Source organism: Lactuca serriola, chromosome 7 (assembly GCF_051521515.1).
Source record: "Lactuca serriola cultivar US96UC23 chromosome 7, Lser_US96UC23_V15, whole genome shotgun sequence".
In the NCBI taxonomy this organism is placed as follows: Eukaryota; Viridiplantae; Streptophyta; class Magnoliopsida; order Asterales; family Asteraceae; genus Lactuca; species Lactuca serriola.
Window position 1 is genome coordinate 62020850 of NC_136414.1, and position 72089 is coordinate 62092938.

The following is a 72089-nucleotide window of genomic DNA, read 5'->3' on the forward strand; positions in this document are numbered from 1 at the left end:
ACTTAGTGAAAGTGTTTCCTCACCATCATTTTCATGAGTCGGAGAGAAACCTTATTACACTTAGATTTAATGGTGTATGTGTTCTTATCCATGTGAATTTGTCAAAACCATAATCACAAGACTAGGTTAGTGACAAATCCTAACTCATATGGATTGAACTTGTGCAATCTTTACTTCTTGCCACCTGGCAGCTCAAGGGCCTGCCATTGCTTCCAAGTAGCTATGCAAACAATTGAGAACATGTAGAACTCAAATGTATAGCCAACTTAATTGGAATGGGCACATAAATGTCAACATGATAGGTTATAAACCTCACGTCGTATGTTAGTGTTAAACTACATGTTTTTTTATTCTTGATTAGATCTTGAACTTCTTTTCAGGATCTTTAAGACTCCCACTGTCCTCTTGACATATAAGACTATCTTGCCAAATATTCAAGAGATAGTGTGGATTCTAATCAAGACAGACACTTAACACAATTAGCCTTAGTTGGTCTTTGTTTTATCCAAAACATCACAACTTACCAATGTCAAATGTACAAGAGTAGAAAACTTTTACTCTTAAATTTGACAAGTGTTTTTTTAAACCTTCTTTAAGACATGTCACTCAAGTTACAATCTTGGAGTATGACTCTAAGAATTTTTTTGGAATGAAATATGACTCATCTTCTTGATTTAGCCACTTCAACAATTCATAGCTCCTCTTCTTAGCTACTAGAATGCACTTAGAGGATGAATTGCGATAAGGTCTCTTAATCATTAATATGATCATATGACATGATACTAAAGTACTCTCCCATCTTTTCAGATTTGAGAAACTTTTATCCTTCTGCCTAATTTGATTCTTCTTATTCGCTCTACCATACATTGGAACCTTTTCCAATGTCTCAGAATTACACTTAGGCTTGTAAGTATAACCATATTTACTGAGATTTAGTAAATTATGACGAATAATCTTATCGATCTTTTATGGTGGACTTTGGCCAGTGCATAAGAATGTGTACTTGATCCCTTTGTCCTTCAATTTGACTCACATATACATGTGAACAAGGAACTAGTCTTACATTTCCAAAGATGAAAAATTCTCATTCATCATGCTATACAACTTGCATGATTCCAAGTTTCTATCTAACTGAAACTTGGGTGATGAGTATCTTTCGTTATTTGGTAATTTAGACACTACCACAAATGAAAGAATCAAATTCATATTTCCAATATTGCTATCAATGGAATCATATAAGCAACACTTCTTTTCCACAAATGCCATTGTAAGGATATTTTAAAATAAATAAAATTAAAATATTTTCTTTTATTTTAAAACTTTGCGGAAAAATACCCTTACAATGCAAAAGAGCAAGAAAACTATGTTGTTATTTGTTCCTAAGCAATATATCATAACTCCTAAGAAGTAGCTCAAGAATCCGATCTTCAAACTATGCGATAGAAATCCATCTACGCGATCAGATTCAACATATTCTTTCTTTAAGTTTCTTCACTTTTCTTTGATTCTTAAATCATCAACATTTGACCCAATCACATCGTGTATCAAGAATCTCAGAATAGAAACTTAGCAGAGGTAGATAGTGGACTTTACCTGAAGTAGAGTCAAACTTATTGACTTTTCCAGCCTTATGATCTTTCAGGTAAATTTGGCAGCTTCGCAACCAATGCCCTTTCCTTTTGGCAATAGAACCATATGGATCCTTTGGGAATGGTACATGGGATAATCTCAGACCTAGCCTTTCGCTTTACCATTTGGTCAGCCGAGTTGACTATGGCCGATCCCTTTCCATTGGGAAGAGAATGCTTTTTCTGGATTTCCAGTGTCACCATTTTCAATGTCCATAAAGTTTTATGAAGTTGATCTTAGCAAATAGATAAGATAATTAAGGGTCTTTTCATAGTCTATTTCATAGGTATCCCAAAGGAACTCACTATGTAACTTAGAAAGTGATTGAGCCACCAACTTTCTCGAGACTTTGACACCCGACTCTCTCGGCTTGTCAATATGTGACTACATCTCCAAGATGTGACCACACATAGACCTTTACTTGCCAATAGGGTTTAAGTAACCTTAAACTTTTCAAGAACTTGTAGGTTAGGGAGAATAATTAGAGGAGGTGAAAGAAGTATGATTTCCATGGGACATCATCTTCATTTAGGAAAGTTTGTTTCAAGAGATTTGGGAAGATCATAAATGTCTAAACCAGACATCTTTTGGGAGATATTCAAGATAGTTGATCTAAAGTCCTTAATATGACACCCAATATGAAATATTAAGGCTAGGACCCAACAAACTATTTTATAACTTAGAAGAGGGATGTTGTAATCGAAGCTATAAAATATTTGAAGGTAGGTGAATGACGATTCACCAATTTCCACCAAGATAAACGAAATGTATTATTACGTTTTAATTGGATTTGAAACTCCTAGATCTCTTGAGATTCATTGAACTTTTCAATGGCATGTTTCAATCTCGAGTGTGCCCTTCAGGTTTTGTGACTGGGATGCCGAGGATCACAAAAAAAGGTGTGAATAACCATGCAAATATAATTGGTACCCTTAAGTGTTTACCCCTCAATCGATGTGTCGGTTAACCACACACGCTCCATCGATACTATGATAAACATTAAGTTACCCTTTTCCTACCTTGTTAAATATGAGTTAGTGTGCCGGTTAACCACACACGCTCCACTAACCGACTTAAACAAAGTGCAAAGTGTAATTTCATGGATTAGCACCTTATTCACATTTTCCTAAGTAACTAAGATTGGGTATTTTTAAAAGGTTTAGTTACTTAGTATTTATCATTAATACTTTTAATGAAGGGAGAATTATAGTCCTTGTCCTATCCGTTCGGCTAACGACCCTCCACCAGTCAAGGAAGCGGTGGGTGAGAGTGGACACCCATTAAACTGCCATTTTATAGGCAGTAACCTTATACCCCCTTATAGACCGACTTCGTGAATGAGGCCTACTAACGGTAAGACTGACTTGCTCTTATACATATATAAATATTATTAACTTATAATATTATTAAGTATAAGGGTTGAATTTTAACTCTTTAAATTTCTAAGGGCTTAACTTGGAATTAAAGTATTCATAAGAGAAAACTTTTTCAAATTCCAAAACTTGAGGGCAAGTTTTGAAACTATTCAAAACTAATTAATTCCATAACTTATGAGTTTAAAGTAGTTTTAATTAAAACTCTTCAAGTTCCATAACTTGAGGACAAGTTATGGAAGACTTTAAACTACTTAATAAAAAAACTTTTTTTTATTGTAACTTATGCAACTAATTAAGGTTACACTTATTTATTTATTTATTATTTAATGAAGAGACTCTTGAACCTCCATAACTTGAGGACAAGTTATGGAGTCATAAAACCATTTAATTAGAACTAGACTCTTCATTTTGTAACCTTTGCCAACTTTTATGAGTTTTATGATTCTTAAATGTGACTTTTCATATAACTTGAGGACAAGTTACAAAAACACACTTTGGAATCAACTCTTAGATTAAAATGGATTGAAATCAACTATTTCACACAACTTTTCTATTAATCTAAGAACAAGATAATTCAAATCATCAATCTTCAAGAAATTAGCATGAACATACAAACTAATACAAATCTTGAAATTATGACAATTATCTTAGAAATTGGATTAGTATGAACATTACCACATCAAAAACAAGTTTATAAGTCCAAAAACATCTTAGGGTAATGTTCCTAGTCCAATTCCAGCCTAGGCTCTGATACCACTGTTGGGTTTTGAACATCCGAGGTATTATCCTAATCTAGCATACAAAATAATGAATATAACAAGATAGAATATATACCTCTTTGATGTAGAATGTCTTCATGAAGCTTGAGTGCCTAGTGCCTCAAGTGTGACACCTCAAATGGTTCACACAACACCAAATACACTTGGAATAACTTGAGAGAAACTTGAACACCCCTAAAATCGGCTATCCCTTTCTTATTATTCATAGTGGCCTATTTTTCCCAAAGAATATGATCTTATATAGTTGTTACAATTAGGGTAAACCCTAATTGTCATGGCCTTCCATTTCCTTGGATCCATGGGTTCAAATACACCATGGAGAATCCATGGACCATCCTATGGGTTTTAGCCCAACTTGATTATCCATGAAGCATTAGCCCACTATACAAGTATGGATGAATTACACAATCAACCCATATATTTAATTAGTCTTCTTTTTGATTACTTAATTAATTCTAGATTAATTCTTGATCAATACTATTTAAATAATCCTATTAATATATTAGAACTTATAATATATTAATCAACCTTAAGTGTTATTTCTCTCATTATAGTCTATCCAAGTGCATGATGCCATGCAACCCAAATGGACCATGTCGGTTCGGGTCAAGTCTTACCAGTTATAGTTATGGACTTAGACATTAATCCAACAGTGAGTTCCCCCAAAAATACCCGCACAACAATAACACACATATAATAACAGCATACTATGGGCCCAATCAACCATCGGGTTGGAATGCGCTAGGCCCTCAACCATCAGGTTGGAATGCCAATATACTATGGGTCCAATCATCATCGGGATGGTATACCCTCGGCCCTCAACCATCGGGTTGGAATCCCAATTTATACTATGAGTCCAATCATCACCGGGATGGAATACTCTCGGCCCTCAACCATCGGGTTGGAATGCCCCGGTCTGTTGGCTTAAGCACAAAGCAGTAAAGCCTCAACCACCAATCACACATATGCACATATACCAGATATTCATATAATAGTCTATAGACAGTCAAACCGATCTACATATCACCAAGCATAGCAACATCCTATCTACTAGGATACCAATCTAACAGATCATAACAATATATAAACATCCTATCTACCAGGATTCTGATCTAACAAATCATAACAGTAACAAATCAGGATAACAATCCAAAGGGCTAGCCTTGGTGCCGTAGACCCTTGAGTATAGTGAGGAAAACTCACCTCACAAGTAATGTTGAACCAAGAAGATCAAATTCCAACTCCCAGCTCCGATTTCGATTACCCACAACCACCATGTGATTTACTTCATTAAAATCCCGAATTACCAAAATACCCCCAGAAGTCAAACATGGTCTACCATGGTCAACGCCAAATTCAACAGTCAAGATCATCAATCCATGTTGACCCAACTCGTCGAGTGCATCTACAAACTTGTTGAGTTCCTTCAGAACTTAGAAAAACCACGAAAACCCGAGTCAACTCGCCGAGTCGTCAAGACAACTCGTCGAGTTCGTATAATGTCCAAAAGATCGAGGAAACCCGAGCCAACTTACCGAGTTGGCAGAGCAACTCGTCGAGTTTTCCTTGTCTTAACTCATTCAGCCATCTCCCAAGCAAGTCTAATGCTCTAAACTATATATCTACTCCCCTAGGACTGACATACCATGTAAACTTGCTAACTTTATGTCCATGCATGGCATCAAAGGCGCTAAAACACTCAAACATAGCTTAATAAGGGGTTTAGGGCATGGATGAGGGCCAAGACTTTATAAAGATGGCAACTTTATGTTAAAAGAGGCCATGAAACGTCCAGATATGAAGTCATAGCTACATGACATTCTCAAATCCAAGAATGACGCCAATATAGGCTAATAATGACCATAAACTCTCAAATGAAGAGATCTAACAAATAAACGACCAAGGTATCAACTTTATACCTCAAAATTCTTGCCACAACAGAGTAAACACCAGATCCACAGTCTCTCCCTTGAACTTTGCACCACCAACTTCAAGCTTCTTCAAGAAAAGCACCAAAGAATACTCTTTAAGCTCACACACACTCAAAATGGGGAAAGAGAAACGATTAAGGTTTTACTCTAGACTGAGGGGACGCTGAGGGAGGCCAAAAATGAGAGCTAAGGCCTTTAAATAGGGTGCAAACCTTAAAAACTAGGGTTTTCATATTCAGCCTTCAACTCGTCGAGTTGGGGCCTTCCAACTCGTCGAGTAGACCCTGAAAGATGCGCGACTATTAAAACTCTACACGACGAGTTGGAGCCCGCCAACTCGTCGAGTTGCCCTTAAATATAAGTATAAAAGCTTAAAATTCGTACTTGAAGATTGGGATGTTACATTATAAGAGTTTATTGAATATTTATTAAAATCGATTTCTAATAAATAATCAATTGTATGAAGTTGTTGTTAGTGCGACCCATTAATATCATATGTAAATTAGCAATATCACTTTAATATGATTTTTGAGCATACAAGATCTTATAGGTTACCTAAGTGAAATAGTAAGTTTTCAACAATTAAAAAGATCTCCAACAACCTGAGGAGAAGTATAACTTAATCATAGAAACTCTAGATGATTGTGGCTAGTGCTAGTCCATTTTCATCATTACCTCTAGTTACAAAGATGATAAAGATGCTATCTCTGTTGTAGATATACACATTGTCAAAAGGATAAGGACAAAATGATCATTTGAAGTGTTAAATTACCTTAATTGCAGTTGTCATTGATGCAAATTTGAAGCCAAACCTTCAGTCCTAGCACTGGAGAGTTGTGGAGATGATTTAGTTTGAGATTTTTATATCTGCCAAATCCTACAAAATAACACCATCTTTAGCATAAGTGGATCTAGGAAAATAAGCTCATCATCCCCTATTCTTGATCTAAACGTACTTTATATTTCTCTGAGGACTTAAGAGTTAAGATAAACATATGGTGTGCAAGATGAATCCATCTTTCAAATAAGCAAAAAAACATTTCGAACTTTGGAATCCATTAAGAACTTTGGAATCCATCTTTGAAACAGTAGACACAATGATCTTTAACACCATCGAAGACACCATTCTTAATTTAAGATTAAATTCATTATCCACCCAAACTTTAACCTGAGCTCATCTTAATTTTTAGATGAAATCCATCTAACTAGAGTTCAAAATTCCAAAAAATAGGTGATTGATCTAATCAATTTGATAGTGAGATTATGTGCTTTTGTGTTTGTGAATTTATGACTGGAAAGAACGAAGAACATGAATAAGCCTTTTAAAAAAACGAAGAAGGATAGATCATTTAAGATACAAAGGTGATATCTGATTCGTGCTAGTCCTTGACGGTGCTACTTCCTGATCTTGATACATGATCGCCACAATAAAGCAGAAAGGAGGCACATGGCACTTCTTCAAAAAAATTAAGGTGTAGCAGGTGCTACTAATTGATACATGCTGGTTCAGCCACTTCCTCCTGCATATAATTTGAAATTTTGCAATGATATATACATAATTACAAAAGTTTATAAGGATATAGATGAAATGATCCCTTTTTGGGTACAAAGTTCTCCATTAGACGACTAGTTAAGAGTTGGCTTGAGAAGACCCACTTGCATATGGGATTGATACCTTGTGACATGAGAGAGAGAGAGAGAGAGAGAGAGAGAGAGAGAGAGAAAGAAAGAAAGAGAGAGATGTTAGCACCTCTATATATAGTGGGTTGCATACCGATTGTATAGTGTGCTTGAGAGATGTATTTTATAGAGAGTTTTGAGTGATTTAATTATGTAGACTAGATCTAGTTCTTTTGTTTTGTAATCTCCTTATAATGATCGAATGCATCTTTTAGCACCCAAATGATCGTGTTCTTTTTGTTCTTACAATTCCGCATGCCAAATCAAATGCTCATAATTCACTAAATTTGGTATTAGAGTAGGTCTTCGAAGATCAAAGTGATTTTTGAAGAAACGGTTCAAGATTTGGCTACATTCAACATATTTGGAACTTTTATGTTGAGTCTCTCAATGATATCTCAAAATCTCTTTGATTCGTGCTTGCATTATTGAATTTTTGATCATTTTGACTCATTGGATCATTTTTTTTTTGAAAAACTCAGTTGTTATGATCTAATAATTTTTCATTGATAAAGCCCAATCTGATCCAATCTTCTTTTGTTTGATTCAATTTTAAATTTGCAAATATTCTTTTTAATCAAAATCCAGTCAAAAAGTGAATTGAATTCGTTATTGTTAATCTTGAGCCCAAAATTCATTTTGTCTAAGATCCGATATCGAATCTGTTACTATTCATAGTGCATATTTTGAGCCCATAATTCTTTCGATCCAATATCTTCATAGTTTGAGCCCAAAATTCATTAAATCCATTGTTCGGTTCTAAATCTCATTGTTTTGTCATCTGCGTACAAGATTACGAATTCAGATGTTCTTAACTTAATTATATATTTCAATCGTGCTTCTTGTTTTCGCTTCAACATTCATGTTAATCGATTAGTGTTTTTTGTGAATCTAGACTTGTGAATCGATTGGATATGATTTGTTCTATTATAAGTCGATTATGATCAAGTTGAAGTTAAGATTTGTGAATCGATAGTTTGGTTTTGAAGAATATGATTAAGAACAATTGAATATGATGAAGAACAATCGAATATTCTCTTTTGGTACTGAAAATTGATGCTAGATTCATGAATTTTGTGTTTGTTAACCATTGAAATCGAAAAGTCAAACACAAAAAAGTCAAAATCTAATTCTCAAAACATCGATTCAATGGATTGAAGGTTGAAATTGGTTGTTACAACTCGAACAAGGGTTGTTTGATGTCGAAATTGCATTTGATTGGAGTCTAATTTCGAAATTGATTGGGTTAGTGGTCTTGATGTCAAACACTGTGAATGGAGTTCATGTTCGCATTTTGAAAGTGATGGAAACCGAACCGCTTGTGGTCAATATTGTATTCGAATGATGGAGTAGTGGAGTGAAAAGAAGTCAATTTCGATGTGTAGGGTTTTGGAGTAGTTTAGAATTCGATTTGGAGTTAAAGTCTCGAAGTTCGATGGGTGATGTCACACCCCCGAACCAGATGACGGAAACGTCCGGGGGCTTAGGTGACTTCATCTTGTAATATCATCACAATGAATTAAAATAAAACATGACAAACACCATCACCATACATACCAAATACAACCATCATTGTTTACATCAAGTATTGTATTAAATATTATATGCACAAATAGTTAATGTATGACGATACAAAATATGTCAATTTCCATATGTTCCTGTCGACTTTTCTGCTTAACGATTTCCTGAGAATACAAGTTAATTTGAAAACATCAACACTTATAATGTTGGTGAGTTCATAAGCATGTTTGAGTAAAATGTTTTGTATTACTTTGTAAACACCAGAAAATTTGATATTTTCTGAAAAACAATTTGAAATGTTTGTGTCTGATCTTATATTAATGCAAGTGTGTTTATGTTTGAAATGTATAAAGTGAATGGTCCCAGACAATCCGATATTGACTGTCTATAAAACGTTGTAGTCTTTTTAGTGTAAGATTCCTTGTTACCAAACTGTAAAGGTATTCCGTAAATTTTTATAATGGTGTTAATTCCTCTAAGTGAGTCGTTATAACCATACTTGATAATGACTAATTCGCCTGTCATGACGTTTTTCAGACGCCGACTTGTTTATGGTAAGATTTGTCACCCTAGCCTGGCCTAGTTTAACTGTAGCGAACAACTCAGGTGTGGGGCGTCAACCCTGTATAGATCTATACACAAAATCCCGCTCTCCCTCCAGGAGACTTTGGTTATAACTACAGGCTATGGTTGTACACTTGATAGTTGTCAAACGAAGTGTCTCACAAGATCCTTAACTGAATTTATGTGAATATGAAGTTTGCACATAGTATATTGTTTCCATGTGTATTTTAAGTTTATGATGTCTGACAAGTATGTAGGTGGATATTCCAGGCCCAACAAGCATGTAAATGGACTACTAAGGCCCAATAAACATGTAAGGTATATTCCAGACCCAATAAACATGTAAAATGACAACTAAGGCCCATTAAACACGTAGATTATATTCCAGGCCTAATAAACATGCAAAAGGACAACTAAGGCCCACTAAACATGTAAATTATATTCCAGACCCAATAAACGTGTAAAAGGACAACTAAGGCCCACTAAGCAGGTAAATTATATTTCAGGCCCAATAAACATGTAAAAGGATAACTAAAGCCCACTAAACATGTAAATTATATTCCAGGACCAGTAAGCATGACGTAATTGATCCGTTTGTTATTACGTTGGTTGTTTAAACTTACCTGTTTACCAAAATGACATAAAGGGCCTAATTTTTGCAAAAAGACATTTTAGGTCCTTAAAACCAAAAATTTACAATTTAGGCACATATTTGGTAAAATGACACTTTAGGTCCTTTAAAACCAAAAGTTTACATTTAAGGGCTTGATTTGAGTAAAAATAACATTTTTAACTCCACTTTTGTCAAAAATATCATTTCGGCCCAAAAGTATAGTAAATATTCCTTTTTGACCCAAGTTTGATAAATTATCATTTTCAGCCCTTATAATCGAAAAATGACATTTTTGGCTCAGCTTTGTTTAAAATGACACTTAAGCCCACAAAAGTCCAAAAATTTACAAATTTAGCCCAAAACCGTGGAAGCCCAATATGAGGCCCAATTGTGAAAGTTTACACTTTTAGCCCTTCTAAATTCATAAATACCATAAAGATCCACATTTATTCAAAAAAATCTTTTCCAAAACCGTAAGTTATGCATAATACTTCATTTTTTGATTATTTTGACATTTTTTGCCCTTTTATGCAATTTTCTTAGTTTTAAACCACCTTGAAGTGTTTTAAACTTTTTATTTGCATAATAAGTTGTATCAAGTGTTATGTTCCACAAATATCTTCATGTTTTAGCATATTTTTGAGTTCATGAAGTCTATAACAAATAATCACACTTAGATCATAAAAAACACACAAAATCATGCATATACACATAGATCTACACAAAACAACATGTATTCTCCCCCAAAACATAGTAAAAACTGAAAATAGGGGGTATGAACTCACATTGGTTTGATGATTTTGGTTTTGGAAGGAGATTTGGAAGAGTTTTCGGCCTAGCTCACTTCCTTGAAGAGATATTCGAATTCTATGAGATTTCATAACCATGGATCATGAAATGAAGTGTTAAGAAGGGTAAGTTTAACATATATATAAAGTTAAACCTTTTAGATGGGAGTAGCTTACCAAGATGAGTGGATTTTTGGATGAAATTTTCTTGGACACACACTCTAGCACACGCGAAATGTTGGAAGGATATGAGAGCTTCATTGAGAGTTATTAGTTAAGTTTAGAAGTGAAAGTGAGGTTTGAATGGAGACGAGGGTGGCCGAGAATAAGAAGAGAGAAGAGAGAAAAGAGAGATGAAAGGTGACATGCATGGATATATGGGTTTTGTCTAGATGAATGGGGTGTAATTGCATGGAAATCCATTAAACAATAATTAGGTGGCACTTAGTTTGTAATTTGTTTTTTTACATAAGTGTATACATGGTTGAGAATGAGAAGGAAGGAAAAGAAAACAGAATGTTTGGGCTATTTTTGAATACATTCGAAATTATGTGGCCCAATGTGAAGGTTTTCAACCCATTGGGCCCATATGAGGGTTTACGGTTCAAAAGGGTGAACAAAATGGGTTTTCAGCCCATTTAGGTTCAAGAAGATTGTTCACGGCCCATTAGGGCCCTTGAAAGTGAAGTGAGATATTTTAGGCCCAATATAGCCCAAAATGCTATAGCTTAAAGAGTGTGGGTCCACCTAGAGCCCAAATAGGTTTCTTTGACCCAAAATAACCAAATTGAGAGTTCACTGGCCCATTAGGCCCAATAAGAGGATCCTGGTCCATTCTGAGTTTGAACCCGGATATTAGGGTTTCAAACCCACAGTTGAGTATATGAGATGTATGTGAATTAGGTTTTGAATTTCACGAGTGAGTTTTGGTTCAAATAGTTGATTTTTGAATGAGCATAGAGCATAGTATCAACTTAAAGTTACAAATTATAAAAGAGTTGAGTATACAAAAACAAAATTTCCTTGCCAAAAATGCTAGTTGTGACATGTGATTGAGAATTTTAACTGATGAGTGTTCGTCTTGGGGTTGATAGTCGAACAGCTTGATGTTCTTGGTCATATAATGGAAATCAAACAAGGGAAAAAATTAGATGGAATGTTGAGGTCGAACAAAGCAATGCTCAGGGTTGAATGTGTTTGTGGGTATTGGTGTCGAATTTCTAGATTGGAGTTTGATTCGTTGATGTGTTGATGTCACATAAACAAATTAAATGTATTTGATGTCGATATATGTTTCTTGGGTTTACTGATGTCAAAATCAATTTCAACTTGTGATGTATCAAGTCGTTCCATGTGCACCCGATAATTTCGACATATGAAAATCGCAATTGGATTGAGTTCGTATATGTGGTTATGTTTTGGTTTTGGAAGTCGAACAAACAAAGATTTGGGAAATTAGTTTGGATGTCGAACACGATTTCAATATGTGATGCTTGTCATTCACTTCTATAGATTGCTATTTCGAAATAAGGTCAATAAAGGTGTTCGATTTGTGGATCGTGTGTTCAATGTGCAAAGGTCATCATTCACACATCTGGAAAGCGAAGTGGAGAAGAAAGAGAATATGTCGATTCGAATCTCTGAACTTTCCGTGAATTAAGAATTTTTTACCCACTTTCGACATGGGGGTCACAAAATGAATGTTGAATTTTCATTTTAAATACCTACAGTTTATGCAAGTTGGCAGAATTTACCCAGTTTCGACATTGGGCTAAAAATTATATGAAATGAGAAGAATTTTCTAATCAGGTCCCTACAGTTGATGCAAATTGACACTTTGCCTAGTTTCGAATTTGGGGCTGTTGTGGCGTAACGAGTCACTGTGTAATTTCAAAATTAACAGTTTCTACCTTGTTTTTCGAATTTTAAGTCAAAGGTGGTCCGAGAAGTATCAAATTCGAAAATTGTGATATTTTTGGATTTTTTAGATTTATGCAAAACGTTTATGTCATGTGTTAGGGGGGGGGGGGTTGTATGGAAAATCCTGAATTGAGTGCTTTCTCATTCCTTTTCGGTTTTATAATCATTTTTTTATTATAAAAACGAGGAGAGATTTAAATATGAAAATTCGAAAGTTTTGAATTTTTTATATTACGCGGATTTGAAGACCGATGTAACCTTGAGAAATCGAAGTTTATGAAGTCATTCGGTTTGAGATTCTAATTTGATTTGGGTTTTCCGGGTTCATGATGGGTTTAGATTTAATGAAGATTTTTGGGGTGTGCTTTTATGCTCAAATTTGGGTAATCTATTGTGGAGGTTTGGATACTCCAAATTACCTTTTGATGCTCGATTTGTAACGTTTCACACTCTAGAACCCGGATTGGAAAATCATTGAAGAATTGAAGATTTGATGTTCATTTCTACATTTGTCATGCTTGAGGCTTAGTTCGTGAAGTTGCTCATTTTGGAAGATTGAAGTCGAGTCATCCATTCCTAACTTTGAGGGGAAAATGTTGGGTACAAAGTTCTCCATTAGATGAATAATGAAGGTTTGGCTTTAGAAGACCCATTTGCATATGAGATTGATTTCTTGTGACATGGGAGAGAGAGAGAGAGAGAGAAATGTTAGCACCTCTATATGTAGTGGGTTGCATACCACTTGTAGAGTGTGCTTGAGAGATGTAGTTCATAGAGAATTTTGAGTGAGTTAATTATGTAGACTAGATCTAGCTCATTTTTTGTAATCTTCTCATAATGATCGAATGCATCTTTTGGCACTCAAATTACCGTGTTCTTTGTGTTCTTACAATTCTGCATGCCAAATCAATTATTCATAATTCACTATACCCTTAAACAAATTAGCAAACATATTGATATTCATATTCCAAAATTATTTTTTGTTTTTTTTTTCCCAAAAAATCTCTCTATTTATAATGTTTGAAATATTTATTTCGAAGTGTTTTATATCACCGTATTTCAGTCAGATGTCTGATTTTTATGCTCTAATTTCGATTATAGTTCATATTTACTATATATGTTTAAGTTTTTGTTAGATTCAAGTAAAAAATGTTTTTTTACGAAATTCCAGAGTAATTCATCGGATTTTGGAGTTTTGCAATTCCGGAGTTTTTTTTCGAACTCCGAAATTTTAGTCTGGAATTTCGGAATGTTAGTCCAAAATGTATTTGTCTTTTTGTCAGAAAGTGTTTTTTTTAATCCGGAATATCCATCCTAGACCAAATGGTTATTTTTGTCGAAAACAATTTTATTTTTATTTTATTAAAATACACAATAAATTGTTAATTTCCCTAATTTAAAAATGCTTATTAGAATGATAATAAGCAAATATACATTGATATTATGTATATTCAACGCTGTTGAATATGCCACGGCTATTAAATGATATATAATATCTATAATAAACATTTTTTTAGTCATGCATGCATAATATAAGTAAACTTCATATTAAATTAAATTTATTATTTTGGATAGTTTTAGTTATAAAGTACCATTATTATATATTCGATAAAACAAATCTATATACCTTGTTTTAAAAAACGAGACTTGAATAATTCATATGTATTTGCACTCATAAAATATAAGTTTCGGAATCTAAATCATGTAATAGAAAATAACATTATATTATATTGGTTACGATAAAAAAAATTAAATTTAATGGTTATGAGTTTGTAGCAAGTGACAACATTAGCATGTTCAAATATATATTTTCTCGCATAATTTTGTGTAATTACAAATAATAGAGAAAACTACTATTCTGATTTTGGTATGTATGGTTGATTTTTGCAATTAGGCCCAAGAAGTTTCTGTAATTTTGGTTTTTATTTATGATTTATATAATATTTTTTTGTTTATGTTCCATTTGAGATTAGACCATTTTTAATCATTGACTGCAGCTAAAATTTGTAATTTAATTCTAAAAACTAGTTATTTCATTTGGAATATAAACAAAAAAAGATGTTATAAAAATTATAAATAAAACAAAAATTACAAAATAAATCGTTCTGGATAAAAGTTGAAAAAAAAATCAGCAATACATAGATAACCAAAAATATACTTTTACTCTATATAATATAAACCATTAGGACAAACAAAAACTATTTACAATATATTTATAGAAATTACTACTAATAAATAGATTTGCATGTTAAGTCAGTTAATATTGTATTATAACAATTGTTTCATTATACAAAAAAAATCAAGTTATAAAAGGTATCATGAATTTGATGTAGGTTCGTCAACTACACTAGAAACCGAAAATTTAAATGTTAAATTACTTTCTAAAATAGATTTGGATATTTAAATATAAATAATATTATAATAATGTGAAGGGCAAAATGCGAAGGAAAAAAAAGGAAGAAGCGAATATTGAGAGTTAAAACAGGAAGCAGACAAAAGGGATATTCAGAGAGTACATATATGGGATTGGATAGGAAGAGAATATTTTATGTGATACGTGTCAGCACACAGATAGAATCTCTACACGTTCCCTTTCAACCGTGAATTCTAGTTTGTACTTTATGCAAACTAATTTACTAATTTTGGAGTAAATTACAATTTTGTCCTGTAGATTAGAATTTTTAGTTTGTTTTTAGAGAAATGAAATATCTTTCTATCTTTTACTTCTATCTATTCTTTTATTATATATATATATATATATATATATATATATATATATATATATATATATATATATATATATATATATATATATTAAATCCCGTGGAATTTTGGAAAATGAATCTTTAAAGTTTCTTAATTTGGCCACATAATTTTTGCCATTTACATTTTAACCAATAAAAAAAAAACTCCTGACCAATGTAAAACATGGGCCCTTTCCTAGTTTATATTAAACTTGTGTGTTTCCCTGGTTTTCACCATAGGTTAATTTTTTTATCTTATTTAATGTTGTTATTTGTTCAGCATTCAATATTAACGCCTTGTTTCTGAGTTCTATTTAAGAAGAATATGGATGAAAATGGAGAGAAAATGAGGGATATCGAAAGAAAATCGTGTTCCTAAGTTTCATTAATGGAAAGAAAGTGAAGGGAAGGAAAAGATTTTGAAGTTATATTTTCCTTCCAAAATTTCTTCTCAAATTGGACGGATTTGGGAAGAAAATGAAGGAAAAGAAAATCTTTAAGGTTTTTTTTTTCTTTACTCAAGAACACAAAAACTTAAAATTTTTCTCTTATTTTCTCTTATTTCCTTCGAACTCGGAAAAATGGAATAAATAAAATTTTCCTTCCACTTCATTTCTTTCTGCAATATTTTCCTTCCCCTTCCTTTATTGAATTTACAAAAAAAATTCAGGAACAAGGTGTAAGTGAATTTAATGATAACTATTAGTTAGGCTATAAGTCGGGGATAATTTATTTGGCTGATAAGATGTCAAAGAGTTACTAACAAAAAAAATCATAGGTTCTATCCTAATATCCTATGATTCCTATCTATATACTAACCTCCTGTTCTAAAAAAAACTATTAGTTAGGCTATAGTAAAAATTAAAGTAAAACAGTAAGAAAAATGTCATGTCATGCCTCAACCAAAAAGAAAAGTATTAGATCGATGCCAAAAACTACTTGCAATGAGAAAAAAATAAGTGAGATATGATTAATTAATAATTACATTGGTGTTGTGAATAATATTCAAAACACTATTTGGTAAATCGGCTTCGATTGCAAGTTTTGCAAGCATTATAGAAGCACTTGAAAATGGCAACAAATTGTTAAGAATATAAATATAATAACAAAAACTTTTAAAAAATTGTAGTTTGAAAAAAAAAAAAAAAAAAAAAAAAAAAACAATGGCCTTAATCTTGTTCTAATGATTAAATGGAAGATTGAAGATAACTTTAAGGATAAATTGAAAATTATAATCATACCCACAAGGAAATGAAAGAAACCAGTAACATTAAGAGGATATGATCATGATGCAAGATGTTATTTAGATAAATATTTGATGTAATAAGTTTCCCTAATGTTTCAATGTAAGGTGGTCTTCCATCTTTATAAGTCGAATTCCTGGTAAAAGAGTAAAAGATTTAGAAAAAGGGAAAAAAGATATTAGTTTTTAATGGTAGATGAAAGATATAGACGATGACATGGTATCATATTTTCGAATTTAATCACCAACATAATCATATCAACACCGAAATCCTTTCTCCGGTGTATTATATTTATCAGCCCACATTTGCTTTGCCTTTTCAATATCAAAACTTCCTTGCTTCCAGAAACCTAAAAAAAAAAAGTTTTAAACATCAACCTTTCATTCTTTTAGATATTTTAAGTTCAAACAAAAATGGAGAAGATATAGTACCTCGAGATCATATGATAACCATCACGTTCATTTGGTAGCACTCAGGCGCGCGGAACACGAAAAGTTATAGTGGGGGCCGAAAGTAAAACTTGTGAAGAAATAATAAAAACAAACTTATTTGATTCATATGATTCATAGTCATAACATATAAAAAATCAAACAAAAAAATTAATATAAAGTATTCTAATATCGCTTGTTAAAGTGGAATTTGCCGATCTTTTACGTCTTTAAAGTCTTGTACAATCGTCTCTAAAGTAATATTTTCTGCAAGCTCTATTTTGAAGTACAAAACAAAATGAGTCGTTTAAAAATTCATCTTCCCTTTTATTTCGTAACCTTGTTTTGACAAGACTCATTGTTGAAAATGATCTCTCTGTTGTAGCAGTGGAAACTGGAAGGGTGAGTATAAGACTAACTACTCGATAAATCAAGTAAAAATTAATTGCTCTTCTAGTCTTTATCAACCATTGACATAATTCTGAAATAGATATCAACTGCTTATAATCTTCACGTTGAATGACATCCGCCTCGTAATGTTGGAGTTGCATCTTCAAAAGATTTTTCTCAGTTTCATTGAAATTTTCAGGATAAAACTTTTCTACTAATTGACATACATCACCACTTCGAAAAAGTTCATTAGAATTTTTAGGATCTAAAGTTGATGAAAGATGGAACAATTCCATCAAGCTATCATTGAACCGATGATCTAATTCCATTAACTGACATGTAACATCCCAAAATTCAGATTCAACCATTTAACCCTTCTTCTTTTCCAAGTTTTCATGTTAGGTCCCTTTATGTAAATGCTAAGCTTGTGAGTACGTTGGGCGTACTAAGGAGTACGCTGCGCGTACTCGCGCACTTATTTTGTACGCGGATTCATCCGGGTACGCTGGGCGTACCTAAGGTTACGCCGGGCGTAACCGGCCCAGATGCAAAACCCTAATATGACTTGAGGGCTATAAAAGGAATGAGATGGTCTTCTCTCTCAGCCACCATCTCACAGAAAGCAACCCTAAGAGAGTATTCCTTTCGTCCTTAGCTTGTGTGTGAGTGTTGTAAGCTTCAAAGTGCCATTTTAAGGTGGTGAAAGAGAAGAGGAGGCCATTGTAGGAGCTAGAAGTTGGTGGACAAGAGTAGATCTGAGGTCTACAAAGGTTGGAGCTTCTTCCTGAGGTATAAAGTTTAGAACTTGCCTTGTTATTTGTGTTGTGTGCTTCTTGGACCAAATTCTAGGGTTTTTGGTCCCAAGATGGAGACTTTATGAGCAAATAGTCTCCATTGGCCTAGATCTATCATATTTCAGGACTATATGAGTTGTATGTTCATAAAAATGCAATCTTGGACGTAAATGTTGAGCCATGCATGAGATCTAGACTTTTGGAGGAGAAAGGAAAGGTGTTAGAAGGCGTGGGAATCTTTATAGCCATGCAAAGGCTTAAAGGTTTCGCCTTTATGGATTAAGAGGTATTAGAATGGCCAGATCTGGAATGTGAGATTATGTCTTAACTGTTTAAGACACTAAAATGAAGAAAGTAAGAAACTGGGATTTACACTGGGCGTAATCCCAGTACGCGCCACGTAGGGGGCCGCGTTCCCCGATTCTGGAGTGCAAGGGTACGCCCCGCGTACAGGAGTTGGTACGCCCCACGTACTGCTTGCTGTTGACTTTTAGGGTTTTGGTCAACATGTGGACTTTTGAGTCAAGGAGGGGTAAAATGGTATTTTACCCTTCTGTGGGATTGTAAAAAGGGGTGTAGTATAGCCTTGAGAGCCGTTAATGATTTGGAATGATTATTTGTTATGATTAGGCGAGGCTAGGTCGTTGTTTCGAGATTCACAGATATCGAGCACGTGAGATACTAGACATCATACTAGGTGAGTCTTCTCACTATATTGTACCTGGAAGGGTACCTATGTGTGACCAGAAGGTCTGGTATGCTATAAGATATATGCATTGTATGCTATGAGTTTCCTGTTTTGTATGCGCTATGTATGTGATATGTATACTATGCTTGATATGGGCCGGAAGGCATTATGATATGGGCCTGAAGGCATTATGATGTGGACCGGAAGGTCAGGGAGTTATGGACCGGAAGGTCGACACGGGTAGGACCGGAAGGTTTACCGGGTTAGGACGGAAGTCCCCCTGAGACACAAGGACCAGAAGGTCATGTGGAGTATGGCCTGGAAAGGCGTATGTGTGTAAGTGGTATTTTGGGGAACTCACTAAGCTTCTTGCTTACAGTGTTTATGTGTAATTTGTTTCAGGTACTAGTGAAGACCGTGGGAAGGCGCCGGCATGACTCGTACACACACACACACACAGGCGGATTTGGATATGTTTGATCTTGGGATTGATATGTTTTGTATTATGATCATGTTACATTGGATTTTATGGTTTGTCTTGAATGAAATTACGTTTTAAAGAAATGAAAAATTGTTTTGAAAATTTACGTTGTTACAAGTTGGTATTAGAGCCTTGGTTTGAGGGATTCGGATGCACCTTCGGGCGTAACTGAACTCAAACTGAGGATTTGAGAAAATTTTCAAACGATAAAAACTAATTTTTCTAAAAAGCAAGAGATTTTGAGACAACCAGAGCGGAGCAGTGTGTATGGTCAGCTAGCGCCCGAACGGTGAATCCCCAAAATGCCCTTATGTTATGTGTTATGAGATATGATATGTTATATTATGCATGCTAGAGCTGGCTAGGTATTCATATTAGGACTAGAGTGGCTTGATTTTGTGATGCCTTAGCCTAAGAAGGATTGTGTTGCTATGTGATGCTTGAGAGCGAGTAGGTAGCAGTGAGGGGCTGATAAGAGGTCTACCGAAGGGTAGCCTATGCCAGTGAGATATAGAATACTTGTGAGTTGGGATCCAAGGAAGAGGACTTAGGGTGAATACTGATGCGGTGTAGGCGGTAGTATAAGGGCCCGTACTACCAAAGACACCGGAGCAATGCGCACTCTAAGTAAGAATCCTTTGGGTACTAAGGAACAAGTAGGGTCGAGTTATCGAGTGCGAGCATGCTCGAATGAGTCTTTGATATTATTATGTTATATTTCAGAGACATCATGGTTGGGACACGCCACAGACCTGAGGCGAGCGGTGTGAGTGACGAGGAGCTTCGTCAGATGATCCACGATGAGGTGGCTGCGGCGATCAGGGCTGAGATTCCGGAGATGTTTGGGTCTATCAAGACCACACTAATTGAGACTTTCGATGAGCGGTACGCCGTGTTGACTGAGGCTGCAGCCGCTGCAGCTGTGTCTGCTGCCAGGCCTTAGGGAGGTGACTCGTTGTTGTTCTGGGAGTTCAGCAACACGAAGCCACCTGAGTTTCATGGGACGCAGGATCCGATCGCTGCGATGAGATGGATTGTTGATATTAAGGGATGCTTCTATACGTGTTCATGTCCGGAGCATTTGAGGGTACGGTTCGCTTTGAACCAGCTTCGCTTGGGAGCGAAGGATTGGTGGAAGTTCGTGACGGCGAGCTTCACTCTTGCAGAGATTTCAGCGGTGACCTGGGAGAGGTTCACCACCATGTTCAGAGACGAGTATGTTCCCCCCGGTGGAGAGGGAACGGTTGGTTCAGGAGTTCTTGACCCTCAAGCAGGGTAATGATTATGTTACTGTGGTTACCCGGAAGTTTCATAAGAGGGCGATGTTCTGCCCTGAGCAGGTGTCTACTGAGCAGGCACGGATGAGCCGGTATTTCGGCATTCTGAGGAGGGACATTCGGGAGTTCGTGTCGAACTCGACATACCGGACATTTGCTGAGCTCCAGGCAAATGCCCGGAAGAGGGAAATTGAGCTGGAGACTCAGGCCAGGGAGGAGGCCAAGTCTTAGAGGATGGATCGGCGGCAGGCTCAGTCTCAGCCGGCAGCCAAGCGGACCAAGTCCGCTGATTCGAGGACTGGATGCCAGAAGGGCCGCACTTGCGGGAAGTGCGACAAGGGTCATGAGGGGGCCTGTCGATCGGGGGCTTGCTACAAATGTGGCAAGGAGGGGCATATCGCCAAGGATTGCCCCAAGGGATTTATGGTTTGCTTTCATTGCAACCAGACTGGCCATCGGAAGGCCGAGTGTCCACAGTTGCATCAGGGGTCAGCACAAGGATCTGCACCTATTGCTAGGGTTACCGAGGTTAGTTCAGTGAAGGCCGAGGCTCCGAAGGCTCGCGGGAGAGCTTTCCAGTTGACTGCGGAGGAGGTCCGTGCAGCGCCCGATGTTGTGGCTGGTATGTATTCTGTGTTTATCTTTTTTGTTGAGATATTGTGCTTATATGATGATATGCGTAGGAGCTTTTCTTGTGAGTTCTGTACCTGCTTTGGTGTTATTTGACTCGAGTGCGAGTCGGTCATTTGTTTCCTTGGAATTTAGTCAGCACATTAGTATCCGTCGAGAGGCGTTGAGTCGACCTTTGCAAGTTTCCATAGCTGACGAGTGAGCAGTGTATGCTACGGATGTGATTCGAGGATGTATCCTTGAGATCTTCGGTGTAGAGTTCCTGATAGACCTGGTCCCGATTACGATAGGGGACGTGTGTGTTATAGTGGGCATGGATTGTTTGGGCCGATTTGGAGCTGTTATAGATTGCAAGCGTCAGTTGGCGACGATACGAGACCCTAGTGGGGGAGTACTTATGGTGTATGGCGAGGGAACCCGATGTGGGTCAGCGTTTTGCTTGGCTGCCAGGGCGAGACAGAGTTTGCAGCAGGGCTGCAGTGGATTCGTAGCCTATGTGATGGACATGCGAGTGGCCGCTGGGAGGCCAGGTTCGATTGATGAGGTTCTGATAGTGTGCGAGTTCCCGAATGTTTTTCCCGAGGAATTTTCGGGTGTGCCTCCCGAGAGGCAAGTGGAGTTCCGTATCAATTTGGTTCCGGGAGCAGCACCTATCGCCAAGGCGCCTTATCGCCTCGAGCCGCCAGAGATGCAGGAGTTATCCTCGCTGCTTCAGGAGCTGCTGGGAAAGGGGTTTATTCGACCGAGTAGCTCGGCTTGGGGAGCACCGATCCTTTTTTTCAAGAAAAAGGATTGTTCACACCGGATGTGCATTGATTACCGGGAGTTGAACAAGTTGACGGTCAAGAACCGTTATCCGTTTCCGAGGATCGATGATCTGTTCGATCAGTTGCGGGGGGCGTCTTGGTTCTCCAAGATAGACTTGAGGTCGGGTTATCATCAGATGAGGGTTCGGGATGAAGATATCCAGAAGTCAGAGTTCAGAACTCGTTATGGGCATTACGAGTTCGTGGTGATGTCTTTTGGGATCACCAATGCACCAGCTGCATTCATGGATCTCATGAACAAGGTGTGCAGACCGATGCTGGATCGGTCGGTGATTGTATTCATTGATGATATTTTGGTGTATTCGAGGTCTAGAGAACAACATGAGGAACATTTGAGGGAGATCCTTGGAGTTCTGAGATCGGAGAGGCTTTATGTCAAATTCTCCAAGTGTGAGTTTTGGTTACGAGAGGTCCAGTTCTTGGGACATCTCGTCAACCAGAATGGGATATTGGTCGATCCGGCCAAGATTGAGGCGGTCATGAGATGGGAGCTTCCGAGATCGCCCACTGAGATCAGGAGCTTTCTAGGATTGGCCGGCTATTATCGGAGATTTATTAAGGATTTATCCAAGATCGTCGTGCCACTCACCAAGTTGACCCGGGAGGGTGTCGCTTTTTCCTGGGGTCCGGAGTAGCAGACCTCATTTGAGACACTTCGCCAGAAGTTGTGCGAAGCCCCGGTGCTCGCACTCCCGGAAGGGATGGAGGATTTTGTGGTGTATTGTGATGCATCGATATCCGGGTTGGGAGCAGTGCTTATGTAGAGGGGGCATGTGATAGCATATGCATCGAGGCAGCTGAAGCCTCATGATTCAAGGTATCCCACCCACGACCTGGAGCTGGGGGCTGTGGTGTTCACCCTCAAGATCTGGTGTCACTATCTGTATGGGGTTCGGTGTACCATATACATGAACCACAAGAGTTTGAAGTACTTGATGGATCAGCCCAACCTGAATATGCGCCAGAGGAGATGGTTGGATGTGGTAAAGGATTATGATTGTGAGATCCTGTACCACCTGGGCAAGGCTAATGTTGTAGCCGATGCCTTGAGCCGTAGGGCGGAGAGCGCCCTGATACGAGACGTTTGTATGAGTTTGACAGTGATGACTCCGGTGTTGGACACCATTCGAGGGGCCCAGGCGGAGGCCATGAGACCGGAGAACCGCAAAAGGGAGCGAGTGATCGGGCTGGTATCGGAGTTCGTTACCGATAGTCGAGGACTTATGACTTTTCAGGGTTGGATTTGGATACTGTTTGTGGGCGGAACGCGTACCATCTTGATGGAGGAGGCCCATAGATCGAGGTTCTCGATCCATCCCGGGGCCACTAAGATGTTTTTGGACCCGAAAAGGGAATATTGGTGGCCCTGTATGAAGAGAGATGGCGCATGGTTCGTGGAGAGGTGCTTGACCTGTCACAAGGTTAAGGCCGAGCACCAGCGTCCACATGGTAAGTTACAACCATTGGAGATTCCTGAGTGGAAGTGGGAATAGATTACCATGGATTTTATCACCAAATTGCCAAGGACTGCAAGAGGCGTCGATGCGATTTGGGTGATTGTGGATAGGTTGACGAAGAACGCTCACTTTCTTGCTATCAGTGAGAGCTCTTCTGCTGAGACACTGGCAGAGTTGTATGTGAAGGAGGTGGTATCGCAGCATGGAGTTCCGATCTCGATTGTTTCAGACCGAGATGTACGTTTTACTTCCAGATTTTGGAAGAAGTTTCACGAGGAGTTGGGTACGAGGCTGCATTTCAGTACCGCATACCACCCACAGACGGACGAACAGAGTGAGTGGACGATTCAGACGCTCGAGGACATGCTTCGGGCATGTTTATTGGATTTCGGAGGGAGTTGGGTCACGTATTTTCCCTTGGCTGAGTTTTCCTATAACAACAGCCATCACTCGAGCATTGGTATGCCACCCTTTGAGCTGTTGTATGGGAGGAGGTGTCGGACCCCCATTTGCTGGGGTGAAGTAGGGCAACGTGTGATGGGTAGTACGGAGATAGTGTTTCGGACGACAGAGTAGATACAGGAGGTCAGATAGAGGTTGTTGACCACTCAGAGTCGCCAGAAAAGTTATGCAGATAGGCGACGATCCGAGCTCGAATTTCAGATTGGGGATTTTGTACTCCTGAAGGTGTCTCCTTGGAAAGGAGTGATTCGATTCAGGAAGAGGGGAAAGATGGGTCCCAGGTATATTGGGCCATTTAGAGTGATTGCGAGGGTAGGCAGAGTAGCATATCGATTGGAGCTACATGCTGAGTTGAGCCAGATTCATAATATCTTCCACGTGTCTCAGTTGAGGAAGTGTATAGCCGACGAGTCGGCGGTAGTGCCACTAGAGGATATTCAGGTGGATGCGAGCCTGAATTATGCTGAGAGACCATTTGCGATTCGGGATCGGAAGATCAAGGTTCTGAGGAACAAGGAGGTACCGTTGGTGCAGGTTCAGTGGTAGCATCGGAAGGGGTCCGAGCTGACGTGGGAGTCAGAGTCAGAGATGTGGGAGCAGCATCCGGGGTTGTTTTCGATATAAGACTTCGAGGGCAAAGTCTGGTTTTAGTGGGGGAGAATTGTAACATCCCGAAATTCAGGTTCAACCATTTAACCCTTCTTCTTTTCCAAGTTGTCATGTTAGGTCCCTTTATGTAAATGCTAAGCTTCTGAGTGTTGGATTAGTGTCTAAGTCCATAACTATTTTGGTATGTACTTGACCCGATGGTGCATGGTCCTTTTGGGTTGCCTTCACCAAAGCAACTTGATAGGATGAATTATGGAGAGAAAGGATTAAATATGATTTATTAATATATTATGGGAATAATATATTAAAGGAGAAATCATATTGTTTAATTAATATTAGTCGATAATTAATTGGTAATTAGTTTTGTGACTAAAAGAGATTAATTAAACTTAAGGGACTGTAATTGTAATTATAAGATAATTGCAATATGGGCTATGGATTGTCTTAAATTAAGGAGTGGGCGAATTCTATGGGAAACCTATGGGGAAATCGTCCAAGGCCTTAATTAAAGGAGTCCATGGGTTGCTTAGGGCTTAAGCATCCAAATTAGGGTTTCCTTATTAGATAACTCTAATAGCCTCACTATATATATGACCCTTATAACCCAAAAACGTGGCTAAGACTCCTCTAGGGTTTGTACACGTTTTTGGGTAGCCTCCATCCTCTCTCCTCTTCATCCTCTTGCTTATGGTGTTTGTGAACCATTAGAGGAGTGACATTTGTGACTCTAAGCTTTCTAAAGTCATTACAAGGAGATTTGGGATTGTTATTGCTACATAACAATCAAGGTAACATCTTAAACCTATTCTCATGTTAATATGATTACTTGAATGCTAGAATTAGGGTTTATAGTTTTGGATAACTTGCATGTACAATAGAGAAACCTAGATCCAAGTATTAGGGTTTGTATGAGCACATAGGATGTTCTTAGGACCAAAACCCATCAGTGGTATCAGAGCCTTGATTGGTTTCTATTGTATTGATGCCTTGTTAATTTTTTCATGCTTGAAAAAATCGTTTTTTGCCTCCTGCCTGATGTACTCGGCGAGTCCCATTGTGGACTCGGCGAGTTTAGCTGTCAGACAGGCGGATTTTCGGGATTTTTACCTATTTTGACTTAGGATAATTGCCATAATTGTTTAAACTTAATAAAATTCGAATTTTGCTAATCCCTTATGATTATCCTTGTCAAAATAAAAGATTTTGGTCATCTAATTAGATAATTGTTACCTTATTTGATATATGTTAAGTTATGGAAATTATTTGATCATTATCTTGCAAGAATTTGAACTAGATCTAATTAGATAACCACCAATTATAGTTAATTGCCTTATTTGAATTATGTGATCTAGAATATTCTTGACAAAGTTTGGAAAAGTTTCAAATTAATCCCTTTAGGTTTTATAGTTTAAATTTGAACCCAAAAAGTTTTGTTGTTTTGAAATTTAAATAGTTGAAACCCTAATGTTTTGAAAAAGGTTTCAAAACTTGCCCTCAAGTTTTGGAATTTAAATTTTGATTAATTGTTTAATTTTGATGTATATTTAAATTCTAAACCCTAATGTTTTGAAATGTTTCAAAACTTGCCCTCAGGTTTTGGAATTTAAAAGTTGATTAAAAGTTTAATTAGGAATGTTAAATTCTAAAACCCTAGTATTGTTTTGAAAAAGTTCAAATCACACCCTTATGGTTTTATTAATTAATTAAGGTGTATAATTAAAAGAGGTTTAATAAATCCATAAAAGTTTAGGTTAACAATTTAATTGAATTAAAAGTATAATTGTTAAATTAAACCACCTAGTATTTTAAAAGTGTAAAATACACCCTATACTATATATATAACATTAAAAGTCTAACATTATATATATGTATGAGTAAAAGTCAGTCTTACTGTTAGTAGGCCCCATTCACGAAGCTGGTCTATAAGGGGTGTTTAAGGAAATTGCCTATAAAATGGCGATTGAATGGGTATCCACTCTTACCCACCGCACTCTTGACTAGTGGAGGGTCGTTAGCCGAACGGGTAGGATAGGACCAAACCTTCCATTATAAGTATAATGAATTATTAAAGTAACTAAATGTTTTCCTAAAATTCCCAATCTTAGTTACTTAGGCAAAAGTGAATTGATGCAATTCCATGAAATTACACTTTGTGCCCTTGCAAAGACGTTAGTGGAGCGTGTGTGGTTTACCGGCACACTAAATGGTTCTAAGCAAAGGTAGCAAAGGGTGACTCAATGTTTGTCATAGTTCGGTGGAGCGTGTGTGGTTTACCGGCACATCGAATATGTGACTATAACATGTGAGGACACCATGTAAGTTTGCATGGTTATTCACACCCGCTTTGTGATCCTCGGCATCCCAGTCACAAACAAGAGGGGCATATCGAGATTTAAACATGCCATTGAAATGTTCAATGAATCTCATAGGATCTAGGAGTTTTCATAGATTTAAAACTTAAATTTCTTTTTTCGTTTTCATGGTGGAAATTAGTGAATCGTCATTCACTTACCTTCAAATGTTCTACAATTTGGGTTACGACATTCCTCTCCCGAGTTGTAGAATATTGTGTTGGGTCCTAGCCTTAGTATCTCATTTGGGTGATTTACTAAGGACTCAATCAATCAACTAACTTGAATTTGTTTTCTCCCGTTTTGTAGATGTCAAAGTTCGACAACTATGGTCTTCCCAAATCCCGTGGAACAAGATTTCCACATGAAGATGGTATTCCACAATTCGATCAAGGAACAAGAAATCATGCTTCACTTCCTCCACCTCCTCCAATTGTTCTCCCCAACCCACAAGTTCAAAGGCTTGAAAAGTTCAAGATCACTCAAGCCCTTTTGGCAAGTAAACATAAAGAAGGAAAGTCGGTGTGTGCACACGTCCTAGGGATGAAGTCACACATTGATAGGTTAAGAATGTTGGGATCCGTTGTCTGTGAGGAAATGGCTGTTGATTGGGTTCTTCAGTCACTTCCTAACTCATATAGAGAGTTCGTAAGAGAGTACTATATGATGAACCGCGACGTGACCCTTATAGATCTCACCTATATGCTTATTGCTGCTGAATCAGCAATGGTTTGGTGCAATAGAAAAGTAAAGTTGATTGGTGAATCTGCCTTCAAGACCTCTATGGATATAGACAATGGCAACGAAAGACATGCTATGATCAAAAAGTTTGATCATAAGAGAAAGGCAATGTCTGAAGTAGTTCCATGTCATGTTCCAAAAGAGTCAATTTGCTTTTATTGCCAAGAGAAAGGGCATTGGAGACGAAGCTGCCCCATTTACCTAAGAGATCTAAGAGATGGGAGAGTCGAAACGTATGGCTCTAATATAGGTAAAATCCATTAACTAACTCTTTTAAGCTTCTATTCTAGATTCTTAATACATAATGTGATAAGATTGCAATTGATGTTTTGTAGGATCGAAGAAACGAAAGGAAGCTTAAGGGAAGAAGTGAGCAGAATCTAACCGTGAAGGAATGGATTTCGATCGCATTTCTCAAAGATTAGATTCTTGAGCTACTACTTAGAGTTAGAATTAGATTGCTAAGAAAGAATTATTAGCATAGTTTTTCAATGAATTGCATTGTAAGGACAAAACTTTTCCGCAATAAAACAAATTTTGATTTTATATTATTTATTTATCCTTGCAATGGCGTATATGAAAAATTGATGTTTTGAATGTTTCTATTATTAGCAATAATGGATTTGGTTCTTATTATGTTATTTATGGAAAGTCGAGAGTTTACCAAATAGGGAGAGTTTGTCATCGCCCAAGTTTCAATTGGACAGAAACTTGGAATCATGCAACTTGGTTGCACGATGAATGAGAAATTTCATATTTGGAAATTAGACTATTTCATTGACAAAGTGTCAAGTGAAGGACTAGGAGATCGAGTACACCAAGTCGTGTGTTGATCAAGTCCACCATAAGAGTAACAAAATATTCGTCATGTTTTACTAAAGATTAAGTAAATATGATTATACTTACAAGATTAAGTGTAATTATGAATTGATTGAAAAGTTTAAATCAGTAGCAGAACGAATAAGAAGAATCAAGTAGGCAGAAAGATAAAAGTTTCTCCATTCTAAGAAGAAGGGAGAGTACCTTTTATGCTTTATGATAGGTCTTAATGATTAAGAACCATATCTCAATTGATCCTCTAAGTGAGTCTTAGTACAATTGTATGTTTAAGAAGAGGAATCAAGGATTGAAGAAATGGTTAAATCAAGAAGTCAATCATACTTTGTTCCAAAACAAGTCTTAAAGTTAAGATTGTGACATTAAGTGATAAGTATTAAGAAGGTTTATAACATTCATCAAATGTGGAGAGTTGTGATGTCTTGGATAAGACAAAGACCAACTAGGACCAATTTATGAAGTGTTTTGATAAAAGCTACACTAACTCTTGAATATTTGTTTGTTAAGAAACGGTTATTAACAAGAGAATCTTATATGTCAAGGAGTCAGTGGGAGACTTAATGGTCTTGAAAGGTTTCAAGAACAAATCAAAATAGACCTTATTGATCATCACTAGCACACGATTTGAGGTTTACAACCTATCGTGTTGACATTATTTTGTTTCTGTGCCGTTCCAATTAAGTTAATTATGCATGTGAATTCTATGAGTTCTCATTTGAATGCATAAAAGGCAAGGACCTTGATCAATGAAAGGTACATTGATAGGAAAAGGTGAGCTGCTTAACTACTTGGAAGACATGGTGGGCAGCTGTGCTACCATAAAGGCAAGAAATCGAGATCAAGAAAGTTCGATCCATATGAGTTTGAATTTGTCGTAAACCTTGGTTTTAGAAAATTCACATGGATAAGAACACATACACCATTTAAATCTAAGTGTCATAAGATTTCCTCCTTCATGAAAATGATTGTGAGGAAATGCTTTCACTAAGAAAGATTTTAAGAAGATAGTGATTGTAAAATTGCATTCTCGAATTCGATCATGGTTACGGTATCCCTTTCCATGATTTGAATTGTGAGGTTTGGCAATTAGTCTTAATTGTTTAGACACACATATGAACTATCTAAGGCAAAGGTGTATAAGTTCAAGAAGCCTTGATAAAAGATTATCAAAGCATTAAGTATTAGAAACATAAATTTAAGAAATTCAATAAGTATTGTTTAGCTGTTTCTGAATACATGTCGAAGCTAGTGGGAGCATAAGTGTTATGTTTATAGTAATCAACATGATAGTGGGAGCATAAATGTTATGATTGTATGATTATTAAGGAAAGTATTGCAAGTTGGCAATATTAATTATAGAAAACAAGAGTTATACCTTGCAAAGTGGTAAGGGTTGTAAAGTTGTTTTGCTACAATTAAGGGAGAGAATATTATGCTTCATTTCAAATCTAAAGGCTTAGGTTGTGGAATGTTAATAAAATTTAGTCAAAGGTACATAGTGTGTTCTTAAAATTTCGATTATGATTACGACATTTCTCTTCACTATTCGATTTTTGAGAACATAGCAAATAAAACATTATACGTCGTGTCCCATACGCTTCGGGTATAGGATCGATTGCAAATGCTTTAATGTTTGACCATTCTAAAATTTTCCAAATGTCTAGCGCATTTAGAGGGAAAAGGGACTAGAATCGGTTTTGACTAAAATAATTAAACAACTATCAAAGGACAATCCAAAGTTCGACGAGGATTGTTGCTTGTGAGTAGTTGGAAGCATGGTATTGAATGGACCATATCGACATTATTATGAATAGAAAAGATTCTATTAAGAATGAGTTGTCATATGGAAAATATGGAAATGTTTCCATATTGGATGGACCATATCGACGTTATTATGAATAGATAAGATTCTATTAAGAATGAGTTGTCATATGGAAAATATGGAAATGTGTCCATATTGGGAATTGAATATTGAAAATCTATGACTAGATTAGAAACTTTTATGCAAAAGGATGTTCAAAGGAATGTACTTTGAGTGAGAGAGATCATATCTAAGGAATTGTCTTGTAACAATCCCCGATAGAAGACTTTGTAATATCATTGGCAATAGTCTTTGTGACTTTCGTGCAGTGACATTACGAAAGGATCGTTGCATAGAATATTAGAATCTAGCATATTCTATAAGTAGCAAGAATTTGATATTCTTTCACTTATGAAAAAGGATTTGGAGTTGTGAAATGAGAATGATTGGAAGTGTGTTCAATTTGATCTATTTCACAAAGTAAGAACCATAGGAAAACATTGTGTGCATGCTAGGAGCATGGGACAAGTGTAATAATTCAAGTAAGAAGTTGATTACCCAAAACGACAAATAATGAGTAATCGATATGGTGATAAATAAAAGGTGTTTTATTTATACTCAAAGGTTTGAGGCCATATGTGATTAGTATTATTCTTATGTTTCACTTTGCATGTTTTGACTTCCTGAATAATTTAATTGGTTAGGAACAGTCAAATTATTCGAACGGGCCACAGTCGTTCATATGTTGGAAGTAGGTATGAATGAAGACTGTCGTGAATTGGTGTGTGGATTGTCTAAAGAGCATTAGACATAAGCAAATGTTTGCTGCAATGTTCATGAGTGCTTATGAATATGAATTTGAGCATTGGATTAAACCCACGCTCACTTGGATCACTCCATGAATTGTATCACGAGTGATTGGTGAGACGATAACATCTTATATTCTTGAAACCGAGATGTGTGAGTTGTATCTTGCAAATCGGTTGCACATTGATAATATGTAAACGCACTAGTAACTTGGTGTTATAAAACATATTGTTGTGTGTGATTCGGTGAGTGAGTGCAAGCAAGCATTGTATCAAATTTTATCCATTCCTTTTATCCAAAGTAAAGCGATATCTTTGGGCCCCTCGATGATTTAGTGATGACAAACGTAAATGCTCGGCCGGGCTAGGGCTAATTTGATTTGTTCAATTAGTCAGTCGTCATAAATTGGAAATCGAGATATAGTACAAAGAGAACGATTTGAAATCATATCTCATACGATATCTAGAATGGAGGAATATATGATCCCTTATCTAAGGACACGCGTATATGATAAGATCAGAGTTGACAGCAGCTTTGGAAAGCTACGATTGCAGATCAGGATCTGAAGTCATACGCAGAATAGTTATTAGACTTATCCAAGTGGGAGACTGTTGGATTAGTGTCTAAGTCCATAACTATTTTGGTATGTACTTGACCCGATGGTGCATGGTCCTTTTGGGTTGCCTTCACCAAAGCAACTTGATAGGATGAATTATGGAGAGAAAGGATTAAATATGATTTATTAATATATTATGGGAATAATATATTAAAGGAGAAATCATATTGTTTAATTAATATTAGTCAATAATTAATTGGTAATTAGTTTTGTAACTAAAAGAGATTAATTAAACTTAAGGGACTGTAATTGTAATTATAAGATAATTGCAATATGGGCTATGGATTGTCTTAAATTAAGGAGTGGGCGAATTCTATGGGAAACCCATGGGGAAATCGTCCAAAGCCTTAATTAAAGGAGTCCATGGGTTGCTTAGGGCTTAAGCATCCAAATTAGGGTTTCCTTATTAGATAACCCTAATAGCCTCACTATATATGACCCTTATGACCCAAAAACGTGGCTAAGACTCCTCTAGGGTTTGTACACGTTTTTGGGCAGCATCCATCGTCTCTCCTCTTCATCCTCTTGCTTATGGTGTTTGTGAACCATTAGAGGAGTGACATTTGTGACTCTAAGCTTTCTAAAGTCATTACAAGGAGATTTGGGATTGTTATTGCTACATAACAATCAAGGTAACATCTTAAACCTATTCTCATGTTAATATGATTACTATAATGCTAGAATTAGGGTTTATAGTTTTGGATAACTTGCATGTACAATAGAGAAACCTAGATCCAAGCATTACGGTTTGTATGAGCACATAGGATGTTCTTAGGACCAAAACCCATCAGTGAGTACGTTGGGCGTACTAAGGAGTACGTTGCGCCTACTCGGGCGCTTATTTTGTACGCGGATTCATCCGGGTACGTTGGGCGTACCTAAGGTTACGCCGGGCGTAACCGGCCCAGATGCAAAACCCTAATATGACTTCAGGGCTATAAAAGGAATGAGATGGTCTTCTTTCTCAGCCACCATCTCATAGAAAGCAACCCTAAGAGAGTATTCCTTTCGTCCTAAACTTGTGTGTGAGTGTTGTAAGCTTCAAAGTGCCATTTTAAGGTGGTGAAAGAGAAGAGGAGGCCATTGTAGGAGCTAGAAGTTGGTGGACAAGAGTAGATCTGAGGTCTACAAAGGTTGGGGCTTCTTCCTGAGGTATAAAGTTCAGAACTTGCCTTGTTATTTGTGTTGTGTGCTTCTTGGACCAAATTCTAGGGGTTTTGGTCCAAAGATGGAGACTTTATGAGCAAATAGTCTCCATTGGCCTAGATCTATCATATTTCAGGACTATATGAGTTGTATCTTCATAAAAATGCAATCTTGGACGTAAATGTTGAGGCATGCATGAGATCTAGACTTTTGGAGGAGAAAGGAAAGGTCTTAGAAGGTGTGGGAACCTTTATATCCATGCAAAGGCTTAAAGGTTTTGACTTTATGGATTAAGAGGTATTAGAATAGCCAGATCTGGAATGTGACATTATGTCTTAACTGTTTAAGACACTAAAATGAAGAAAGTAAGAAACTGGGATTTACGCTTGGCATAATCCCAGTACGCACCGCATAGGGGGTCGCATTCCCCGATTCTGGAGTGCAAGGGTACGCCCCACGTACTGCTTGCTATTGACTTTTAGTGTTTTGGTCAACATGTGGACTTTTGAGTTAGGGAGGGGTAAAATGGTCTTTTAACCTTCTGTGGGATTGTAGAAAGGGGTGTAGTATAGCCTTGAGAGTCGTTAATGATTTGGAATGATTATTTGTTGTGATTAGGCGAGGCTAGGTCGTTGTTTCGAGATTCAGAGATATCGAGCACGTGAGATACTAGACATCATACTAGGTGAGTCTTCTCACTATACTGTACCTGGAAGGGTACCTATGTGTGACCGGAAGGTCTGGTATGCTATGAGATATATGCATTGTATGCTATGAGTTTCCTGTTTCGTATGCGCTATGTATGTGATATGTATGCTATGCTTGATATGGGCCGGAAGGCATTATGATGTGGACCGGAAGGTCAGGGAGTTATGGACCGGAAGGTCAACACGGTTAGGACCGGAAGGTTTACCGGGTTGGGACGGAAGTCCCCTGAGACACAAGGACCGGAAGGTCGTGTGGAGTATGGCCTGGAAAGGCGTATGTGTGTAAGTGGTATTTTAGGGAACTCACTAAGCTTCTTGCTTACAGTGTTTATGTGTAATGTGTTTCAGGTACTAGTGAGGACCGTGGGAAGGCGCCATCATGACTCGTACACACACATAGGCGGATTTGGATATGTTTGGTCTTGGGATTGATATGTTTTATATTATGACCATGTTACATTGGATTTATGTTTTGTCTTGAATGGAATTACGTTTTAAAGAAATGAAAAAATTGTTTTGAAAATTTACGTTGTTACATGACAATTAATTGCTTCGATGAAAATATCCACTCGATAATGATGTTCAAGTGTATGATCGCTACACTTATTACGAGCTCGAGCTCCTCTATTAAAGTTAGAAGAAGACAAGTAAGGGAGTGTTCCAGACAAAATGACTTAACATGAGAGAGAAAACCATCCTATCTTTCATCTTTCATTTTTTGCAATAACAATTTTGTGGAGGCAACAAGCCTCAATGCATTCAATATATCTTGAGATTGTTTTTGTAAAGCTTGTCTGTGATCTCCATTATTTCTTTCTCGAGATGTAGAAGAAAAATGAATCCAAATGTTGTAATAGTCTCATATGCTGAATCTGCATCTCCTCTGATCGAACCAGTGCCATCCTTAATAATTTGAAGTAAAACCTCACAAATTGAACTAAACATTTTGATTAAGGTTGAAACTAATTTCAAGTAAGAACCCCATCTGGTATCTACATCCCGTTGTAATGTACCAATTTGATTGAGGCATCTGCTAGTCTCCAACTCACCAATAGATTTAAAATATGTCATTTGCTCTGCTTGTGCATCTCTTAGTTGGTCGGAACACTGGGAAGAAGCACCAACGACATTGATAACAAAAGATAACTGAGTAAAAAACTTTTGCGATGCAATAACTCCTTGTGAAGCAGCCATTAATGCTAATTGCAATTGATGAGCAAAACAATAAACATAATATGCAGACGGACAATACTTCGAAATCAATACTTGCAACCCTTTGAAATGACCTCGTATATTGCTTGCACCATCATACCCTTGGCCACGAATCGACTTAAAATCAAGATTCTTATGTGTAAATAGGAAATATATTCTATTCTTTAGAGTTTGTGATGTATTGTCAGGAACATGAACAAGTCCAAGGAAACACTCCATAATAACACCATCTTTATTTACGAATCTCAAAACAATAGACATTTGTTCTCTGTTGGACTCGTCATGTGCTTCATCAACAAGTAAACAAAATTTTCCACCATCAATCTCATCGCAAATCATCCGTTTCACCCTATTAGAGATAAGGTTTAAAATCTCCTTTTGAATTGTTGGTGATGTATATGATGCATGTTTAGGCGCAGTGCGAAACAATTCTTTCATCTCATTGTTAAAAGAATAGATTGCCTCCAACATTTCAAGGAAATTTCCTTAGTTAATGGAATTTGGTCTTTCATTATCACCTCTAAACGCTATTGTTTGAAAGGCACACCAACGTACTGCGTATATAATAGCCTTCAATCTCAATATATTCTTCTTACGATCTTCATCTGTAAATTTCTCAATCGTATTTCGTATATCTTGAGTCTTATTTAGCAAATCACCATATGATTTTTGTGCAACATTGTGAAAAGATGTACACTTAGTTCCGATATGTTGCAAAAAAGCACATTTTTCCCACCCACTTTCTTCCAATTTTGAAATCCATTTACAGTAAATGCCCGTTGGCTGTAGTATCCCATTCCGGAAGGTTTGTTAAAAAGGAAACATGGAAAACAAAATACAACATTTGAACTCTGTGAATATTCAAGCCACAGGAATTGCTTGAACCAAGAACATTGAAAGCTACATTTATGGTCTTCCGGTCCAGATTTTGGATATGTAGAAAGTGTTGGTTGAAAGGGACCAAGATTCATATAAGCTCGTCGAATTGTGTCTCGTTGATTGATTGGATAATCGTCAATTTGAATACGCAAACTAGGATCTCGTTCTAGTGTATTAAGATCAACATCATTCATTTCATGACAATGTTTTTTGGATGGATTCTCGGTCGCAGGAACACTATCATTAGGAGTATTTGCATCTATAACAGTTGGGGGTGGCTCTACGGTACTTGAGAAGAAATTTCATGTTTTCTTTTTAAAAAGCCGTCAAGTGTTGATTGTTTTTTCATTTTGGTTTACACTACATGACATAATTAACAAATAGTTAACAAATAAGTAAAAAATTAATAATATAAAAAATAACATTTAACAACTTAACATATGATTATGTATAATTAATAAATAGGTAACAAATAAAAATAATTTTTTAAAACCTTTTATATAACCGATCAATAAATATTCTTAAAGCTTTTATGAGAAACAATAAATAGATAATATTATTAATTAAAAATTGTATCTTATTAAGTGTTTGACAACTCATTATATCTCTCATGTTAACTTTAAAACAATAAATATTCTAATTCCTATAACTATTCGTAGTAACTTGAAACGTGATCATATATTATCGAGAGAGAAAGATGAAGATAGAAGGAGAGAGAGGTTGAGAACCAATGAGCTTATAGATCTGGACTGATCGATAGAAGAAATTGGAGAGTCTCACCTGTTGCAGAGGCGGAGCTATGAGAGGGACAGGGGGCCATGGCCCCCCTGATTTTTTGCATTCTAATACCTATATATATATATATATATATATATATATATATATATATATATATATATATATATATATATAATACCTATATTTTATACTGAATTTCTTGGCCCCTACGTTTTATTATACTAAGGATATATATATATATATATATATATATATATATATATATATATATATATATATATATAAATGTAAATAAAAAAAATTATTTTAAATAACAATTAACTTTGCATAATCAGGAAATCGGTTATGATGCACATAAAACATTCTAAAAGAACCCATAATTTGCTGAAAAAAACCAATAACAATTCTAATAAAATTAAGATACTGATTTTAGGAAACTAAGAACTCTATAAAAGAAAAAACAAAAAACAAATTTTACATCCAAGTTATTATATTCTGAATCAAGATCAATCTTTGAGAAACAAAAAAAAACTAGATAAGAAATCTTCAATTTGCTTCTGCCGGAAATCATACCCACCACCGGTGTTCGTCCTAATAACCAACCGCAGTGCTCATCTCCACCATAGTTCGCACCACAAAAAAACCCACTGACTTCTGAGTCTCCGATCGAGAACCGCCCTTGCTGATTTTTGTTACTCCGACCAACACTGCTTTGCTATCTTCTATTTTTCCGACCACAAATCACTGCAAAAGCAGCCGCTGCCGGAAAGCTTTCCACTCCAACATTGTGAAAAGATGTACACAAGTCGGAAAGGGCGGACATATATATGGAGTGGTAAGCTTTCTGACGGCGGCGGTGGCTGCTATTGCAGTGATTTGTGGTCGGAAACACAGAAGATAGCAAAGTAGTGTTGGTCGGAGTAACAAAAATCAGTAAGTTCGGTTGTCGATCGGAGACTTAGAAGTCGGTAGGTTTTTTTTGTGGTGCGAGCTTTGGCGGAGATGAGCACTGCGGTTGGTTATTAGGACGAACTCCGGCGGTGGGTATGATTTCCGGCAGAAGCAAATTGATGATTTCTTATCTAGTTTTTCTGTTTCTCAAAGATTGATCTTGATTCAGAATATAATAATTTGGATGTAAAATTTGTTTTTTGTTTTTTCTTTTATAGAGTTCTTAGTTTCCTAAAATCAGTATCTTAATTTTATTAGAATTGTTATTGTTTTTTTTTTCAGCAAAAATCTGGGTTCTGTTAGAATGTTTTACGTGCATCATAACCGATTTCTTGATTAGGCAAAGTTAGTTGTTTTTTAAAATAATTTTTTTATTTACATTTACATTTATATATATATATATATATATATATATATATATATATATATATATATATATACACACACACACACTTAGTATAATAAAGGTATTATATATATATATATATATATATATATATATATATATATAGGTATTAGAATGCAAAAAATCATTAGGGGGGGGGGGGCATGGCCCCCTGGCCCTCTCATAGCTCCGCCTCTAGTAGCACTTCATCTGAAAGTAGTGATTGTCTGATGCATTTAGTGCTTTCTTTTTCAATGAATTGATTAGTGTCCTCCTTTCATCATTTGAATTTTGCAAGCAGACTTTCTTTCTCTGTTCTCTGATCTCTCATCATTTCCTGATAAGCGCTCAAAGTGTAACAACCCAAAATTTCAAGTAAAAATTTTCATTTAAATATTAACAATCCATGTTTAATAATTAGAAATTCCCATCATAAGTTGTTTCCAAAATTCAATACATCAACATATTATTCAGAAATATCAGAGTGTCCATAGTAACTAGTGGGGAAAAATGCTGAAGAATGCACGTTGCGCTATCAAGCTGGACCTTTGCCCTTAGAGCTAGAAGTACCTGTAACATCCAACAAAACTATAAGCACACGCTTAGTGAGTTTCCCAAAACATATAACCACATAATGTCATGCACACATACATATAAGGTTGCCATGGACTCCCTCCATGTTCTTCACTTGGAATGCCATGGGCTACCCCCGTGGTCTTATATCCCCGAGCCATGGGCTCCTCCCATGGTCTTGCCAAGTGCCATGGGCTCCTCCTATGCTCTTCACATAATTCACACATAGATCAAATAGCAACCATTACATATTCCATGACTAAACATTTCATATTAATCAATGTGCCGACATTGGTGCCTTCGACCCATAAGTGTAGTGAGAAGACTCACCCCAAATACTGAACGATAGCTGACTAGGTCCTGACTCCGAATATCAGCTCTACTCAACCCCTAAACAGAAACAATTCCTTAAATACAACTCAAAATGACCTAAAACCCCTTAAAAGTCAAACTTGGTCAAAGACTAAAGTCAAAGGTCAAAGTCAACGATCCGAGTTGACCCAACTCGCCGAGTTTTCCTTCAACTCGTCGAGTTTCCCCATTAACTGCATAGATCGGGAAAACTCTCATCAACTCGTCGAGTTCACTAATGAAATCGCCGAGTTAGCCAGAATTCCAACAGCTTAATGCATTAAGCTGTTTCCATCGAATCTAGGAACTCTAATTCTCAGATCTCCTTCAAAATGATGTCTAGAAGGGTAAAGTTTCCAACTTTACCCTTAGGAACCATCCAAAGTGAGTTAAACCCAAACCCTAGACTCATTAGAGTGAGGCTTGACCCATTAAGCCCGTAACTCTCAAAACAAAGTCGTAATATGCAGATCTGGTCTCCAAATGCTGGAAAATCACGTAAAGTTTCCAACTTTACGTCCATGCATGCTAAAAGAAACCTTAGGGCTCAATATGGGTTTAATAAAAGGACTTATTGCATGAATGGGACCTAAGACCTAGTAAATTTTGGAACTTTAAGCCAAATAAGGCCATAAAATGGCTAGATCTAACATGACAACCCCTGGAACACTCAACATCTTAGACAACTCAACCATGAGCCCAAAATCAAGATAAAATCCCAAAAAATAGATCTAAACAATAACAAAGCAAGGTATAAACTTTATACCTACAAATGAATAAAATGAGTGCGGAGATTCTGGACCTAGGTCTTCCCTCCAAGCTATGCACCTTCAACTACAAAGATCCTCCAAAAGTGTGCAAAATATCAACACTTGGACCTCTACTAGCTCACACACTCACAAGGACGATGATACATGCTTTTAGGGTTTTTTTGGACAGAGGAGGTTGATAAGGAGACCAACCAAGATACATAAGGCCTTTAAATAGGGTGCAACACCCTAAAAATTAGGGTTTCCTTCCCAACCGCCAACTCGCTAAGTTGAAGCTTTCAGCTCGCCGAGTCCAACCGGAAAAATCAACAATTTAGGGGAGTAAATTCATACTGGAACTAAGCGTTACAAATCTCCCTCACTTGAATCAGACTTCGTCCTCGAACTACACTTCCTCGAACAACCCCGGGTAATGCTCCCTCATCTCCTCCTCGGGCTCCCATGTCCATTCTGAGCTCTTCCAGTGCTGCCACTGCACCTTTACTAGCTTCACTTCTTTGATCCTTAAGGATTTTGTTTTTCTGTCCAGAACCGCAATGGGCTTCTCCACATAATTCAGGCTCCTATCAACCTGAATATCATCCAAGGAAATGACTACAGAATCATCTAATACACACTTCCAGAGTCGAGACACATGGAAGGTATTATGGATCTGACTGAGCTTATCTGAAAGGTCCAATCGATAAGCAACCCTGCCAACCCGGGCAACAATCTTGAACAAACCAATAAATTAGGTTCCCAACTTGCCCCTCTTCCGAAACCGAATGACACCCTTCCAAGGTGACACCTTCAGCAAAACAAATTCTCCCACCTGAAACTCGAGATCCGAACGACGCAAGTTAGCATAACTTTTCTAATGGCTCTGCGCGACTCGCAACTTGTCACACACCCGCTGAATCAACTCGGTGGTGTTAAGCACCGTCTCGGTGTTCCCATAACTCGATGTCTAACGTCCCCCAACAAACTAGAGTCCTACACCTCTGACCATACAACATCTCAAACAGGGGTTGGTCAATACTAGCATGATAACTATTGTTATATGAGAACTCTTCTAGATGGAGGTAAGTATCCAAATTCCCCCCGAAATCCAATACACATGCCCAGAATATATCCTCGAGCGTCTGGATCGTCCGCTCGCTCTGTCCATCGGTATGGGGGTGGTAAGAAGTGCTGAAATGCAATTGAGTACCTAACTCCTCATGAAACTTCCTCCAAAATCTGGAGGTGAAGCGAACATCATGGTCCGAGACCACAGATATAAGCACCTTGTGCCTGACCACCACCTCCCTCATAATAATCTCGTAAAAAATGAACTTTAATATCTATGTTCTTGGTTTTAGAGATATGTCTCTTGTCACGTGCTTGGAACAACCACTACCAACATACCAAGGTCTGATGATATTCTTCCATAGTTGTTCATGCACAAGTTGTAGGATTAATTTGTTTTGGGAACCCAGTCCATCTTGTAACTGGGTTGACCATTACTATTAACTCGGGATACTCTTTCCCATACCATATCTTGTTTATAAAAGAATGATTTCAAAGAATATGTGGGACTTTTTGGACCAATTGATGATTTGTAAGAAAGGACTTTGGGTACCCATTGGTAATTTGGTTTGTGTACTTTCTTGTTGGACCGAATGGGACCTTTTTCACTTGCCTTTGGGATGGGACTACGTTTCGATTTAGGATTATAATGTAAGTGTGAGCTAGAGGACGAACCTTGCGATGACTTTGACCTCACCTGATTTGGTTTGGTTGAGCCATCTCTTGAGTCAGTTTTCGTTTTGTCCTTGAAGGCCTGATTCTTGGCCTTGTCATCATTCCAATTGTTATTACGGGGATGTGATACCACTGATGGGTTTATTGGCCATAAACCCTAATATGTCAAGTTCATACATTTAAATAAAGCTAATTGAAAACAAAAACCAATGGCTCTGATACCACTGATGGGTTTAGACAAACAATCCTATGTGTGCATGCAACCCTAGAATTGGATCTATGTTTTCACTATTAGATACACAACATTATGAACACATAATGAAACCCTAATGAGTCATACTATTTTCGAAATTCACCAAGAAGATTAGATTACATACCTCTTGTTGTTATATAGCAATAACAACTCAAATCCTCCTTGTAATGGCTTTAGAAAGTTTAGTGCCTCAAGTGCTGCACCTCTAATGGAGTCACAAACACCATATACAACTTGGATGAAGAGGAGAAGAAGAGAGGCTGCCCAAAAACGGCTGGAAACCCTAATGGAAGACTTATTCACGTTTTTGGGGCATAGGGGCCCTTTATATACATGTAGGCTATTAGGGTTTACAACTAGGAAACCCTAATTTGACTGCTTAGGCCCTAAGCAGCCCATGGACTCCTTAAACATATCCCTTGGACGATTTCTAATGGGCTACCCATAGAATTCGTCCAACCTATATATTATTTGGTGATCCATAGCCCAATTATAATTATCTTATAATTACAACTTCAGTCCCCTAAGTTTAATTAATCTCTTTTAGCCACAAAATTAATTAACAATTAATTCTTGACTAATATTAATTAAACAATATGATTTCTCCTTTAATATATTATTCTTATAATATATTAATAAATCATATTTAAACCTTTCTCTCCTTAAATCATCCTACATATTGCAATGGTGAAGGCAACCCAAAAGGACCATGCTCATAATCGGGTCAAGTACATACCAAAATAGTTATGGACTTAGACACTAATCCAACAGTCTCCCACTTGGATAAGTCTAATAACTATTTTCTATATGACTTCATAACCTGATCAGCAATCGTAACTTTCAAAAGCCGCTGTCAACTCTGATCTTATCAGATAGCGTGTCCTTTAGATAAGGGATTATATATTCCTCCATTCTCAAGATATCGTATAGACAAAAGACATGAGTTTCAATCATTCTCTCCATACTGTTTCCCGACTTCCGATTTATGACGACTAACAACAGACTACAATTGAACACATCAACTTAGTCCCGGCTTGGCCAAGCGCTTAAGTGTCATCACTAAATCATCGAGAGGCCCATAGATATCGCTTTTATCCTACTTTGGGTAAAAGGAATGGATAAACTTCGACTCATATGCTCGCTTGCATTTATTGATCGAGTCACACACAACAATAAGTTTTATAACACCAAGTTACTGGTGCGTTTACTTATTATCAATGTGCAACCGACCAACAAATAACAACTCACATGTCTCGGTTTCAAGAATATACAATATTATCGTCTCACTAATCACTCGTGATAAAACCATGAAGTGATCCAAGTGAGCGTGGGTTTAATCCAATACTTTAATCTTATCAAAGCACTCATGAACTCTGCAGCAAACTTGTGCTATGTCTAAACACTTTGGACAATCTACAGACAGATTCATGACAATCTTCCTTCATACTTACTCCCTACGTATGACCGACTGTGGATGTTTGAATAACCTAGTTATTCTGGAAGTCAAAACATACAAATTGAAACATAAGAATAATACTTAATCCTATATGGCCTCAAACTTGTGAGAGTAAATGAAACAATTCTATTTAACCACCATATTGATCACTCATTATTATCGTTTACTATTTCAGAAAATCAACTTATTACTCGAATTACAACAATAGTTATCCCATGCATAAAGCATGCACACTATGTTTCCTATGGTCCTTACTTTGTGAAATAGATCAATTGAAAAACCTTTTAGTGATGCTAATTTCACAATTCCCAATCCTTATCATTAGTGTAAGAATACAAGGTTCTTCCACTACTAGAATATTCTAGATTCTAACATTTTATGCAACGATCCTTTCGTAAAGTCATAGCACAAAAGTCACCAAGACTTGGCTAATGAAATTACAAAGTATTTTCTTAGAAATTGTTACAAGACAATTCCATAGTCGTGAAGTCTCACATTCAAAGTACATTCCTTTGAACATCCTTCTTGCATAAAGTTTTTCTAATCTAGACACAGAATCTCGATATCCAACTCCCAATATGGAAACATTTCCACATTTGCCATATGACAACTCATTCTTAATAGAATCTTATCTATTAATAATAATGTCGATATGGTCCATCCAATATCATACTTCCAACTACTCACAAGCGACCAATCCTCAGCGAACTTTGGATCGTCCTTTGATAGTTGTTTAATAATTTTAGTCAAAATCCATTCTAGTCCTTTTTCCCTCTTAATGCGCTAGACATTTGAAAAATTTTAGAATGGTAAATTATTATAGCATTTGCAATCGATCCTATACCCGAAGCGTATGGGACACGATGCATAATGTCTCACATAAAGATATGATACTTTACTAATCTTTTGCCATAATATTTTATGTGTCATGTTCTCATAATTTGAACTATGAAGAGGGATGCCGTAATCATAATCGAATTTTAAGAACACACAATGTACCCTTTGACTGAAAATATTAAAATTTCTTAATCTAAGCTTTAGATTTTGAAACGAAGTATAATATTCTCTCCCTTAATTATAGCAAAACAACTTTTCAACCCATGCAACTTTGCAGATTTGAATCTTTGTTTTTCTATAATTAATATTGCTAACTTGCAATACTCGCCACAATAATCATACAATCATAACACTTATGCTCCCACTATCATGATGATTACTATCATATAAGCATAACACTTATGCTCCCACTAGCTTTGACATGTATTCAGAGAACAAATGAAGTTTCAGAAAACAATGCCTATTGAATATCTGAAATTCATATTTCTAATACCAAATGCTTCGATAAGCCTACGCCTTTGCCTTAGATAGCTCATATGTGTGTTTAAACAATTTTGAATTTATGTTACTAAGTTCCAAGTGTTCAAACTAATTGCCAAATCTCACAATTCGAACTATGGAAAGGGATGCCGTAACCATAATCGAATGTGAGAATACAATTTTCACAATCGCTATTTTCTTAAAACCTCTCTTAGTGAAAGTATTTCCTCACAGTCATTTTCATGAATGAGGGAATCTTTTGACACTTAGATTTTATGGTGTATGAGTTCCTATCCATGTGAATTTGCCAAAAACAAGGTTTGCGACAAATCCAAACTCATATGGACTGAACTTTCTTAATCTTGATTTCTTGCCCTATGGTAACACGAGTCCCCACCATGTCTTCCAAGTAGTTTAGTAACTTGTCCTTACATATCAATGTACTTTCCATCGACTAAGGCTTTAGTATGCATTCAAATGAGAACTTATAGAACTCACATACACAATTAACTTAATTGGAATGGCAAAGAAATAAAATAATGTCAACACGATAGGTTGTAAACCTCAAGTCGTGTGCTAGTGATGATCGATAAGGTTTATTCTTGATTTGTTCTTGAAACCTTTCAAGACCATTAAGACTCCCACTGACTCTTTGACATATAAGATTCTCTTGTCAAGAAACATTTCTTGACAAAGTAAATATTCAAGAGTTAGTGTAGTTATTATCAAGACAAAACACTTCACATAATTGGTCCTAGTTGGTCTTTGTCTTATCCAAGACATCACAACTTACTAATTTTAAATGTGCAAGAATAAGAAAACCTTTTTCTAAATTCCACATTTGATGAGTGTTATAAACCTACTTAAGACTTTTCACTCAATGTCACAATCTTGACTTTAAGACTTGATATTGGAACGAAGTATGATTGACTTATTGATTTAACCATTTCTACAATTCTTGATTCCTCCTCTTAGACATGCAATTGCACTAAGGCTCACTTAGAGGATCAATTCAGACATGGTTCTTAATCATTAAGACTTATCATAAAACACAATAAAAGGTACTCTCCCTTCTTCTTAGAATGGAGAAACTTTTATCTTTCTGCCTTCTTGATTCTTCTTATTCATTCTGCTATTGATTGAAACTATTTCAGTTAACTCAGAATTATACTCAATCTTATAAGTATAACCATATTTACTAAACTTTAGTAAATCATGACGAATATTTTTGTCACTCTTGTGGTAGACTTGATCAACGTACGACCTAGTGTACTCGATCTCCTAGTCCTTCAATTGACACTTTGCCAAAGAATTAGTCTAAGTTTCCCAAATGTGAAAGTTTTTCATTCATCATGCAATACACATTGCATGATTCCAAGTTTCTGTCCACTTGAAACTTAGGCGATGAGAAACTCTCCCTATTTGGTAAAATTTTGACATTTCCACAAATAACATAATTAAGAATCAAATCCATTTTGCTAATAATAGAAGTACACAAACATCAATTTTTCATATATTTCATTGCAAGGATAAACAAATAAGATAAAATCAAAATTCATTTTATTGCGGAAAAAATTTGTCCTTACAATGCAGTTCAATTGAAAAACAATGTTATTACATATTTCTTAACAATCTATTCTAACTCCAAGTAGTAGCTCAAGAATCCATTCTTCAAGTAATGCGATCGAAATCCATTTCTTCGTGATTAGATTCAGCTCACTTCTTCCCTCAAGCTTCCTCTCTTTTCTTCGATCCTACATCAAAATGCAATCTTATCACATCATGTATTAAGAATCTAGAATAGGAACTCAAAAAAGTTAGATAATGGATTTTACCTGAAGCAGAGCCATACGTCTTGACTCTCCCATCTCTTAGATCTCTCAGGTAGTTAGGGCAGCTTCGTCTCCAATGCCCCTTCTCTTGGCAATAAAAGCAAATGGACTCCTTTGGCACAACACATCGGACAATCACAGACTTAGTTCTTTCTGGACTTCCAATGTTGCCAGTGTCCATTGAAGTTTGGGAGTTTGATTCACGAGACAAATTTGCTTGACCAGCACGCCAAATCATTGCTGATTCAGCAGCTATAAGCAAATAGGTGAGATCAATTAGGGTCACGTCGTGGTCCATCATATAGTACTCTCTAACGAACTCACTATATGATTTAGGAAGCAACTGAAGAACCCAGTCAACAGCCAACTCGCTTGAAATCTCGACACCCAACATGATTAACCTATCTATGTGTGACTTCATCTCTAAGACGTGTGCACACACAGGTTCCCCATCTTCGTGTTTACTTGCCAAAAGGACTTGAGTGAGCTTGAACTTTTCAAGCCTTTGAACTTGTGGGTCAGGGAGAATAATTGGAGGAGGTGGAGGAAGTGAAGCACGACTCTCATTTCCTTGATCGTATCTCGGAACGTCATCTTCATTTGGAAAGCTCGTTCCAAAGGATTTGGGAAGACCATTATAAGACGTAGACATCTACAAAATGGGAGAAAATTCAAGTTAAGTTGTTTAGAATTCTTGATGTAACACCCAAATGAAACATCAAGCTAGGATCCAACACAATACTCTACAACCTAGAAGAGGGATTTCGTAATCTAGTTGTAAAATATTTGAAGGTAGGTAAATGACGATTTACCAATTTCCACCATGAAAAACGAAAAGGAAGATTAAGTTTTAAATGAATTGAAACTCCTAGATCTTTTGAGATTCATTGAACTTTTCAATGGCATGTTTAATCTCGATTATGCCCTACTATTTGTGACTGGGATGCCGAGGATCACAAACAAGGTGTGAATAACCATACGAATCACGTGGTGCACCCAATGCTTCAATCACCTAATCAATGTGCCGGTTAGCCACACACGCTCCATTGATCTATGATAAGCATCGAGCCACCCTTCGCCACCAGTGTCATCCCCAAATTAGTGTGCCAGTTAACCACACACGCTCCACTAACGTTTGACAAGGGTACGAAGTGTAATTCCATGGGTTAGCATACAATTTCACATTTTGCCTAAAGTAACTATGATTTGGGAATTTGAAAAAAGCATTTAGTTACTTTGTACTTCATTATACTTATAATGGAAGGTTTCTGTCCTATCCTACCCGTTCGGCTAACGACCCTCCACTAGTCAAGAGTGCGGTGGGTAAGAGTGGATACCCATTCAATCGCCATTTTATAGGCAATTTCCTTAAACACCCCTTATAGACTAGCTTCGTGAATGAGGCCTACTAACGGTAAGACTGACTGTTTACTCATACATATATATAATATTAGACTTTTAATGTTATATATAGTATAGGGTGTATTTTACACTTTTAAAATACTAAGTGGTTTAAATTATACTTTTAATTAACCAAAATCATTATGGATTTATTAACTCTCTTTTAATTATACACTTAATTAATTTAATAAAACCATAAGGGTTTAATTCGAACTTTTCAAATTAGGGTTTTGGAATTTAGACTTTCAAAATTAACTTTTAATCAACAATTTAAATTCCAAAACTTGAGGGCAATTTTTGAAACTTTTCAAAACAATTAGGTTTTAATCTCACTTAAAATTTTCGAATTTAAGACATTTAAATTAAATTTTAAATATTAAAACTCTTGATTTAATAATTACCATAAATTAAACAATTAATTTAAATTATTAAATCACAAGGGATTATCTAGATCATGAGGATAATTACCATTTATACATTTAAGATATCCAAATCCCTTGAACTTCTACATAAATTTCGAAAATAAGGGATGAGATATCCCAAAATCTTTAATTACCATATTTAACTATTAAAGGATAATTACAAGATATGGGATAAAACAAATCCCTAAAATTTAGGATCTTATCTTGGGGAGGAGGCTAATTTCGAAAATCATGGGGTTTTGCAAACCCTAGATTTCGAAATCTTGGGGCTTAAGGAAAAGGATTTGAAAATCTTGTTCAAATTTTCGCAAATTAGGGTTTGGAAACCCTAATCTCGAAAATCCTAGCCTCCTAGGGTTTATTGGCCATAAACCCTAATATGTCAAGTTCATACATTTAAATAAAGCTAATTGAAAACAAAAACCAATGGCTCTGATACCACTGATGGGTTTAGACAAACAATCCTATGTGTGCATGCAACCCTAGAATTGGATCTATGTTTTCACTATTAGATACACAACATTATGAACACATAATGAAACCCTAATGAGTCATACTATTTTCGAAATTCACCAAGAAGATTAGATTACATACCTCTTGTTTTTATATAGCAATAACAACTCAAATCCTCCTTGTAATGGCTTTAGAAAGTTTAGTGCCTCAAGTGCTGCACCTCTAATGGAGTCACAAACACCATATACAACTTGGATGAAGAGGAGAAGAAGAGAGGCTGCCCAAAAACGGCTGGAAACCCTAATGGAAGACTTATTCACGTTTTTGGGGCATAGGGGCCCTTTATATACATGTAGGCTATTAGGGTTTACAACTAGGAAACCCTAATTTGACTGCTTAGGCCCTAAGCAGCCCATGGACTCCTTAAACATATCCCTTGGACGATTTCTAATGGGCTACCCATAGAATTCGTCCAACCTATATATTATTTGGTGATCCATAGCCCAATTATAATTATCTTATAATTACAACTTCAGTCCCCTAAGTTTAATTAATCTCTTTTAGCCACAAAATTAATTAACAATTAATTCTTGACTAATATTAATTAAACAATATGATTTCTCCTTTAATATATTATTCTTATAATATATTAATAAATCATATTTAAACCTTTCTCTCCTTAAATCATCCTACATATTGCAATGGTGAAGGCAACCCAAAAGGACCATGCTCATAATCGGGTCAAGTACATACCAAAATAGTTATGGACTTAGACACTAATCCAACACTTTGGTGGTAGGAGTGGTGGAGACCATGAAAGCGAACTGTAACTCCATCATTTTCTCCTCAGCCAAATCTGCATCCTCACCATGTTCAATCTGGGCAAGATTAGCTCTTCTATCTTCAGTAAGATTGAGAGCCTGCATTTGATCTTTGCATGAAAACGGTTGTGCCACCATAACATTCTCATTATTCAGAGGCGCTTCTCTGTTGTTTCCACCTGGAACCAAATCCCTCTCAGCATTATTCTCCACTCTTGGCTTGGTGCATGCACGAGAAAAATGACCTGCCTCGTGACAGTTGTAATACCTCGGCTTAGTCTTGTTGAAACCCACTTTCATATCCACATTCACTCCCCAGTTATTCTTTCCAGTTCGCTGAGTGAACTTATTCGCCCATAACACCACCATAACATTTTTCCATGATATGTCCATCTCTTCAAGATCCTCAGGGTGAATTTGATCGAGTTCTCCAATCATAACTAGAGGAACTAATTCACTAGCAAAAAAGGCATTATAGCAGTTAGGGTTGTGTAATAAACCGCACAAACCGCACAAATTGCCTGCACCGCATAATGCGGTTTAAAACACTCACGGTGCGGTTTGCGGTTTGCAGTTTGTATTTTTGTTAAACCACATTATGCGGTACGGCTTGAGGTTTACGATTACAAAATTACGGTTTAAATCGCACCGCATTGATAAAGTCAACTAATGATTTTATATATATATATATATATATATATATATATATATATATATATATATATATATATATATATATATATATATATTCGAAAATGTTTTGACATGTCCTAAATTAGTGACATTATCTTAAGTTTTTAAAATGTAACCTTAATTAATCCAAAATTTAACGCAGTTACCATATTTTTTTTTGTCTCAAATTCATTTTCAATTAAGATTCAGTGACCATTATTTTATGGTCACTATGTTTTCTTAACTTATGTATATTCATATGTAGTTAATGACCACAATTATTTGACCACCAAATTTCTTAATGACCACTTAGTGAGCCGTTAGTGATGACAATACTAGTATTATCATTAAATTTAAAGTAAATAATTACTCAAACCGCATGTAAACCGCATAAACCGCCCGCACCAAACCGCACCGCATAATGCGGTTTTGAATGTTCGCGGTGCAGTTTACGGTTTCTAAATAACTCAAACCGCATATGCAGTGTGGTTTGTGGTTTTGGTTCTAAACTGCACCATGCACACCCCTAATAGCATTTCATGAATCCAACCATCATAGCCATGTTTTCTTTAGCTCATTTGGCAGCGGTTGGAGTCTGCAAGGTGGATTTGGTGATGGAACTGGACGCAGAAGAGTTGGGAGATGTCATTGGTCGACTAAAAGCTGGAGGAGCATGATGCGATGGTACAGATGAAAATGCACTGTTAGTGGATGCTCCTAAGCTTGCAGTTGAGCAGGAGTTGACATGATTAATTTCCCTCTGCTTGTCATCGATGTCACATGCCTTGATGATAGCCATCACTTCAGCAAGAGAGAGTCTGGTTAGGTCCTTTGTCTTCTTGATCACAGACACATTCATATCCTAATTCCTGGGAAGTGAATTGAGCTTATTTATCTCAGAGCAAGACAACATAATTCCAACAATGCTCATTTCTGTGTTTGAGAGCAATAAAACACTGCAACTGGACTTCTAGAGCCTCCCTGAGAACTTGATTAAACATGTTGAATTGTTGACAAAGCAAATCCTGTCTTCTTTGCTTCATATCATCATTCCCTTTATACACCTTAATCAAGGCTTCCCACAAAGCCTTAGCAGATTTATACTCCCAGAAACCTTGAGCAATGTTAACGGACAAAGCCATGGTAAGAATAACCAGTGCTTTCTCATCATCTTCAATCTTGTCAAAATGCTCATTAGTGTAGTCCTCGATTGGCTTATCACCTACGGTTTTAGCTTCATCATCCATAATGATTGTGATCTTGACTGGACCTCTGAGGAAGCTTCTCCACACTTTGCAATCCTTCATCTTAACATACTTCTCAAATCTGAATTTCCACTTAGGAAATCTATCAGTAGTTAGCAACCGGGGAATTTGAGTTGTTGTCCCCATAACTAAATCAAGATCACTTTGCATTGTTGTAAGAGAGGTGTTGTATGAGTCCATTGTAAGCCAAAAGGTATATGATTTATCCGAAAACCACTAGGCTTGACTGAAAGGTCAAAAAGTCAAGATTGTTGACCGAAATCCCATTGACCGAAAATGTTGACCAAGAACTCTGTTTGACTGAGATCGTTGACCGAACACAATGCTAGACCGAAAACTCTGATCTGAAACCTTGTCTGACCGAAAACTAGATCTTTAACCTCGTTGCCGACCGAGAACTCTAGTAGCCGCCGAAATCACATTGACCTAGCCGAGAACTCAAGCGTGTCACCGAAATCACCCAGGCTAAACCGAAAGCAATGATTCCGATCTCAATTTCCAAATAAACGAAGAACACGATGAACACTTATCAGTAGCAAAGGTGATTTTTCTTTAAAAGAGAACCAAAAACTCCAAAAACTTCAAAATTTTATGGATTGTTTTGAAAACAGATTAATACCAAAACAACTTTAAGCCATTTTCTTGCTCTGATACCAAATGTAAAACGCCGATCTAGGTATCAATTTAAAACACGAGATTGGTGCGGAATCCCAATAAAGTGAATGACACAAATCACAAATATGAAATAATAACACAATGTTGAATCTTCAATGCACACTATATTAATCAATAATCTAGTACATAAGACTCTCTATGTCTCTCGGTTCTCTCTATCTATCTCAAATCTCGAAATCAACAACTAGAATGACTAACTCTCAACACGGCTGAGTCAATACAATATATATACCTAGACCTAATTATAAACGCCCAGTCCAAAGCCCAACCGAAATCACTTAATGATTTCGGTCCAAACACCACCACATTCATGGTTTTTTCGGTCCTAGACGGAGAACTCTTAAAGCTATGTAAAGTAAAGTATAAACCACAAATCATGTCCATATATATATATATATATATATATATATATATATATATATATATATATATATATATATATATATATAGATCCGGTAAGAAATTTTTTTTGGTAGGAAGGTAAGAAGTTTTTTTTTTCTACATATTTTTTTGACGAACAAAAGAAATGAATCACTAGATGATTCATTTGTAAGATGATTCACAAGAGAAAATTCCCAAAAAAACATCTTTATGATTCATTTTTAAGTAAATTAATATAGGATATAGATACGGTAAGAAATTTTTTTGGTAGGAAGGTAAGAAGTTTTTTTTTCTACATATTTTTTTAACGAACAAAAGAAATGAATCACTAGATGATTCATTTGTAAGATGATTCACAAGAGAAAATTCCCAAAAAAACATCTTTATGATTCATTTTTAAGTAAATTAAGAAAAAAAATTCACTTTTGTGACAATTTTTAATGAATAACAACAAAATCATTGTATAAATGAATCATCGAGATTTTTTTTTGAGATTTTTTTCTTGTGAATCATCTTACAAATGAATCATCTAATGATTCATTTTGTTTGTTCGCGAAAAAAATATATAGAAAAAAAACTTCTTACCTTCTTACCAAAAATTTAGTTCTTATTTGATCTTGATTCTCTCTCTCTCTCTCTCTCTCTGTGTGTGTATATATATATATATATATATATATATATATATATATATATATATATATATATATATATATCCTCCACCATAGTATCATAATAATTTCTAGATTTCTAATCACGAATTCAATTAGGCAGCGATATCTGGATTCTCCAGTGAAACCCCCATCTTTCTGCATCACAACTCTCTCTTTACAGACCGATGTTCGTTTATTCGGCCACCGTTTCCACCTTTCACACACAAACATCCCGCAAATTTCGGGTTTCAATTTGTTGGTGAGGGTTTTCATTTTCAAAAATACGTGATAGGTTGTGATTTTGTAAAAGATTTGTGTTTACAAACCCAGTTCTACATATTAATATTTTGTTATGATTTGTGTTTACTATTCTGTTCAATTTTTACTTTTGATGTTTGAATTTTGTCTTAAAAAAATTCCAAATAAGAACAAAGGATTGACCAATTAAAATTCCATATAAGAACACATATTGTGATATATGTTTCTTTTTTATTTTGATTTTGGCGTTTGGTTTTTTTTCTAGGCATGATTATTATTGGCGTCGAAGGGTTTTGAGCACCAGATTTGACTTTCGTCTTTTTTGGGGATGTGTTAATTTTAATAATATTTATATAAAAATAAAAATTTAATAACAAAAAATGTTTAAAATAAATAAATAAGGGTATAATAGTATTTTCTTTTTAATCTGATGGAGAGGAAAAGCGCAAAAAAAATTCTATATGAAGGACTGTCCGATTTAACAAAAAAAACTAAGGACCAAACACACAAATTACCGCAAACCACAAGGAACATTTGTCTATATGTGATTTAGTGTCATGCTTTCATTAGATGCCATCTTTTTTTAGGTTTAATGCAATTTTTGTGAACCCTCCTCTCTCTCTCTCTCTCTCTCTCTCTCTCTATATATATATATATATATATATATATATATATATATATATATATATATATATATTTATATTTATGTCACACCCCCGAACCAGACGGCGGAAACGTCTGAGGGCTCGCGTGATTTAAATTGAATATCATCATAATGAATATACATTAAACATAACATAAACATCACCATGCATTAATACATTACAATTGACCTTGTTCACATCAAGTACATTGTCTAAATACTACATATCCATAACAAAATTGTTTGAGAGTTTTCAAAACATAACATCCTAACACACTTGGTATTATTCTTCAGCTTATCTGTTACTTGCGAGTTGCGAATACAAGTCATTTTCAAAAACGTCAACATATGGAATGTTGGTGAGTTCATAAGTAGGGTTGATATGAAAATGTTTTGTGCAGTTTATAAAACCCAGAAAATCCGATATTTTATGAAAAGACAATTGTTTATACTAAAGTGTGAAGATCCATAGGTTTATGCATGAATGATTTCAAAGCGTGTATAAATGAGAAGTTTTGCATTATGGTTATTAAAAATACAAGTGAATGGTGTTGATTTCCTCGAAAAACCCGATGTTTTTTGATAATATAATATGATTTTTTCGAATTATTATACCGTCACAACGAATGATTTTGGATTCCCTTGATTACTCAGATAGTATTAGATTTATTATGTGAGTTGTTATAACCATGCATGATAATGACTAGTTCGTCTGTCTTAGCATTCTAGTGAACGCCGAAATTGATCTTAAGATTTTGTCACCCTAGACTGGCCGAGTCTAACTGTATCGAACAGCTGAGGTGTGGGGGAGTCACCCCCGTATAGATCTATACACAAACTCTCGCTCTCCCTCCAGGAGACTTTGATTATAACTACAGACTACGACCGACACTTAAAGGTGTCGCCCGTTATTACTCACTTAATCCAAACAAATTTGATTACCATTGATTAACGACCTGAATTTGTTTACTTGAATTGAATGTAAGCCTAACAGACGATGAGAAGAGGATTACGAGGTCCTACTAATTACGTATGTTATTTAAGGTTGTTGGGTGTACGAAGAACGCATTGGCCAATTTCGCATATGATTTATTTGGAACTTAGTAGCAATGCTAATGGGCCACTGAGGTCTAATAGCACGTAAAAGCCATTAAGGGTCCCTTAAGCATGTAATTGGGTCGCAGGAGGCCTAATAGACATGTATTATTATGGTTAGGCCCAAAAGTCATGTCAATGGGTCACGAAGGCCCAATAGACATGATTAAAATCTTTCAAGCCCATCAACTTAAATATCTACTTATTTTAGGTATAGCATAATTGTCGGAAGGTCTGATTGTTCAATTGTTAAATTGTAAAGGCACGAAGTTTGTCGATTGTTTATACCGATATTTGAAAATATATGTATATTTTTCATTCTATTTTCATAAGTTATAATTCGGTATTCTTGACCCAAATATCTTAAGAATAAAATAATTGACTCAAAAATATTGGTTTGACCTATTCAGCATTTCTTTAATAAAAATGACAATCTTAGTCCCTTTTTATAAAAAAATGACATTTTAGGCCCTTAAACTATTTTTCTTGACATTTTGGCCCATAGACTTATTTAAATAATGTTTTTAACCCAAAATTTACTTTTTGGCAGTTTCAGCACCTTTAGTAAAAGATTTTCATTTAAAGTCCAATCTTTTCGCAATTTTTACAAATTTGACCCAAAATTCAAAAAATTTGCATTTTTGATCCTTTTTGGCAAAAGGGGTCATTTTAACCCCTGAAATAGATTTATTTACCCTTTTTCCCACTGTTTTGAGAAATTTACCATTTCAATCCCTTAAAACACATTTTTTCGCAATTTTGGGCCTATGGGCCGAAAAGCCCAAAAATTTGGCCAGTTAGGCTAAAATTTACATTTCTAGTCCTTTGAAGAGCATAATATTCATAAAAACATCTATTTTAACTGTTTGACCCTTTTGGTCCTTATGAAAACCGTGAATGACAACCTTTAACCCAACTTTTGTTTATTTGACAAATATAGCCCAAAAATCAGTTTTATGTTGTAATATGTTTATTATAACCTTAGCGGGTAATTTTTCTTGACTTGTTAAATGTAATATATCTTAAATCACGTATATTTTCCTTCTTGATCTATAGATCTCGAGATTTCTTTCCTTTTTAGCACATATTTACCACATAAACACATGAAATCACACATAACATACACATACACATAGATCTACACATTTTACTTGTATTCTCCCCCATAAAACTTGTGAAAAGCGAAAATAGAGGGTTATGAACTCACATTTTTCTTGACTTGTTTAATGTAATATATCTTAGATCACGTATATTTTCCTCCTTGAGCTATAGATCTCGAGATTTCTTTCCTTTTTGGCACATATTTACCACATAAACACATGAAATCACACATAACATACACATACACATAGATCTACACATTTTACTTGTATTCTCCCCCATAAAACTTGTGAAAAGCGAAAATAGAGGGTTATGAACTCACCTTTGCTTGTTGTTTCGGTTTGAAGAAAGAAATGGAAGAGTTTGATGTTGTTTTCGGCCCTAGAAAGCTTCTTGAGAAGACTTTGGCATAGATAGGTTCTAAGAAGCATGATCATGAAGTTTCATGAGTTAGAAGGAGATTTATAAAAGATTCAAGAAGCTAAACCATGGATCTAAGCATCAACTTACCTAGGATGATGATTTTTGTGGAAGAACCTCCTTGAATTGTTCCAAGATCTCGAAAATTTTGATGGAGGAATAAGAGTGTTCTTGAGAGTGTTTGGGATGAGAGTTTGAAGATGTGTGTGTGTGTGTGTGTGCGTTTGGTGATCCTCGGCCGAGAGTAGAAGAAGGAGAAGAGAGAAAGGGTGAGGTGACCATTATACATGCATGTTCGTCCATGCATGGGTACATGGTGTGCAATAAGGAGGTGGGACCTCCCAATGTCAACCCTCCCCATTTTTACATCTTTTTTTGTTTCCTACGTGGGCCGAGAGAGAGAGAGAGAGAGAAGAGAGAAAGAATTTGGGCCTTTAATGCTTGAGTCCATAATATGGGTCCAATTTGATGGTTTTTGGCCCATTGGGCCTTATTCACGGCCCAATATACATCAAGGGATGAGTTTTATGGCCCATTAGGGCTAATTAGATTTGTAATGGCCCAATAAGGCCCATTTAGATAAACTAGCCCATTCTAGGCTTATAGGGCCCAAAAAGGTTAAGTTTTATGAAAGTAGGTCCAATTAGGGCCCATTTAAGAGTTCTTAGCCCAACATAGTCAAATTGGAAGTTTATTGGTCCATTAGGCCCAATAAGAAAATCCTAGTCCAAAGTGGACTTGAACCGGGATTTTTAGGGTTTCCAACCTTTTGTTGACTATTTGAATGTTTATATAGAGTATTTGATGGAATTTTGTTGTCATTGAATAAGTACCATTCATGTTTTCAAGTTTTAGTTACAATGTTATCGTTGTTAAGGGTTTTACAAAGTATCAGAATTCCTAGTTGTGACTATATATCATAAGAAAGTTCGGCTGGGGTTAAGGGATTAATCGGCTAGACGATGATTAATTTGGGATCCTAAATTGCTAATTCGTTGTAATTTTAAAAAATTAAATATGACTAATATCATAAGAAAGTTCGTCAATACCATTAATATCAATACAAAATATGTTAATATGATTGATACAACATTAATAATTCCTCAAATAGTTTTATTGAGATAGAATTTCAAAGTTTTAAAATGTCATCGTTTACTAGTGCTTTACTCATGGTGAGATTAATCGCTAGGCGCCTTTTAGCCGGTCGGGTCCCGCCTAGGGATTAAGCGAGACTTTGTCAAGATTTTTACAACACTAAGATATATATATATATATATATATATATATATATATATATATATATATATATGTATATATACTCACACACACAGATTCATGATCTTTTGCGAACCCATATTTTCCCGCGAAGGTCGCAAACTTTTTCATATCAATTAAAAAAAAATGACTCAAGGCTTTAAGTCGGTCATATAGAAGTGCATTTGCAAAAAAAAAAAATTGCACAGATGATAGTTACTTTTAATTGAATGGCTCTAGTTGCTATCTATGAAGCAATTCCAGAGGATGTGCTTCTTATGCTATCTGATAAGGATACATCTAAAGAATTATGGGAAACACTTAAAGTGAGGCACATGGGCGCTGATCGAGTTAAAGAGGATAAAGTACAAACCTTGAGAAGTGACTTCAAGGTTATTTGAATGAAGGCAGTGAATCAGTGGATGATTTTTTTCATAAGATTAAATACCATTGTGACCAATATTTGATCTCTAGGTGAAAAAATTGAGGAAGTTTTCATGGTGAAGAAGTTCCTTCGAGTCGTGTGATCATGATTTATGCTAACCATGACATCTATCAAACAATTTAGAGATTTAAAAAACATGATTGTTGAAGAGGTTGTGGGTAGTTTAAAAACTTATGAAGAGAGGCCTCGAAGTTATGGAGAATAAGTAGACATGACTTGCTTATTTCTTACATATGCCGAGTGGGAATCATGATTCAAGAAAACCGATGAGGGGAGCTTGTGAAACACCTCAAAGGATAAAGGTAGTCATGGTGGCCAAGGCCAAGGGAGAGGTTGAGGATGAGGGCACAGCCGAGTAAGTGGCCATGAATTCAATGCAATATAAAATGACCAAAAAAAGATAAAAGCAAAGTAATTGCTTTAAATTTGAGAAGTTTGGTCATTATGCATTGGAGTGCCTGAAAAAGAATTGTCGTGAGGAGGCAAACCTCATACAAGCCAATGAAGAAGCACCCATATTGATGCTGGAAATCTTACAAGTACATGTACCCGAAAATGTATCGCTAAAAGAGAAGATTTTTATTAACCTTCTTGCATCGGGGGAGAATCGAGTTGAGTCTAATGTGTGATATCTCAAAAACGGTGCTAGCAACCATATGACGCATGACCGCTCAAAGTTCCATGAGTTGGTTGGAAATATTTCGGGTCACGTGAGATTTGGCGACGATTCCACTGTTGCTATTTTGGGAAACGGTCAATTTTATTCTATTGAAAAATAGCGACCAAAGACTTTTGAATGAAGTATATTACATTCCAACTCTTAAAAAAAACATCATTAGTCTCCGAAAAATGACGGAAGAAGGAAGTTGAGTCATTATTGACCGGTCGAATTTGACGTTATACGATAGAAATAAAATTCTAATTTTGAGAGTTCAAATATCACCAAACTGGTTATATAAAACTCCGTTGCAAACCAGTAAACAAAAATGCATTTTAGCCACGAAGGACGAACTGGCTTGGATATGACATTCTAGACTTGGTCATGTTAATTTTCCTGCTTTAAAATAGTTGTCCGAAAGGAATATGGCAACCGGAGTTCCAAGGATCGAACATCTAAATCAAGTGTGTGAAGGGTGTGTTCTTGGAAAACAAAACCTTAATCTCTTTCCTGAACCAAACACTATTTCGAGATCAAAAACCACTTGTGGTCCGATTACACCCACCTCTATTGGAGGAAGCAAATACTTTCTTATTTTGGTAGACAATTATAGTCAGTGGATGTGGGTTTATAGCTTATGTGGGAAGACTGAAGCCTTGGGTGCTTTCAACTGTTTCAAGCTGATGGTCGAAAAAAGTTCGGGTTATGAATTTAAGACATTTCGTACAAATCGAGGGTGATAGTTTACGTCAAAAGAATTCTCATCATTTTGTAAAGAAAATAGAGTAAAAAGGCATCTTACGACTCCACATTCACCTCAACAAAATGGAGTTGTAAAGAGATGAATTGTACCGATATGGATATGCAAAAAAGTCTAGTTAAAGGAAAAATGTACCGGGAGGGTTTTAGGGTGAAGCTGTTAGACACACAGTTTATATTGTCAGCCACTTACCTACAAAAGCACTTCCCGACATCAGTCCATATGAAGCTTGGTTTAACAAAAAAAAACAAACCTAGAACATTTGAAGGTTTTTAGTTGTGATGTCTATGCCAAAGTTGTAGGAGTACATTTGAGTAAACTTGAAGACCGCAGCAAAAAAATGGTGGAGTATGGTATTGGTAAAAAACAAGGAAGAGGAAGTCACAACCGTTCACAATAATTGAGACGGACAACCACAGATTCAACCCGACATAACCGGACAGCCCCGGAGTCAACCTGAAATACCCGGACATTGTCACACCCCCAAACCGTCAGAAAACAGCGGCGGAAACGTCCGGGGTGGGTGACGTCATTTGTAGTATCACAACAGTTGTATCATAGCAAGCAAAGTAAACACAACCATTACATTACAATATGATTATTTACATCTGTTTGAAAACATAGTTTGTACATAACAGTATATAACAAAGGTAAAAGACGTGACTCCAAAATGCTCCGTCTTCTCCAAAAGTTGGCAAGAGTACCTGTCTATTGTTGGCCCGAGAATATAAGCACTTTGAAAGAGTATCAACATAAAGCTGGTGAGTTCATAAGTATTAAGTTTTGGTGAAAAATGTTTCTTTGATCCTTTGAAAAGTGTTTCCCAAGAAAATCCTATATTTTCTTATAGAAAGTGTGTTTGAACATCTATTAGTTACTTGTTGAACAGTCTGTTTATAAGAAATCGAGTTATTTTCCCATATTTTCCCTTAAAAGTTGATGATTGGTTATATGTTCTAGTCTGAGGTGTACAAGTATCTACTATACTTATATCGTAAGACGTAGTTTTCTTGAAAAACTCTGTTTGCTCCCTGTGAGGTGTATTAACCTTATTACATAAATAAAACTAATAAATACGCGGTGAACTAAATCCTAAGGGTATTATTAATACCCTCTAGTAATCAAATCGGTTATTACTTTGAGGTTAGTTCACTTGTTTCATTATTACTAAAGTAAATTACTGTTATCTAGGTTGCGAGTGTCATAACCGTACTTAGACTTGATATGACACGTAATGGGGCCAGTATCTTTTTATGACTTTGTCACCCCTGGACTTGTCGGTCCAACTGTAGCTAACAGTAAGGTGCGGGATAGTCGGTCCCGTGTAGATCTATACACAACAGTCATGTTCTTCCTCCAGGAGATTCTGGTTACACGTGCTAATCCTACACCCTGATTCTATGGGGGTGTTACCATGGACGTGTCTCCAACCTTAGACTAAAAATTTACAAGTAATAATACTGAAAATCCTTTTTATGATCCGTATGAATCATTTATAAAATAACACATTTTACGATATGATTCACGAGTTCATTGCTTTAGTTTTGAAAACTGTTTCTACGAGTTGATTTCTTAATCGTTTGGTAAAACTGTTTTCTTTGTTAAAAGCATTCTGAACATAAAATAATATACTTTGAGCACAAGTTTCCTTGTACTTTTGCTTGTATCCCCCCATGAAAACATGGAAAACTGGGAAAAAAAAGCATACGGGTATGAACTCACTGTTTAACGTAGGATTTGAGTGTACGATTGGGATGAGTGCTGAGTGTCAACTGATGTTTCGTACTCAAGTGGACCCTATTAACATATGGTAACACATACACATATTAGATGAGGACATAACACTATTTGTTATGGAAGGAAACCACCTTAGGGACTAGGAAACACTTGAAACTAAGTGTTAGAATCACACGTGATTGAAGATGGAGAGTTTGCGGCCATAATCAGGAGTGTACGGTCATGGGTTTATGGTCCATGGGTTTACGGTCCATGGGTTTACGATCCATGGGTTTACGGCCTATGGGTTTACTGTTGGATTAGCGTCTAATTCCATAACTATTTTGGTATGTACTTAACCCGATGGTGCGTGGTCCTTTTGGGTTGCCTTCACCAGAGCAACTTGATAGGATGAATTATGGAGAGAGAGGATTAATTATGATTTATTAGTATATTATGAGAATAATTTATTAAAGGAGAAATCATATTGTTTAATTAATATTAGTTAATAATTAATTAAGAATTAAGTTTGTAGCTAAAAGACATTAATTAAATAAAGGGGACTAGAACTGTCAATTGTGTGATAGTTGAATATTAGGCTAATGGACTCCATAGAGGATGGAGTGGATGAATTCTACGGGGAAACCCATTAGAAATCGTCCAAGGCCTCTAAGGACGGAGTCCATGGGCTGCTTAGGGCCTAAGCAGTCAAATTAGGGTTTCCTTGTTAGACAACCCTAATAGCCTAACTATTTAAGGACCCCTAGGGCACCAAAAACATGGCTAACTAATTCCTTAGATGAGGACATAACACTATTTGTTAACATATGGTAACACATACACATATTAGATGAGGACATAACACTATTTCTTATGGAAGGAAACCACCTTAGGGACTAGGAAACACTTGAAACTAAGTGTTAGAATCAAACATGATTGAAGATGGGGAGTTTGCGGCCGTAATCAGGAGTGTACGGTCATGGGTTTGAGGTCCATGGATTTACGATCCATGGGTTTACTATTGGATTAGTGTCTAAGTCCATAACTATTTTGGTATGTACTTGACCGATGGTGCATGGTCCTTTTGGGTTGCCTTCACCAAAGCAACTTGATAGGATGAATTATAGAGAGATAGGATTAATTATGATTTATTAGTATATTATGAGAATAATTTATTAAAGGAGAAATCATATTGTTTAATTAATATTAGTTAATAATTAATTAAGAATTAATTTTGTGGCTAAAAGACATTAATTAAATAAAGGGGACTAGAACTGTCAACTGTGTGATAGTTGAATATTGGGCTAATGGACTCCATAGAGGATGGAGTGGACGAATTATATGGGGAAAACCATTAGAAATCATCCAAGGCCTCTAAGGAGGGAGTCCATGGGCTGCTTAGGGCCTAAGCAGTCAAATTAGAGTTTCTGTCACACCCCCAAACCAAGGATGGCGGAAACGTCCGGAGGTGGAGGACTTCATGTGTAGTATCATAACAACAATGGCAATCGTGATGAAAGTAAACACAACCAACATATATATAATTGAAAGAGTTACATCATTGTATGAATTACATGTTTCCAAATCAATTACAATATGTTGACAAAAACATGAAACGTTTGACGCCTTAACGTTCCATCCTCAAAATCCACTTGATTTCCTGTTTAGTGATTTCCTGAGAATACAAGTTGTTTGAAAAAGTGTCAACACAATGGTTGGTGAGTTCATAAGTTTTTGTATACAATTATGAAAAAGCTTGTCTCGTAATTGTATAGTTGTTCCAGAAAAATCCGATATTTTCCTTAAAATGAATACTGTAGTCTTGTATCCAATGACCGAAACGTATGAGTAATCTTTCTTATTTACAGAAAATAACGTGATTTTATTTCAACATAAACACGTATGATATTAATGAAATTCTCGTAAATTCTTATGTTTGTTAATACTTTCTGTGAGTTATTATAACCATACTATGACCTAGGTGGCCTGAAAACGACGTTCTTCGGGCGTCGTAGAACTGAAATGACACTTGTCACCACAGACCTGCCGGTCTAGCTGTTGCAAGCAGCTCTGGTGTGGGTTTGTCAAGCCCAATATAGATCTATATACAACTATCATGCTCTCCCTCCTGGAGACTCTGGTTACAATACAGGACTTATGATTTATGCGAAGCGAATGTCTCACAAAGTTATTAACGAATTTACACTTAACGTAATGAAAGTTTCCCTTTTGTATAAATGTACCTTTCTGAAATGTATGTAATTGGAAATGTATCATAAACAAAACCTATTATAGTTTATCAAAACAAGGGTAGTAATAGCAAAGTACGTAAACTATACTTAACATAGTTTAATAAAATGTTTGTGTGTAATGGGTATACTTCAATAATAACACTTTGTTTATTCTATGCTTTATCTAGTAAAAATCCATTTGTTAACTGGAGTATATCTAGATACTAACACAAGAATGTCATATATTGCAATAACACATAAACACATAATAATATACACCTTGCTCAACATGTTACAAGGTGAAATGAAATTGCTAGTGCTTTTCTGATTATAACATTTTCTGTAACTGTTATTAGAAAATTTGTAGAAAAATCATAAAATGTCCAAATCAAGTTCTGCAACTTCTGACAGTTGGGAAAATTAGTCTAGTTTGTTCATAAATTTTTCCATAATTTTTAGTGACCTCTAACTTGTGTGAACAAGTCCATATTCACAGACTGGTCCGGATTGATGTTTGAAATGATAGACAGTTTTGTAAAAATCACCATAAATTGTAGATAAATCATATGGAGATTTTCAAGTAGTCATTTTAAAGATAAGAACATGTCCTACATGCACCTAAAATAGTTTTGAAAACAAAAATGTTTAAGTTATCCAAAACAGTCCGTGAATGGAGTCCAACTTTTCTGATGAAAGTTGTTAGATAAGTTTAGTTATGTTCATGGTGTTTTAACTTGTATTCTCCCCCTTAAAACTTAAGGAAACATGGTAATGGAGGGGTATGAACTCACCTTAAGTGATTTCAGTAGATGATTGTTGAAGAATGGAAGTGTTTAACTCAAGAACACTTGGAGATGCCTTGAAGATTTTCGAGAATCTAGCATCATAGTTATGGAGTTTGTGTAAGCAATCAATGATTTGAGTAGAATGAAGTGCAATAATCACAAGGAGGATGAATTATACTTACCAAGAGTGGAGGAACACTTGATGATCAGCCTTGGGATCTCGAATTAGAGAGAAAAGTTTGGGGGAAAAGTTGGAGTTGGATCTTTGGTGAAATGAGAGTAATTGAAAGAAAAATGAGGAGAGAGGTTGAGTGACCAGCCCTAAAAACGTGGGGATGGCATGTGAGAGGGGTAAAAAGTACAAGGAAGTGACAAGGTATGGTGGGGAGGAGTGTGGGTTAGGCATGGAGTGGGTATGGGGTTGCTTGTGTCATAAAATAAAGTAAAGTCAACACTCTACCTTTGTACTTCACCTACTCTCTTTTGGATAAGGTTTTATCCTTAAAACGTGATAAATCATTAATTAAGGGGTCTTATATGTTAAAATAAAGTTTTGGGTGAAAATCCTGTGTTAAAACAATTAAAAACGGGCCTAAAACGCAAAATTAGTCGAAAACCGGGAGAAAAGGGACTTCCAGTGAGACCTCTCGGTCCTAGGCCGAGGTTCAGTCCATAACGATGCTAGGCGCGAAGCGAAGGCGAAGGCTCGGTAGTCTCAAAAGAGAAGGCTCGGTCTCAGAAGCGAAGGTGATCAGACCCGAAATGTACCGAAGGTTCGGGTTCGGGTGATGTGCGAGGTTCGGTTCCAGGAGCCTTCGGGTTCGGTTCTTTGAGTGAGGTTCGGTTCAGCAGCCTTCGGCTCAGAAGGATTCGGTTCTAAGAGGACTTTCGGGTCCTAAGAGGGGTTTCGGCTCCTTAAGTCCGTTTTTCGCGTAGGCTTCCGTTTTTGGGCTGTTTTCGCCAAATTCGAGGGTTGGGATGCCCCGAGTGACTATAGAAAGTTGAGAGAGATTTTGAGAGAGATTTGAGAGAGATTCCACATACTTAGAGAGATTTGGGAGAGATTTGACATTCTTGGAGAGATTTCTCATACAAAGAGATATTTGAGAGAGATTTCACATACTTAGAGAGATTTGGGAGAGATTTGACATTCTTGGAGAGATTTCTCATACAAAGAGATATTTGGGAGAGATTTCACCTACTTAGAGAGATTTGGGAGAGATTTGACATTCTTGGAGAGATTTATCATACAAAGAGAGATTGTCGATAAGAAGAGATAGAGTGAAAACAATTGAGAGCGTTTTCGTGTGTGATGAATGTGAGTGTCCGGCTACGCAATGCAAGGTCCGTAAACCCCGTTAAGCCATGTTTTAGGATCTTACACACTCCCGATGAGTATGCAACATTGTTTTATTGTTCTAAGTTTAAGTCTAGAAATCCTACAAATTCCTAGTTCGCTTAAACTAATGCTCTGATACCAACTGTGACATCCCCAAAATCTCGGCCGGAAAAGACCGATTTTCATTTATGCTTTTAAATATTTTTAGAGTAAATCCTTTTGATTTGAAAGAGTTGCGGAATTTGTTCCCAAAAACAAAACATGATAAAACATTGTTTACCGAAGCATTTCATAAAAGAAATGTATTTTCATTATAATCAAAACTCGGGGTGTCATGTTCCGATACAGACCAATAAGCATAAACAAATACATTACAAGTCATATAACAAATATAAACATATGCAGACTTGTAAACAAAACAACTTGATGGTTCATCCATCTCATGCCCTTCCGCCACTACCTGTAATACAATTTTAAAACTGAGTGGGTCAGGCTTGGGAGCCTGGTGAGCATATAGGGTTTTCAACCCACAATAAATATCATATTTAATTTTCACCAACCAACAATAACCTAATTACCCATTCCCGTTATTCTCACTTTAATGTCCCTAAAACAACTAACATAAGGGACCTAGTCTAAGAATATTTCATCGGGGCGACAACACATGCTTCGGGGGTACCTCAGCAATATAAGTCAAATAAGGCAACCATGAGGGGGATGGAGTACAGCGAATGAACACCCAAGTTCATTAACACCTACAGGTGGCGAACCTGCTAATGTTTCCACGAGACTGTCTAGAATAGCCAGTGGTCGTCATCTAAACTCCGCTAGATGACTCAATCAAACAACAACGAGGCCTCTCATTTGTTTATTACACACCAACTGTCTACCCATGTTCTACCCAACATATTAGTAGATAAAAATATACATTTGTATACATAGTTTAAAGAAAACCTGTATAGCATGCTTTAATCAACACATATATCACAAAACAGATGAGGCACACACACATAACACATATCTCATAAAGAAATAAGCAGATCTATAAGATAGAAGAGAGTGAATACACATTCACACATAACACAACCAAATATATACACATAGCACGTATTTTTATATAAAATACTTCATATCATTGTATTAGAAAGAAAATAACTACACACTCACTTGATCAGAAGATGATCGGACAGCACTACGGCTTATAGAAGTAGTAATCCACAGCAGATCTGGAAGATCTTCACAAAAATCGAACTTCTCGCGGGCAGAGCTTCGACTCGGGAACCGCACTTCTCGGGATCTTCAGGGTCTCGGGACTTGCCTCGGGGCTAGAGTATGATACCAGGGCTTTGGGGTATCTTCGGCACGAAAAACGATGCAAAAGACTAGAGAGAAGAGAAGAAATGAACAAGAATTATGGCTGCCTTCGGATCCTTTATATAGAGGCTGGAACCTCGGAGTACGCGGGGCGTACTGCAGTACGCAGCGCGTACTGCTTCCGAAATCGTCACTGCATGCGTCATCCGAAGTGTCGACACTATCGGAGTACGCGGTAGCGTAACCTCGTACGCGGGGCGTACTCCGGATCACACCGGTGACTCGGCTTCGGATAAGGCTTCCGATTTTGAATTAAATATAAATACAAAATGATTAATAAACTTCGGAAATTCATAACTTCTTCATACGAACTCCGTTTTCGACGTTCTTTATATCCACGGAAAGGTGAGACCACGCTCTACAACTTTCGTTTAGACTCCGTCGGCTAATTTCGAATTTATTTTTATTAATTATTTTTAATAGGCCGGGACAGAAACTTTCGTTATAAATTCATAACTTCTTCGTTTGACGTCCGTTCTCGCCTAACTTTTTATCGCTTCGATACCAACAATGAGATCTTCGATTCTCATTTAGATTGCTTCGGCTAAAAACCGCTCGATCTCAAATCGAGTATTTCAGGCTGCATGCCGCTAAGCCGGAACTTCGATAAATCATAACTTCCTCATACGAAGTCAGATTTGGGCGTTCTATATATATTCGGAAACCTCGTTTCAACTACTACAACATTATTCAAAGATATTAAGTTCATTTTACACTTAAATTTTCACGCTTATTTTTATTCTTAATTAATCAAACCACATAATTAAGCAATTAAGCACAAAACACAAAATACTCAAATAATACAATCTTATTACTTCAAAATGGGTTACAAAGGTCAACCTAGACTATTACATTGCTATAAATGGCAAGCCCGAAACACAGGCGTTACAATTCTCTCCACCTTAGAATGATTCCGTCCCCGAAATCACACATCAACAAACAAATGCGGGTAGCGACTCATCATGTCACTCTCCGTCTCCCAGGTGAGATTCGGCCCATTCGTGTGTTTCCATCGGACAAGCATTAACCCAACCATTTTGCGTCGCAACTTCTTAGTCTTTCGGTCAACAATTGCCTCTGGTTCTTCAATCAACCTTTTGTTCTCATCAATCCTCAATTCAGAAATTGGAATTATATCGGGAACTTCTCCCGTGAACTTCCTCAAATAACACACATGAAAAGTGTTGTGAATTCCATTCAGTTCCTCGGGTAATTCGAGCTTGTAAGCTTGGTTCCCAACCCTCTAAAGAACTTTAAACGGTCCAATAAACCTTGGACTCAACTTTCCCCTTTTACCAAATCTTATAAGTCCCTTCCACGACAAGACTTTAAGCAAAACCGAATCTCCAACCTCAAAAGTCATCGGTCTTCGCTTCTTGTCAGCATAGCTCTTTTGACGATCTTGAGCTGCTAACATTCTTTCCCTAATTATTTTCAACTTTTCAGCAATTTGATGAACCATCTCCGGTCCCATAAACTGCTTTTCCCCAGCCTCAAGCCAACAAGACGGCGTACGACACTTCTGTCCATACAAAGCTTGAAAAGGTGCCATCTTAATGCTCGAGTGAAAACTATTATTATAGGAAAATTCTACCAACGGTAAATGTTCATCCCAATTACCTAGGAATTCCAAGGTACATGCTCTCAGCATATCTTCAAGTGTTTGTATTGTTCTTTCACTCTGACCATCAGTCTGCGGATGGTAAGCTGTGCTTAAACATAACTTGGTACCCATTTCCTCTTGTAGACTTTTCCAAAACCTTGAGGTGAAATGGCTATCACGATCCGATACAATCGTTAACGGAACACCGTGAAGCCTCACAATTTCCTTCACGTAAGAATTCGCAAGCTTTTCCATAGACCATTTCTCCCTAGCCGCTATGAAATGCGCACTCTTAGTGAATCGATCAACGACCACCCAAATCATGTCGTGACCATTCTTTGTTCTGGGCAGTTTAGTGACAAAATCCATAGCAATGTCTTCCCACTTACCCATAGGCACATGCAATGGTTCTAAACTCCCGTAAGGTTTCTGATGTTGTGTCTTGACTCTCGCACAAGTCACACACTCGGCCACATACTTTGCAACATCAAGCTTCATCGTCGGCCACCAGTAGTAGGGTTTCAGGTCCCTATACATTTTAGTGCTACCCGGATGAATCGAGTACATGGTTTTGTGAGCTTCTTCCATCAGAAGATCCCTAATTCCTCCTGACTTAGGTACCCAAATACGATCTTGGAATACCTTCAGTCCATGACTGTTTACACCGAACACCAACGTTTTACCCAAACGTTCCTCCTTTCGGTCATTCTTTTCAGAAGCTTCCTCTTGAGCTTTCTTTATACTCTCCACAATGGTCGAGACAACTTCAATTCTCAACGCTCTTGGCCTTTTCCTTTCAAGATTGACCTTCCGACTGAGAGCATCAGCAACAACATTAGCTTTACCGGGGTGGTAAAGTATCTCACAGTCGTAGTCTTTAAGTAATTCTAGCCAGCGTCGTTGCCTCATATTCAATTCTTTCTGATTAAAGAGATATTGGAGACTCTTATGATCAGTGAAAAGTTTGCACTTCGTGCCATAGAGGTAATGCCTCCATATTTTCAGAGTGAAAACTACCGCTGCCAACTCCAAATCATGAGTCGGGTAATTCTTTTCATGCTCTTTCAGCTGTCGAGACGCATATGCTATCACCTTTTCTCTTTGGGTCAAAACACAACCCAATCCAACACCAGACGCATCGCTATAAACAGCGAAGTCTTCAACTCCATCGGGTAGAGATAGTATCGGTGCCTCGCATAGCTTCTTCTTTAACCTCTCGAATGCTTCTTTATGCTTCTCACTCCAAGCATAAGTAGCTCCTTTGTGGGTCAAAGCTGTTAATGGAGTAGCAATCGAAGAAAAACCTTGGATAAACCTTCGGTAATATCCGCCTAATCCTAAAAAGCTTCGAACCTCCGTGGGACTTTTCGGTTGTTCCCACTTCGTCACAGCTTCGATCTTCGCTGGATCAACCATTACCCCTTCTTGGTTGACCACGTGACCCAAGAATTGGACTTCACGAATCCAAAAATCACATTTGGAGAACTTCGCATAAAGCTTCTCCTTCTTCAAAACTTCTAACACTTCTCGCAAGTGTCTGCCATGCTCCTCCTAGCTTTTTGAGTAAATCAGAATGTCGTCTATGAACACTATCACGGATTTATCAAGGAACGGGTTACAAACCCTATTCATCAAATCCATGAATGCTTCTGGAGCATTGGTTAGTCCAAACGACATAACCAAGAACTCGTAGTGTCCATATCTAGTTCTGAATGCAGTCTTCTCGATATCTTGCTCTCTTACTTTTAGCTGGTGATATCCTGACCTAAGATCGATCTTCGAGAAATAGCTCGAACCTTGCAATTGATCAAATAGGTCATCAATCCTCGGCAACGGATATCTATTCTTTATTGTTGCCTTGTTCAGCTCTCTGTAATCGATGCACATTCTCATACTTCCATCTTTCTTCTTTACAAATAACACTGGAGCTCCCCAGGGCGATGAACTAGGTCTAATGAAACCTTTGTCCAATAACTCCTGAAGTTGCTTCATCAGCTCCTTCATCTCCGTCGGTGCTAATCGATAAGGTGCTTTTGCTATTGGCGTGGTTCCTGGTAACAAGTCTATTCTAAACTCCACTTGTCTATCAGGTGGTAATCCAGGAAGATCTTCGGGAAATACTTCCGGATAATCACACACCACTGGAATGCTCTGCATCACCTTCTTTTCTTTCTTAGCATCAATCACAAATGCTAAATATGATGTACATCCCTTGGTCAAACATTTTCTGGCTTTCATTAGAGAAATGATCCCAGAATTCACTCTGCGTTTGTCCCCATACACCATAAACGAATCTTTTCCAGGAAGGTTTACTTTAACTATCTTCTTTTTGCACAAAATTTCGGCATCATTGGCGCTAAGCCAATCCATTCCCAACACGATGTCGAAACCATTAAGTTCGATAGGCAATAACGCCTCGTGAAACTTATTCCCATTAAGGTCGATCAAGACGTCTTTCATACGATGGCTAACAGGTACAAACTTGCCACTAGCTACTTCGACTAATAAAGCATCATCTAGTCTATCAATAGGCAAAGCTAGCTTTCTACCAAACTCATGCGAAATAAAGGAGTAGTTGGCTCCAGAATCAAATAAAATTTGGGCAGACAATTCGTTTACGAGAAAGGTACCTGAAGCGACATCAGCTTCATCCTTCGCAGCTTCAAGTGTCATCTGGAAGGCTCTCGCCTTTGGCTTTGGTGGAATGTTGGGCTTTGCTGCCTCCTTCTTCTTTGGACAATCTTTCAAAATGTGCCCCTCTTCATTACACCCAAAACACATCCTTTTGTTGCTCGGACATTCATTGGCAAAATGTCCAACCTTTCCACACTTGTAGCAGGTCACATCCTCGCTACATTTCCCAAAGTGTTTTTTCTTACACTTATCACACCACTTTGCTTCGCCTCCTTTTCCTCTAAACTTTTTCGAATCAGATTTCGAAAATTTTCCTTTCTTACTGGAACCAGATGTTCCTTCAAACTTCCTTTTCTCACCAACATCAACCTTGTCGGTGGTTCTCCCCTTGATCATGTTCTCCACAGACTTGGCAGCCCAGATAGCTGCCTCTAGAGTAAGTGCCTGACGTACTGGCACCTCGTACTCCCATGGAAGTCCCTTCGTATACCGATCCACCTTTGTCAGCTCGTCTGGAACGATACGCAAGGCAAACTCCATCTTATCGGTGAAGTTATTGGTGTATTCATCAACTGACATGCTACCTTTCGTCAATGTCAAAAACTTATTCTCCAACTCCAACAGATTTTGAGCCGAGCAGAACTTGCGCTTAAACTACACCAAGAACTCTGCCCATGACAATTGCAGTGGCTCATTAGGGCTTAAGGTCTTCCCTAGAGTGTTCCACCAACGAACGGCTCCACCTCGGAATTGACG

At 36.7% G+C, this 72089-nt stretch overlaps 1 protein-coding gene across 1 annotated transcript; it reads right to left on the minus strand.

Moving 5' to 3' along the window:
• Positions 1 to 34597: 34597 nt before the first annotated feature.
• On the minus strand, positions 34598 to 35521 carry LOC145064032 (uncharacterized). Its single transcript, XM_079011562.1, has one exon. It carries the CDS (start codon positions 35519 to 35521, stop codon positions 34598 to 34600), a length of 924 nt encoding a protein of 307 aa, XP_078867688.1.
• Positions 35522 to 72089: the final 36568 nt, after the last annotated feature.

Bases quoted from the DNA above. Each gene is read 5' to 3' on its own strand.
- LOC145064032 (XM_079011562.1), bottom strand. From the start codon at position 35,521: ATGTTGGAGGCAATCTATTCTTTTAACAATGAGATGAAAGAATTGTTT.